At 40.4% G+C, this 50818-nt stretch overlaps 1 protein-coding gene across 2 annotated transcripts; it reads right to left on the bottom strand.

The window, feature by feature from the left end:
- Window positions 1-10788: 10788 nt before the first annotated feature.
- On the bottom strand, window positions 10789-29539 carry EMP2 (epithelial membrane protein 2). Of its 2 annotated transcripts, XM_068147144.1 has the most exons (6): window positions 29313-29539; window positions 22768-22838; window positions 14277-14388; window positions 13211-13304; window positions 11670-11816; window positions 10789-11113 (listed from the first exon to the last, which is right to left on the bottom strand). In XM_068147144.1, exons 3-6 carry the CDS (start codon window positions 14352-14354, stop codon window positions 10929-10931), a joined length of 504 nt encoding a protein of 167 aa, XP_068003245.1. In that variant the 5' UTR covers window positions 14355-14388; window positions 22768-22838; window positions 29313-29539; the 3' UTR covers window positions 10789-10928. The 2 variants fall into 2 exon arrangements, with proteins under 2 accessions (XP_068003245.1, XP_068003244.1); XM_068147143.1 differs by lacking the exon at window positions 22768-22838.
- Window positions 29540-50818: the final 21279 nt, after the last annotated feature.

The raw sequence follows: 50818 nt of genomic DNA, 5'->3' as shown, positions 1-50818 counted from the left end.
CACAAAACAGTCTGAAAATAATGTCTTTTACTACCTAGAGATATCAGCCCACCCCAGATATATCATAGTATCATAGTATCATTCAGGGTTGGAAGGGACCACAAGGATCATCTAGTTCCAACCCCCCTGCCATGGGCAGGGACACCCCACACTAGATCAGGCTGGACAGAGCCTCATCCAGCCTGGTCTTAAACACCTCCAGGGACGGGGCCTCGACCACCTCCCTGGACAACCCATTCCAGGGTTTCACCACTCTCATGGTGAAGAACCTCCTCCTCACATCTAGCCTGAATCTCCCCACCTCCAGCTTCATTCCATTCCCCCTAGTCCTATCACTACCTGAGATCCTGAGAAGTCCTTCCCCAGCCTTCCTGTAGGCCCCCTTCAGATACTGGAAGGCCACATATGTAGCTCTCTAAGCATTTGCTCATCCAGCCTACCAATAGCCTAGTTGCCTAAGGAATTTCTAGATCTCAATGCACATTTTTGTGGTTATTTTTAGGTTTAGTTACTTCTTTTTTCACATGGGAATAGCCAAGCTAAAGTCACATGGGTTTCTCTGTATGTAGGGGTTTTGTTTAATAGCCACTAAGGAAAAATACATGGCATTTTATGCTCTAAATACACTGCCCTGAGAAATTAAAACCACCGTGTATGATTGGAGCCTGAGCAAGGACAGAGCAACTAGAGAAACTGAGAATGTAATAAATTATTTTGACTAATGAAAAATCATGCATATTATAAACTTTTCAGAGAAAAATAGAAATACAGAGGATGCTGGAGTTTATTTACAACTGTGAGTTTTTGACTAGGCCCATCAAGACAAAATAGCAAAATTTAACAAAGGTAATCCATCATTCCTCTGTGCTGCTATTTGTCACCTAAGGCTAAAAAAAATAATAACCCCAAAAAAACTCTGAATGTAAAATATTATATTCTTAAGTGACCAAACAGCCTTTCATCCCAGATGTATTCATCAACACTACTCACAGCAGACTGCATTTGAGTAACTCAAACTCCTTCCAAAAAAACTTCACACACTGCTTGTGAGGTAATAAAACACTATGCAGAGCAGCGAATGGAAGACAACCATGTTCTCAGACTTAATTAGTCTCTAATTAATGAACATTCTAATGTTCATTAATTGCTTTGTGTATATATTTCTATAGCTGTGCATGTATATATATATAATTTATTAAAGTTGCTATTGAAAGTGAATGGTATCATTTCTGAAAACAAAGTAGTCTTAAATGTTAAAACAGCAACAAACTCTTAACTCTTGACAAAGTGCAGCATCAAGTGTCATCATGTTCCTGTGAAACTTAAACCTTGTCCCTCCTACTCCCTGAATAAGAAAAAGCCACAACAGCAAAGCTTGGCCTGTAAGCAAGTTTCTCAAAGACCTTCTCATAGAGCACTAAGGAAAATGAGACAGACCAAACTTGGCTCTCTCAATTCCTCAACAATACCATCCACATAAAAACATTCAAATTAAAAGTGACAATACACTAACACCAAGAGCTTGATGCTAGCAGAAACTCCTCTAAATTTAGTCATGTTTTTCCTTATCTTTGGAACCAGAAAAAATCTGCACTGCTAAACGTTAGCATGATTGGAAAGAAATCTGCTGCCAACCATAAAAATATTAAGTATCAATGAAATTTAAAATGCTGGTGCTCTTATTCTTGTCTATTACTGTGTGGGACTTCTTGTCTTTAAGCAGCATTTTAGAGAGGTTAATACCAGTGCTTTTAACCTACCCTCAGCTCCTCACAGAGTCCTGCTCTGAAGCCTGAACACAGCAAGGGCTCAAATGCAGCTAAAACAATAGTACTCTTCCTTAATGCAGATTTTGAAACATGGCCATCATCCTCTTTTATTGTGAAGAATCAGGCTGCACAGACAGGACCATTTGGAAAATGGCCATATAGATAACAAATGCACTCAAAGCATTCTCATTTCCAAATCAATTATTAGACTAACACATTAGTACATTACAAGCTTTAATGCACTACTACACCATGAAAAAAATATGTCAGAGTTGACAGTCTTAAGAGTACTCTGTTATGCAAGTAACAAATCTACCAAAACAAGGCACCTCAGGAGCCTGTTTTCTTACTGCAGTATCAAATGCTTCAATATAAGCAACAAATCATAGAACATTCTCTAGGTTTAACAGAGCAATACAATTTTTCTAAGAACTAAATAACCTTTAGCTATTAGTCACCACTATTACCCTAATTTATTAAGTTAATTGCCTACTATATTGCAGTGATCAGTGATACAGTAACATTTAACTATCATTTCATGTACTGATAATGCAAAAATCTAACTTTAAGTGTGGAAAAGCTAACATGATTGTTACAGGAAAAAAGTGGCAGAGAATGATATATGATAGTCTAATCAGATTCAAAGCAGGTGAGGCTGAGTACTTTTGGAAAAGAGAACACAAATGAAAGGCTGAAGAAGCAGCCCTTGGTCAAAAATCAAGTATTTGTTGTCCCTGAAATAGGAAAACTGTTCTAAAATTAAACTTAGTTGCAATACAGCAAACAAACTGTTGGCTTTTATATTGTACAAACACGGACTAATAGAGAAAACAGAACAAAACAAAAAACCACCACTTATTTTTGTATTTCTCCAGCGCTGCCCTACCCTATTAGACATCTGCGGGGCGGCACGGGGCTGAGGGAGCAGCTGGGAGCAACTCGGTGTAGCTCGGTGCATCTCAGCGTCTCCTTAGGGGTGGGTGGTCGGTCGGGGCAGCCCGGCCCCAGCGGCTTTCCTTGGGTGGTCAAGGACGCGGGGAGCGGAGGAGAGTGAGCCCATGGTTTACTGTCACATTCTCGGAGGCTGTCTCCGAGGGCTTGCACCTGGATCCGATCACATCCCTTCTCCACCTGCCCCTCCGCCGGGGCTGGGCCGATTCTCCGTCCCCAGCGCCTCCTCTTGTTTCACTCCCGGGCAAAGGGAAAGAGGAGAAGCATCTCCCGGGCTGACCGCCTCTCCTGGCCCAAGAAGCGATGTTGGCAGCAGTGGGGTCCTGCCGAGACGCTGGGGAGGGAAACTCAGGGCAGTGAGAGATAGGGTGCCCAGGCAGGGTTCAGAAAGAAGCATGGCTTGCTGCTCTGTGGTGAGCTGTGACCCATGCTGTCAAAAAAAGATTATGGCATGCAATCTAATTTATGGCAGTAAACTCCTGAGAATACCCAGAAGGTTTGCTGTGACTTGTAACAAACTCCCACAGTGCATGTGGTCACACTGGCATGAGGAGGACACATAGTTATTTCTGTATGGAAGGTGAATAATGTGCTGGTACGTAAATGTAAGCATATAAAATATATAACAATTCATATTGGAATAGCCTCAGGATGTCACCTAGTTCAACATCATACTTACAACCTCACAGCATGGGGAGTATGAGCCTTCTGACATATTGACTCCACCTTGCCTTTTCTGTAAGGCTGTAAGGGGACTCATCTCCAAAAATGCACTGGATGGTATCTAGAAAATAGCTCAAGCAACTTGTGTTTTCAAGTGTAGGTGTGTTCTGGTTCAGAATCTTCTAGCTCTGATACTGAGCGCCAATCCATTTTAGTTGTCTGAGGAGGCTGGGATCTCTACTTTTATATAAATTTCAAAAACAGTGTGGGTATAACATGTGATGGAAAATCTGAACATTGTAGAAGAAATAGAGGAAATTCTTGCAGTTTTTTCAGTGTTGCTAAGATGTTACCTCACACAGTGTATTCACTGCTTTCAAGAGGATGCGCTGCAAGTGGCACACATCCAGAAGACAAAAATGAGAATACTTAGAAGAGTCTGGAAAATATGACCTACAGGAAAATACTGAATATATTGAAAAATGCAAGACTGGATGAAACATTAATCTTCAGTTATGTAATAGGGCTTCTGTGCAGATGGAGGGAATAACTTAGTGGTCCTGGGGGATAGGATGAGCGGTAACAGGCTTAAACTGCCAGTTACTTGTGAGCTGTAAACTTACGAAAACTAAAACATGTTGGGGTGGTTGTGGGATTTCACCTGGTGGAATGCTTGCCAGGGGTAATATAGGTATCATTTATTATACCAAGGACTGGGGAATGAGTAAGTGACCTAGTCAACACCAAGTAGCTCTGAATGCTTGGTCTTCCTAAATTCTCAGTCATTTTGTGTTGAATCATGTGGAAAATAGAATTGAATGTAGCTGCACCCCAGAGAAAGGGGCTTCAGAAGCTGAGAAACCGATGCCTATTTACCTTTGAAAGTGAGTTGACAGATAAAACCTGTAAGGGTTTTAAAAGGGTTTCAAAGCAAAAGAACCAATGCAGATTCTATCAGTTACATCTTTTTACTACGAACAAAGGATTTCCTCCACCCCTGGTGAGTTTTCTGTGATGACCTCAGCATGATCAAGAAGTCTAGAAAAACAGCACTGGGCAGTGTTAGTGTTTGGTTTAGTGTGCTGTGCAGTGTCATTTCCAAATCTAAGGTGGGGATCACTCTTATTCATTAGAGATGACAACCTGGTGATGGTGTTTTCCTGATCTGAAACAAGAAAATATATTTAAATAGGATTTTATAAGCTATCATAATAAATGCTTTATAAAATACTGTGCATTTGGAAAACCATAAAAATATAAAGACTTCAGATAAGAGCCACTTCATGTCCTTGGTTTGATAATCCAGTTCGTTGTGTAGGGCACAAAATATGGAGCTTTTGCATAAAGGTTTCAATAAATTTTCTCTTGGTGGATTGTTTTGTAAAGATAAAAGTCTTAGCATGAAATTAACACCTCTCACAACAGGGAAAACTCAGGTAGAGAAATATCAGTCATATATGAATTAAGGATTTTTTAAAAGCTGGTTTTGACAGGTAGAAATATAATATTTACAGCTTTCATCTTGTTTGCAAATAGAAGAGAAAAGGATCTCATATATTTATCAAACAAACAAAATTCAAAGCCAGTGTTTCTCTATTACGGGTTCCTAAAGCTGAGAGAAGAAATATCAGATGAGGTGCTCTTTCATTCAACTTTTGTACCATACTAATTTTTCAATGGTACATTCACATATTGCAGAATGGTTTAGAGCTCGATGAAAAGCTAAGTCCTCTTCAGATGGCAAAGGACAGTGTGTAAAGCTGGGCTTTGAAGACGTAGATTTCTCTTCCACCACAAGGAGGCTCTATTGAATAATAAAACATTTTTCTATAGAAGCAAGTAAATGATGCCAGGAGATTCCATCGTTAGAAATAAACATACACAAACTCTTAGCCCCAAAACAGACTCCAGTTGTCCTTTCCTCTTTATCTTTTTTTTCCCTTTACTTTGTCTTTTTCCTTCCTTTCTCTCTCTCCCACTCCCAATTTGTCATGCCTACAAATGTGTGAAACACTACTTGCTAACAGGATTTAAAGGTGTTAACCCTATAAGCTTTTAGGTTCCAAAGCAGTTTTAATCCTTCAATACAGATACTTTCAGCATGATTAAGATTTTTCTGATGAAAAATATTTCACTAAAAAGTAAATAAAAATATCTAAAGTGATATAAAATTCCACTCTCAAGAGAATATGGTACTTTTTTTCACTTCTTCCTGATGAATATTAAACAGATGAAGCCTGGGCAGCAGTGCACATGTTACACTCCTACCCTTTCTTTTGTGGCAATGTGTGCGTGTTTGGTTTGAATGGAGTTTTGTGCAATTTAGCATTTATGACAGCAACACAAGTCACTTCTTTTAGAAGTACATTTCCCTTTTTTGCTTTGGTTTGGTTTGAAGAGAAATAGAACATGAGTGTTATTCTCCAAGAAGCAGCAGTAAAGCCAACCAAGCAGTAAAGCAGACCAAAGACCACATGGTATAGTTCAGATATCACCATGATTGTTTCTGTTGAGATTTATGATAGGATCTGAATTTTATGAAGGCACCTGCAATCATACTTATCTGTGCAATGCACATCTGTTTTCAAGCTAAGTAACTAAGCACATGTGGATTTTTGGCTAAATTTATTAAGGGGGAGGAGGAGGAAAGGAGGGGATAGAAAAATAAAACCAAAACAAAACCAAGCACCAGAAAACCACACACACACAAAACCACATACATCTAGAAATTTCAGTTAGTGGATTAATGATCCAAAGTAAATAAATATCACTCTAGATGTAATGACCCCTTCAGCACTCCTTTTGACAGCACAGGAGTTGCTGTTCCAAGTTGTTATCAACTAGAAAAGTCTCACTAGACAGACAGAAACCAAATGTCAACAACATGCTGGATATTAACCCATGAATATCAGGTAATCTGTCACACTTCTGTTAGTTTTGAAACTATACAGACAGTAACAATTCAGAAGTTTATGTATTTACTGAAGCTAAGTTAGCATGAATAAAAAGTAGTGTAACTCACTTATTTGTACTGTTGTTTAAACAACAGCTGATTTTGTCTTGGTGCCTAGACTTCCAAATACTTCCCACATCTTCCTCCACTGCAAAGAATCCCTGTCCAGAGCTTGCTGAAGAATTCAAAGACCCTCCTCAGAATCCTGAAACTAAAAGTGGCTTAGGTGTAAAACCTGAAGCAGACTGCACTGTCACGGACACTTACAGAAACTAATCCAAGGTGTGCTTCCCTGTGTATAATTACCACTTGTATCTGTTCTATGAAAAGCTTAGTAACAATTCTGCATCCCCTTGGGAGAAGCAAACTAAGGGCTTTGCCACTTTCAGTGGCTTACAGTTTATCCCAGGTTGTCATCCCAAAGAAGTGTGACTTTATTACTGAGTGAAAAGATATATGTGGATGTTACAGACCACTTTGTGATACATATCTGTGACTCTAAAAACCTCTTTAGAAGACCCAGACTACTTCAACAGGTGGTGTACCACTATTCCACTATTAAGTACTATATTGTTACTTGCAGCAAGTTCTGAGTCAAAGTATTATATGTACTGCAAATGGTACTAATTTCCTTATGTTTCCTACTTGTTACACTCTTTTATGCACTTTATTCCATTAATTCTGTAAGCTGGTTTCTACTGCCTTGAAAATGATGTCTTGAATTTACTCCCACATCTCTCTTTCATCCTATTACTTATTCCTTCACAAAAGAAACAAAGTTTATACTAAAAATTTCAGCCTGATTATTTTATTTCAGTGTCATTGATGAACCATGAATTTTTTGATGAACCTAGATATTGGAAAGAGATTCATTATAGTGAAGGTGGTGAGACATTGGAGCAGGTTGCCCAGGGAGGTCACGGAGGAAGGTCACACCCCTGAAGGTGTTCGAGGCTAGATTAGATGAGATCACAAGCAACCTGGTCTAGTGAAAGGTGTCCCTTCCCATGGCATGGGGTTTGGGACCAGATGATCTTTAAGGTCCCTTCCAACCTAAATCATTCTACAAATATATGATCTTCAGGATCTCAGCTCTTTCCAGTGTTTGGAGAGGCACTTCTACTTTTAGAAATTATACAAAGGATTCTATTTCATCTGTTTAGCTAAATTGCACAAGGTTCCACAGTCACAAGATAAGGCAACACTGCTGTAACCCCTCCATTATTCTGAAGCTATTAAGAACCATTAAAATGAATTATTGTTGTGTCTGGGGTAATAAAACCATGAATGCCAAGAGCAGCACAGTTCCTGCCACTTACAATGCATTTTTGGTTGGGTTTTTGTTGTTGTTTTGTTGTTGTTGTTGTTGAAAGGTACCTGATAGCAAAGTACTGCAGAATTTGATTTTCTCTTGTCCTGGAAGGAATATATTAAAAACATAAACACCCCACACTGTTGTTGGTGGTGGTTTGTTTGTTTGTTTAAGGAAAAGCAAATTGACATATATGTTCTAGATGTGTTTTCCAAGATTGTTTCCTGTACTTCCTTTCAGATGCTGTCAAGGTAGATTTGCAGCTGCTAGTGAGTATTTCAGTACTTTGGACTTTTCCCTTTTTGTTCACTATGATTCCAAGGCAGAATTTATATGGGGTCTGAGAAATTATTTCTGGGGATTTGGGAGGAGTTTGGATCAATCCTTAAAACACTATTGTGATATTATCTTAGTGCAAACCTGAAGCTTGGATTGGAACTGATATAGAATTTACTCCTCAGTTTCTGGCATTATTTTCTCACATGGTCAAAGCACTCAACATGATCTTCAACGCAGAGATGTTTCTGTGAATGATGGGAAAAGCACCTTAGAAGTAAGCAGCTTATCAGAACATCTGTGAATCTTGGATGGTCCATAGCTATTCTTTTGACACCGTACACTGGAACGTTCAATACACTAATATTTTGTCTGCTTAACCCTGGAAGGTCTTCAACAAAGCACAAAAATAACCAGCTTGTAGTTGAAGTACAGGCAGGAAGAATTTAATTTTACCTGTTCACACAAATGCTCAACTATTTCTCATCCAACATCATGTAAATATATCCCAAACGTAAAGACAAGGTCAGATTGCTAAATGTATTGAGCTTGCTAGAACAGTACAAGAATTTGTTTTAACTTTATTTTCATGTACAGTTTCAGAGTATAGAGAGCATAGAAAATGGTATATTTTAAAGGCATATCATGTAGAAAGACTATCCTAAAATATCTTTGTCCCATCAAAACTCTGGTTCAGACCGGTTTGGCATTTGGTTTTTTTGGTATGCAGAACTTTCCCATCTGATCTGTTTTAAATGGCATCTTGTAAACTGCTGTGTCTACACTGTGGTGTGCACTTTTTTAATTAAAGGGACAGAGCTTTTACTGTGGAATGAAGCTGCGTGTTCATGTATATATACATCTTTAGTTTAAATATTTGCTGTATACATGACTCAAGCACCGTCAGGGCAAGAAACTGAAGAAGCATCTCTGCAAGTCAGTAGCATAACAGCTTAACTTACACTATTAGAAGACTCTCTTCTAGATGAAAGTTTTAATCCATATTTGCATAAGAACTCCCCTCACTATTTCATGTTTGAATAAAACCAGTAAAATGCCTAGCTAATTGTCTGCTTTCAACCTTAAACCTGCGTCTGCTTCTTTAAGACAGATTCCACTTGCTAGCAAAATTCAGGTTTTGAATCTGAAATGTATTCAACAAACTGCAGAAACACTTTTTTAAAAGTAGGGTAATCATTCTTGAAATTTAGAGCATTCCCAGTAAGAAAAAAAAAAAAGGAAAACAAAAAAGAAAGACAAAACACTGGCATCATGCTGGACTGGTGAGAATGCATTTTGCTCAGATAACATTGAGGATTTTACTATTATTATTATTATTACTTTGAAAGTGCTGTCCTGCTTACCTAATTTCTTACCAGTCTTGCTGGGCTTTCTTTGCTCCCAAAATGAAAGTAGTGTGTGCCAAAGCATTTTAGGATGTTTAAAGAATGGAGATGGAACTTCACAACCTATTATTCCTGTTGGAGGCCGTCTTATACAGTTATGCACCTGACCTTCTACTTTGGGAGAAAACAAGGATGAATTACCTGAAGGAATGGGTCAGACCATCAGCTGATGTATAATACATTAAGTGTGGACTTTAGAGCTACAATACTTTGTGATAATGAATTCGTTCTACATTAAGTGTAAGACCTCATTCAGAACCCATTTACTTTTTTATTGCCTGTGCACTGGGCCAGCTGTAGTGTATATACTGAAATAAATAAATGGTTAGTGCTTTTATAGAGTCTACATTTAAGCATCAAAGCTGTGACTAATGAGAAAAAGCCACTTCATTCATTCTCCACTCTGATCTCCCAACTTCAAAATCACCATGAGCCAAAGCCAGTATTACACTGCTGAGCAGTTAAGCCTGGTATTACAGTAGAGATTTATCTTAGACAATTACTGAAAACAAAATTCACCAAGTCATTTTATCTTGAAAAACTATCCTGAAATTCATAAGCGTAGTAATTGCACTCTGATTTATTGAGTATGAGTGTTTAGTTCAAGTGAAATCCACACAGGAATTTAGAACTAATTTTGTAAAGGCCAATTTCCTAATAGGCAGACTCAGGAAATGCTTTTGTAAATGATATATTAGCCATGAAATCACTACGTAAGAACAGCCTGCTGTAATAAACAGCTGAGTTTGGCTCTGAAAACCTGGATGTGGCACTGCTTGATCAATGTTTTACATACAGATTTGTTAAGGTAGGCAAGGTGATGCTTTTTGGGTTTTGGTTTTTTTTTTCCCTTTCATTCCTTCAGAAAGCCTATGAGCAATGAAAGCCTAAAGGGATACAGGACTTCAGTGGAGTGTTTCTTACTGCTCAGACTATTCCAGTCCCAGGTTCTGCAGAGAATTTGCTGCTAAATTTTCCAGCCAAAGGCTCTGTATTCTTAAATTAAATATGAAAGAGAATCAAGAGAATAATTGCTGGAGTACAAAAAGGAGTTGTTTACTTTTCCAAAGCAAGTGGTTTTAATAAAAGCTTGATGACACTTACTGCACATTACAAATTGCAGAACACTAGTCCTCTGCCAGAACACACGCACCAAGTGTAGCTTTTGGGCTTGTATAATTGTTTGCTTTTTCACTATGATCTGGGCCTCCTTTTTTATTCCTCCTGCATTTAACCCGTTCCAAGGGGGCATGTTTGGTCCAGGAATATAGTTAGCATACTGCTTATAAATTAATTTGAATGGGCTTTATTTGTAATCTCCTAGAGGCCAGGAGCAAACTGTTAACGTCTAGTAAAGGGCAAACCATTCATGATGATGAAATATGTAAAAGGCTCTGTCCCACTCAGCCCCCTGACCTGTAGGTGCCAGGCGTTCCATCAAACCTGCCATCTGTTGCCATTTTGTTTCATATCAAGAACACAGTACATTTTTAGAGAAACAATACCTTTACTACAAAACCATGTAAATGATTATATACAAAATGGTTACTGGAATTTGGTTTTGTATTGCAGTGACAGAAATGACTAGCTGCTGACATTTATTTACGCTTCCTTAATACTAGGTACATAACACCACTGATGAGAGTAAAGGCAAATGCAATCCAGGCTAGGACGAAGGAATAGCCATACTGGCCTTCAGAAACCCCAGCCATATATCCACTGCTCTTGTGTAGTTCTTCATGCCTATCTGTATAGATGGAAGCTGCAATCATAACACACAGACCTGGAGGAGGAAGAACATAATACAGTTTAGCATCTTAAAATATTATCAATATGTGTAACAACTTCACTGTCTCTGTTCTGTCAGCTGCTTCCATCAATGTCCTTTTTTCCCCCAGATACTCATTTTCCATCCTCAGACTGAACTGGGAGCGTTTCAGGACACATTTCCAGTGTCTTTGGCATGGTTTAAATCTGAAGTGCTGTTGTATATTTACGTCATTTGTAGAGAACACAAAATTATTCTAAACATCTGGACAGTTTTAAAGACAAAAAATTAAGGAACTACCTCCTTGTAACAATTACAGTTATTTAATTTAAGAAGTTCAGGATCTCAGACTCATTCCCTTCAAAGTTTAAATTACTTTATTCTGAGCAGTGATGTCACCCATGTTTTAACTGCCCAAAAAGTACAGAATCCAGCAGTTCACTGGTTAAACACATATGAAGGATAACCTATGGCCTCACAAGCCCTACAGATTTCTTATGCAGCTCATTTCTTTTTGACACTATTTTCATATAAACATCATTAAAGTCACAGGTGTTGAAAAATCACTCACATGAGAGGAGCTGGATAATAGAGGTTAACACAAATCTTTCTCCTTGCTTCAGACGGAAGAGCTGGAGAATGAAAACCAGAAATCCCACACAACAGAAAATTGTAGATAGGATCATGGCAGCCTGAACAGCCTGAATTGATTGATACTCTGCAAAAACAAAAGCAGCCTTAATTAAAAATACAGTTTCTCTCTTTGCCTGCCCCTGTAAAAGGGTAGAGGGGCAGAGATATGTTCTCTAAGCAGGAAGTCAGCACATACAGCAAAGCAGCTGTGCACGCATTGCCTAGGGTGGTTCTTCTCTGCTTCCTTGGTATTAATATAGCCAGTAGTTTAAGGACTTTTAACAGCTTCTCATAAAACTAAATAAAAATACTAAAGAGAATATTTTCCCCACACCACATCCTTTGCTACCATCAATGTACTGAAAGCACAGTGAGACTGCCAGGTATCCCAAATGGCTTACAAATGCAGATTCATGCCTCCCAAAAAAATGTGGAGACAGCTCTGCCCACTAAGGTGTAACCAGATAGGATATCTACACTCAGCACAAAAGGTCCCTTTGATTCAGTTTCTTCATCCTGTCAATTACTTGCCTATAACTAGGAGCTAAAATAACCAACAAATTTGTGACTATATGTAGCGATTTTGTGTACCTTTGCTGCAATGATACAGACAAGCTAAGCTACATAGTTACCTCCTGTGGCACTTCTCCTCTGGCACAGCTACACTGCTGTTAGGTCTGTGAACAGCAGAGGTACCCAAGCTACTCAGCATCTAACAGTTCAGGTCCCTAATTTCAATGGATGAGTGTACAGCAGATATCAAATGCATGCTGGTACATTAAGTCTTCTTTGTTAAAATGCCAGCTTGTGTTCTGATTTTCTTCCACTTTCCCCCCTGTTCCCATACAATGCCAGTATTTTCCTGTTCTTCTTTGAAAGTTAAATTCTGTGACAAGCTCTATCACTTCAGCCACACTTTCAGATGACTTCACTGTTTCTAAATGATCTAACTTTTTTTTCTATTTAGAACTCTTTAGAATAGAATAGAATAGAATAGAATAGAATAGAATAGAATAGAATAGAATAGAATAGAATAGAATAGAATAGATTGGAAGAGACCTTCGAGATCATGGCGTCCAACCTATCATCCAACCCACCTAACCAACTAAACCATGCAACCAAGCACCCTATCAAGTCTCCTTTGAAACACCTCCAATGATGGTGACTCCACCACCTCCCTGGGCAGCACATTCCAATGGGCAATCACTCTCTCTGTAAGGAATTTCTTCCTAGTACTCATTGTTAGTTGTTTGTGTTTACTCTTGCATTGGGCTTTCAAGTGCACCTAACAGCTCCCTCTAAACTGTTGGAACAGTTTGCTTTTCTAAAATGAAAGAGCAGTATTACATTTTTTAGAAGACCTGAGTAGTTGGAGCATGCAGAACATACCTCACATATTATTGCCTCTGCAAATTTCATAGCCATTTCACCAGATCTCCTGCTAAAGGAACCAAAACACAAGCATGGAGAGACACTCACCTCTGAATTGATCAGTGATAGCCACACAGATGCTAGTGTTTGTGGAACACACTCTCCAGACATCTGTAGAAAAATTCTCTCCTACCCACCAGGCCTGCAAAATAAAGGGTTCTTACAGAAAAACAAATAAAAACCCCAAACCAAACAAAAACCCCACTAACACACCCACACCCCCCCCACCAAACCCAACAAACAAAATCCTTAATTGTCTAAGTGTCTCCTGACCACATATATCAGCTGGAAAAATTTCTGTTCATTTTTGATACTTAACTGTTCAAACTGAATTTGAGTTCTAGTGGCATTTGGGAATAAAGGATATATCATTATTCACATGTCATTTTCATTTTAGACCTGTGTAAAGTAGAAAAGGGACTAGAAGGCAATCCTAAACCCCAAAGCACAAGGGATTTTTCCACCATTTGGGCAGAAATTTCAGATAGTGATTGTTTACTCTTTAAGATACCTAGGCAAGATCTGCTTTGTTCATCCAGCCCCTGTTGAGGATGCCCAATCCTTAAAGGCACAGCATTTTCCAATTTGCAGGAAGCAGCAGGGTTATACATCTATGAAACAGAAGCCCTTTTCTGGTTCCTGACACTGAACTAATCTCAATGTAGCTGTGCTGTCAAAGTGCAAATGCAGTATGTACACTATGGCACCTGCCTGGAAGTGGCTAGCAAGAAATTAAGATTCTCCTGTGATATTTCTATGTTGATGTTTTAACATGTATCACAAAGTGGTACTACGATGACTGAACAAGCACAGGAGTGTTTGTAAATATCCTCCCTGGCCAAGTGTCTCACAGGAAACAATATTAGCTGCATGACATGGGGTTATAAAATGATGCCACATAAATATAAGGCATGTACTTGTCTATTCTTATCCATGTAGACCACCATCAAGTGTATTCAGGGCATTTTTGTTAAAAAAAAGAGATCAGTGTGCCCCTAACAACATTATAGATTTCCAATAAGCAAGTTGAAGACAACTAGAGCAGATTACCTTCATTTTTATGAAGCAAAGAAACACCTGTGTGTTAGATGGGGGGAAAAAAGACAACACTTACATTGTCAATAGTTGAGATGAACAGCAGTGCTGCTGAGGTTATGTGAAACACAATAATGAAAGCCAGAAGAATCAACATCCTTGATCTGTGGAGGCTTTAGTCTGAGAAAAATCTGTTAAAAATAAGAGCATATATGAGCAGTCTTTAAAAGCTGTCAACAGATCAACCTGCCATTACACCTTTTCACTGTGGCTGTGAGTAGTCAAGGTCAGCATCAGTATTTCAGAGTAAGATGGTGTTAGTCAGGAACATCATGTGCAGTTTGAGTCCACAGAATGTGCTCTTTCTCCAGAGATAAAAGATTTCACTTAATCAGATTTAACATCAGCACATCTTTCTGTTTGCTATATGTGACATGCAACTAGCATCATTGGTGTGAAATGAATCAGAACTGGAAATGGTGCCAAGGGCTGCATTTTGTAACCTGCCAGAGGGATGGCTGCAGTGAGTACATACACAGAAAAGTTTCTTTCTGTGTGCTTCTCCAGCAAGGATATAAAACTCCTTCATGTTGCTTTTAGAGAAGTGCTTTTCAAACTACAGCCTCATTTGCCTGTGATGCTATAATTTCCACTGGCTATAGTAAGGCTTGTTTCAACCATGCTTTCAGAGTAGGAAGAAATTTCAAAAGGATACTTGTAAAACAAAATTCAGGCCACCAAGAACTGTCTGCTAGATTTATTAACAGCCATATTGTACCTTAGGGTTATATAGATTGTCCTTTGTTCATATAGTTGCAAGTTTTACTCATTAATGAATGACTTAGGGCTACCATTTTCTTCAATATATTGCTCTGACTAGTAGCGTTGAATAAACCCATTAGTCATGTAATAATCCAGTTAGTAATATTATGTTCAGTCACTTAATACTCTCTGTAGTCTACCCATTAACTTCATACTTTATGCAATCTGTTCATTACCATTTTACATCTCAAATAAAAATAATAATACCAAATCTGATTTACAAAGGAACCACAAACTTTATTTGAACTGGAATTCCCAGGAAACCTCTGAGTACACAAACATGTACAATTTCTTGGTATATCTTTTTCTTCTTGTTGTGTAAAAATGCTTACCATTTAATAGATGCTATATTCTACAAGGAATCTGCAGTCTTGCAGATATTTTCTTTGCATATAATGTGCACCACTCTGCATGCTAACACTCATTGGTACATTGATCCATTTTTCTCCACTTCCTTTACTTTGTGCACATTCTCCTGTGTCAAATGATCCTACACACACAGCAAATATCCAGAAGGAAAAGCTGTTATATATATTTTTAAGACTTTCATAACTTTTTTTCATGTCTAACCTTCTCTCTCCTACTGCCATTGATCATGATTATGAAGACATAAAAAATTTAACCAAAGAAAACAACCCCTTTGATAGTGTTTTAAAAACAGCTCCACTGGCATTCTCATCAGGCCAAAACACAACTCCTGCAAAACCTGTTACAAAACCATGGCAGCATATAAAACCACACCAAATAAAGACTAGAAGTTCCAGACTAAGCCTTTACATCCACCCTGCAGGGCAGTGTTTCACTGCAGTAGACTATTACAAACACAAAGCCAAACAGTATCAAAGTGCCTTTGAGAAAATGAGCATTGACTGGAAAACCTTAAAGCTGGAACTGACTGGAATGACTGTAAGGGAAAGCTAAGTCAAATCCTAAAATAAGGAAAACAGCTACTCTAGTTTTCATTCTTTCCCATTTTCTCACTGTTAAACTTTGCCTTCTCAGCCAGGACAAAACCCAGAAGTGGTAATTTCCTCCGAAGAGCCGATTCTGCCGTATGACTCAAGACCCTCCGAATCTAGTTCTGCTTCTAGAAATGTCATTAACGGCTCTGTATGGAGGCTTTCTTGAATGAGAGGAAGGAAGGAGGAAAAGAAGGCATTTTGTGGTTTTGTATAATGCCACATCAAAATATTTTCATTGTGAAATGTACCAGCCTTCACATACCACTCTCTGGTCTTGTGGTTGGGTTTTTTTCTCTTTCAGTTGTTGTACAGATGGTATCTAAGCAGACAATAATGCAACAATCATCTGCCATAGAAGGAAAGAGAATCAAATTGTGCTCAGTATTCTCAGTATTACTCTAAGAATAACAACAAAATTTCATCTTATTACGTGAAGCTTCATAAAGAAAGCGTCAGGAAAATGTCACCTAATTAAAACCAATCTTGCAAAATCAAGATTTGCCAGCACAGAAAAATCCACTCAGTCTTCAATCGAGTGAATGTTTTAGTTTTAGTGCTTTCAGCCATAAACAGAAGTGTTTTAAACAGGACAGATAAATGTGTATGGGTGATGAGAAGATATTTTATGTTTTACCCAAATAAAGTCAAGACTGAATGAAAGAGGCTTTGTTTTTAATAAAAAACAAACAAAAGACAGTAAGAATAGTTTGATGCTTCTGTTCTGAGAACCTTCATAATGACCATTTCTACATACTTCCTCCTGATTTGCTGGCAAAGGCTCCCATCATAAACTGCCCCAACATCTGTGCACACAGTGCTACAGAAACTATACACAGGTACAGGAGTTAAATATGCTGGGAGAAAGGAAGGAGACAGACTAATTCCAAGTAATTAATACCAAGAAAAGACAAGAAGAACTTGTTACCCAATCTGTCATGCCTGAGCAGGGATCCTGCCTGGGTATCTCTCCTAGCAGCAGGAGCTACTTTCCTCTCTCAATGAGCAAGGGAAGGACACAGTTTTGTTTCCACATGGAGAATTTCTAAGAACACTGTTTGTATTAACATTCAGAATCCTTACTATAATAAATTTATTACTAAACAAACAATTTTATAACATTCTATTCTGTGTGCTAGCTGTAACCCTCTTTGTTTTTTTAGTCACCATCAACTGTTTCTCAAGGGCTCTCTTCAGGTTCACAGTTGACCCCAGTTCTTTTGCAGTAGCTGAAACCCCTGCAGAAGCTTGCTAAACCAACAGCATGCTACCTGTCAGTGGCTTTTGCATCTCTCCTTCAAAATGCAGGCCTCCTGCAAGAAATAAGCTAGCTCTACTATTTAATCTGGGTGAACTAATTCTACTCAACAGAACAACCAGCAATGTTAGATTTAAATCCTACCATCTCTTACATTTAATTTATACAGCAACAAGAAAAGATTGCTTAAAAGAGGTTGTTAATATGAAGAGAAAATACATTTTGAAATGACACAAATTTGGAAATCCAGTACTATTGTACTGAGAAGGAATCTGCAAAGAAGTATATTAAGAAGGTGCATAGGAACAATCAGACTCTCCAAGTAAGACAGCGGTATCAGTGTGTGATGTGATTTGATGGGCCATACTGTAGTGTTTGTTTGCTGATGCTCTACCGCAGCTCCGGAAGCACTCCCTATTATCAGTGCTGATACACACTGCTAGGAAAAGGTTTCTTGGTCTTACAGGAGGAGTCTTCCTCTTTAAGAGAACCACTGCTCAGCTATTGGTTTAGTCTTTTGATTATAGGCAAAACTATTTGTACTGATATAAAAACAAAACCAAAAAACAACAAACCAACCCTTCCTGGGCAGAGTATACTTTTACTTTCCATTATTTGATGTGCACTCAATATGCTCTCAACTAAAAGTGCTTATGATTTTTCAGTACAGATAAAGACTGGGATGATGCAACAGATACTGTTCATCATTCTCCAAAATGGTGTGAATTCTGTTAATATTTTCTACAAACACAGAAGAAAAACTTTTTGGATACACTATAGGTGTCTTTTAATAGGTATGATGGAGCCACTCTTCTCAGAAGTACATGATGAAAAGACTAGAGGCACCAGTGACAAGTTGCAACAAAGAATATTCCAGCTGTGAAAAACGTATTAATTATATTCAATGAGGGTGAATAAGTACTGGAACAGGGCCCAAGAGGTTGCAGGATCTCCATTCTTGGACATCTTTCTAAGCTGACTGAAGCAATGCCCAGAGCATCCTGATCTAACTCCCTCCCTCCAAAGGCCCCTTCCAGCTCTGCTCTCGTGTCAACCAGCAGCTATTTCAGGAACCTCCCTGTACTAATCTGCAGAAAAGCTCTGACTAAAAGGAACATAAAATTTTACTTATCACATATGACATTAAAAACAGATTTGGGGGTTATAGTAAGGATGACATTGAATGTCAACATGAATTCTTCAACTGCAAGCCTCAGCATTTAATATCACTTTACAAGGTTTGTTTTAAGGCAGAAAAGTACAGCTACAGCTGAATTGGAAGTGGATTGTCACCAAATCCAGAAAGAGTAAGTTAAGAGAATCCTACTGAACACATCCAGATTTTCTGTAGTAGTAAATTGTCCCATAAATGCTAAGTTCTAGGGCACTTACACAAAACATTGAAAGCAGCAGGTCAGCTATATTAAAAACAAAGATTTTTTTAATTAGCACAGAACAACTTTTTCCCGTTAATACTCCAGCACAGCCTTATTTACACATGGACAAGAAAAGCAGCAGCCACACTTCCTTTTCATCTTTTCAGTACTGCAGACTATTGGAATCAGTAATTTTCACTTTTGTTATGAGAGCCTGGCACACTTTACAAGAGGTGGCTAAGAAGGGCCTCTGTTACAATCACCAAGACATGCAGAGGCAGGTACATTTTTACAAGGCTAAAGAGTACAACAATTGTAGAAGTGAGCAGTAAAGAAAAAAAACAAACAACTCCATTCTCCAGTCCAGGGTTCCCAACATTTCTGTATTGCAGTAAGCAAATGTGTTACAAAACAGGATTGCCTTCCTATGCCAGGCTCCACCCCTCCACAGGAAGAAAAAAAAAAAGAGAAAAGCCTCAGTTTATCTTTATGATAAAGTTTATCTTTAATGCCCAGCAGTACATAGAAACATGCCTATTTGAATGGTTTTCTGCTGTTTAGTACAGCAAGCAAGCAAAAAGGAAAAATCTGTCTTTGACTGTTCTTAGCAGGTTCACCACTGCTTTCCAGTGCAGATGTCATCTCTGCAACCCATGCTTTCATTTCCTCCCATGCAGTTAAATTCTGCTGCCAAGCTATTTCTCACATTTGTACATACTTGCCTTTGCAAGCAGAGAAATACATACACAGCACAGTAGGTTTATCCTGTGCTCATTTGCATTGAGAAGGCTAAAGCTTATCCTACAACACTGTCTGATGGCCTTGCTTCCTAAGATCAAATTAGGTTTTCTGTATCATCTTCATGTGAGTCCATGTATGAAGAAAACCTCAACACAGACAATTCTTGTCTGTGCTCCTACAAACATGGTGAAAATAGAGCAGAACAGCTCCTGCTCTGTACAGACCAAGGCTGGAGAAATGCAGACTGTTCAGCACCCACACTTAGTGCTGAAAAGACACACCCAAAAGAAGTAGAGGATCCTGCTGAACAAGTTACTATACCTGCAGCTTTCTGCACTGAGGTTTTTCATTGCAACTAGCACAGCAGGTCTTTGGGCCATCAACAGACATTTGCTTTAGCTGAACTTTTTTGAGGTCACTGGTGTAAAACTGAATCAAAGCAAGCCTTCTTAACTATCAATTCTTCTGCCCTTCAGTGCTATAATTAAGTCTGTACATGTGAAGTTTGAAGAAAAAGCTTGTATACTGGTGGCATGAGAAGCCTGTCATCTTGTGATGCATCATAAGATGTTTGGATTGACACAATAATCACTTCATTTTGCTCAACTTTCTTGTGCCACATCTCATGGTGTCTTATGACAGAGAACTCTGGAGCTGGCTCATGTTTTGCCTGTGCCATTGTCTTTAAACTTGCATAAAACACCCTCGTTTATAAGGAGCAGAGTGATACTCTTAATTTATTTCTTTCTTTTACCAAATATGAAGGGTTCTGAGGGGTTTGTGTGACTCTCAGAACTAGAACCAAAAGTTAAGCAAGTTCAGACAACAGAGTGTCTCCCAAACTAGCCAAAGCTTTGAGGATTTCAACAATCCTCTAATGCCTAAATATCAAACACATAAAGGACAAGAAAATCAGGAAATTTAACACCAAGGGAATAATTATACTAGTTTAAACTACTTACTCCAATTTAATTATTTCTTCTGAGTTAATTTGACAGTTTGAAATGCCAGCATTACAAGGCATAACTTACTGAGTGATATTTTTTAAAATGAGGCAGATAATATCCAAACTCTTAACACTTTCCACACTTTGTCCTTTCAGTGTTCTCCAAGCTGACTACTGGTCTGACCCTATTCTTGGTCTGTGGTATCTGTGCGTTAATTCACCATTTGAGTACTTTCCATTGGATCACCTGTCTGTCATTTTTTGTTGCTGCAGGGTTAAGCTGACCACATGTCCAAGCTGCAAGGCTGGCCTGATGCAGGTGCCCAGAGCAGCAGACAATCCTCACTGTCCTCAGTGTTTCTGTGCACCCCTGTGTATTGCTGTGCACATACTTCAGTGTGACACAATGGGATCCTTTTTGTGTCAACTATGGAAAAATCCTCTCATGCAAGAAATCCAGAAAGGATAACCACATCCTTGTACCTTTCTTTCTTATTTTTTCCCAGGTTATCATTGTATATTGGAAAAGAAAATACAACTAAAGCAATATAGTTCTATTTTAGATGATGACTTGGAGCCTTACTTTAAGGAACCAGCTTTTAAACATTTCATAGGACAGGGGTGTTAATCCTGAAGCTAACATTATTTGTAGATATATGAACTGCATGTAAAGGTTTTGCTGCCAGTAATCCCTGAAAAATGTATTGATAGCTCCCTGGTGCATGAACTGAGCTACTACTGTTAGAGCTCACATGTGTACAAACTACACAGAAAACAAGCTCTCACTTTTATAAAGTCTTATTATAATTGTGATTGAGGGAATTACGTATTGTAGAACTGGACCCTTGCCACTCTGTTCTTCATGTGCAAATGTAGATTCAAATTCTGACCTGTTTTCATGTTCACGTGTTACAGAGCTAACAGTCAATATCAGTGGCATGTCTTCTTTCAACCAGTGACCTCTTTAGCCTGCTAGTAAACCTCCAGAAGTGCTGGCTAGCTCTGGCTAGACCTATACAACATTAACTGGGACCCTGAGAGGGAAGTGCAAAGAGTAACAATCCACACAGCAGACAAGTTCCCACCTTTATTTTCTCCCTTCCTGCTATGAAGCTATGCACGAAGAACAATGTACACTCCTTAAGAAATAAAATTTCAGGTCCCTACTTGATGCTGACTGTAGAATCAAGAGGGCTGAGTGTCCTGTCATCTCCTCTATGGCACAGACACCATCAACTCTTTTAGCTTCTGAGCAATTGGTTACTTGAGAATGCACTCAAGCCCACAGCTCTTTGTGCTACCTATGTGGAAGGAAGAGCACTTCTCACTTATACTTCCAGATGCTTTTCAAAGTCCTTCATCACAAAGCAAGGAAATCAGAAGGAAATGAAACAATGTTCTCTGCACACAACCACTGTATGTAGGCCAAAATAAATCAATACAGCAAAAATTGCGTTATGGTATTCTCTAGAGCTCTAATTACAACAATTACACTTTTTAAACTCAATGGCTGAATATGAAAATGAAAATAGGGTCATCCTGCCAGATCTAGATATGTGGGTGCCCTTTTAGCAGGGCCTTGTAGCAAGGCCTTGTAGCCCTTGTGTTAAGACCAGCAACCAGCTTTTATCCAGCTTCTTTCAGCAAATCTTGCCCTGAGACCAAAGCCCTGAGGTCTGATTTTTGTGTGCACTGAGATTAATATAAATGTGCACCTACAGTTTGATATAGCCTTATTATAGCAGATGGCTGTTTGTCCATCCTATTGGTACTGTGTGGGACTGCAATGAACATAGAGTGAATAAGCTCATGCTCTTGTCCTATTTACAGCCTATGTATGAAGGGATACTGAAGAACCCTTTCATCTCTTTCTGAATCAAGTTCATAAACACAAAATCAGCTTCTCCTCAGAAACGCTACCTACTTACCAAAAGTAGAACAGACTGTGCTTATAATTAGGCCTGGCAGATCTTCCCTAAACCTTCTCCATTCCCTCTCACCCCATCATCCTCATTAGATCTATGCTACTAAGCCAGAACTCCAAAGTTGGGGAAATTGTAACTCTGCTATCCTATACATTTCCAAGCAATAACAAAAAATAGTTGCAGTAAAAAATGCAAAGTGCTAGTTTTCAGTAGTGAGACACAAAGCAGCTGATGCTTCTAATTTCTTAGGAATGCTTTTAATAAAATTTTAACCTAGGGATGCCAGTTCTGCTGCCACTTCTGTAACTCTGTCAGCCATTTATTTGCAAACAAGTTTGGACTGGGTTTAGACTCGCCCTGCCACTCCTTTCACTATGGTCCTACTGTGTGCACTGCAGAAGGAAGTCACTGGGCCATGAAGCCTCTGTGGGCAGATTGAACAGAAGAGAACAGGCAGGACCTACTGGAAAACACAAATGCAATGCCCTGTCGCAGGGTAGGGAAATGGCACTTCAAGGGAAAATGAGCCTTGTGACATCTTACCTGAAAATCCTAAAGAACAGCCTCAAGCTTAAAAGATTCAAGACAGATGGATTCAAACACTCCAGCAAAACCTGGAACAGAAACATAACAGCCACTATATGCTACAACAGTTTAGCAGGTACAGAAGCCTGCTACCTACACCAGCAGACTACAGGCATATTTTAGGAAGTCTTTAACCCTTCATCTTTTCAAAACTTTGTGACAATGTTTGTTCTCCTCTAGCAGTGCAAAGCAGCATCTTCCTCAGAAATACTTTTTTTTATATGTTCTTTTTCCCTAAAGCACTTTTTCTTATAAGTGCACTTTTATACTACATAACCATAATCTCAGATTTCATTTGTTATATGTCTGTTTCTAAATCCCAGCACCCCTGTGGGTTATGACAATGGTGTGAGGTTGGCTGCCTCACCACCAAATAACTCCCCAAATGGTTACAATTCATCTCTCAATCCCATCATACTCATTCCCTGTGCCCTCCACAGCCTGCTTGTCTGCCTTCAGTTATGCTGAGAGTCACATGCCTTTGGAAAAATGCTTACAAAAATTGGTCTTTAATGAAAGATACACTATGGAAGCAATCTGCTCAAGACAGCAGTTCTCAAAGGACACATATTGTCTGAAAAAAAAAAAAAGTGATTTGAAAGAAGGAACTGCTTGAAAACTCTAGTTTCTGGTTTCTTACCAGAGATGTATTCCCTCAGCAAAACCTTGTTACAAAATGTTTGCAACTTCTAGTATGTATGGGTAGAGCTTAATTGTACACTTTGAACTTGAAGAAATGGACACATCATTTCAGCCTTTCAATACATTCTTTCTGCTCAGACTGTTTGCCTTAAGTTGGGCACCAGATACTACTTCAGTGTAAATGAAGTTGTGGGGTACATTGAAACATTCTTAACAATCAAGCTGGTCTAAAAGTACTAAAAGCTTGTTTTCCTAAGCTAAACAAGACAAGAGCTTCTTGTTCTGACTTGTTCATTTTCAAAGGTGAAGACAAGCTGGGGGTATACTCCCTTGCAGGTCAAGGCAAACACATAGAAGGAAGAACTGTTTAACGTAAAGATGAAAACAAATGGTTATAAATCAACTGTAAGCACATTTAAGATGGAAATTACAACTCCTAGAGCTGTCAGGTTTGGGCACAATCTCACAAATCACTACAGTACAGGGTAAAAAGACCCATCTCCACAAAAAGAGATTATGTGATCCAGTGATTGTGGTGGAAGGGCAGTAGACCTGGTGACTCCAATTCTGCACTCCTGTGCAGACTATCAAACAGTTTCTTTGAGATCTCCATATATTTTGCAACATGCTTTTGTGTGATACCCATGAACTGGGCACTCCACTGAACTCTTTCCTGGAGCAATGCCAACTGTTCATCTGTACAGTGGAGTAACACAAGTGAATATCATGGGAGTGGCGAAACACAAACAGCTTTAAGGGAGGATTCATTGCTGAGGTGGGCAGTAAAGCTACAAAGAGTGAGCAAGGCCTATCCCCCTTTCCTAAGGGTCATCTAAGGGCCACCATTGCCTCCAAACACTCAAGAGCCACAGAACTCTTTGCAGCCTGTTGGCACAGCCCTGCCTCTGGGTGTCAGACGTTTCATGGAGCTGAGACAATGACATGGGGGTGTACCAATAAGCTATTCAAGCTATGAGAAGCCTCCTGGGAACCTGCTTCTGAAGCAAATAACTGAACTGAGGTGTGTCCTGGCCTCAACCCTGCTCAGTCACTGTGTGGCCACATATTGGAGTCCAGCTTCTTCCCGTTCAATACCTCAGCAGCACAGGGAGGGACAGACCAAGTATAATACCAGATCTTTTCATCAGGTTGACAGATTAAGTGTGTCCTCAGTCTGGTACAACAAAAAGTAAAATGAAGCACAATCTGCAGCCTTAACTCTAGACATTAATATAGTTCTGAGAGCGAATCTCAGACCCTGAGCTCTACTGACTGCAGACTGATGCTGATCCAGAGATTATTCCAGATACAACAGAACAGCTTGAGTGATTTATGTTGTTCCACCTAATTAACCAACAAACAAAGGCAGAAGAGGTCTGTCTTTCCAGATTGAAAGCAATGCATTGAATTCAGTAGAAATGAAAGCTGATATTGTTTTAACTCTGGCAGATGCTCTATGGAAATGGCTAGCAATTAAATGTGTTACATTTGTTGCTGTAAAATTTTCAAACTGCTTGTTTTGATTTGGCTTTGACTAGCTCTGTACTGAGAATCTTTGGGTTTAGTTATTTCAGAGTTTACACATCATCTATCAAGAGTGTGAAAACATATCTCTGTTGACAGTATAACAGTTTGCTATAAAATAGAAAGAGCAAACCCTTCCACAACTACTATTCTATTTCACAGAAATACTCTATCATATCATTGGATTTACTGCTCAGCCTGCCTTCAGATTGTCACTTTTACATTGTAATTTGTAATTGGTGCAATTAAAGGAAAACCTAAAGGCTACCATGTGAACTTTACAGTGCTGCTAGAAGGATTCCTCACACTTGCTCCATTGTACAGCTGAGCACACGTTGTTGCACTGCTCTTCCAACACTGGCTGCTGAATGGAAACAGAGCCCAGTCACCTCCTGCTACTATCTGCATCAGCTTAGCTCTGCCCTGTGGCTCCACCCTGATGAGGGTGGCTGCCTGTGTAGTGCCTGGGTCACTGCAGAGACACATCTTTTCGCGTTAAGTGCCAGGTAAAGTCCCCGTCAAGCATGCCGACAAATGGGCAGGCTCAGCCAGCTCTTTTCAACTCTAAATCAAATTCTTCTTGGAGTCTCTGGACCTTGGTCTGTTTCTGTGCTTGAATGAAGCAGCTGGTTTGATGCTTCCATGGATGGAGAACTGTCAGCCTCAGGGACAAGAGAAGTCTACAAACTGACTGCAGAGACTACCAGCAGCAAATGCATCTCAACACATGGATATTTGGGCACTCTGGAAGATCCCTTCCTATCTGGAAGAAGGCCATAATTTTGATGGCTTTCATGACACTTAACACCTGCATTGAGCACCTGAGGGGTGTTCATACTGCCCATCTTGGCTGTTTGCAACCTGTACCATTCCAGACACAGCACGGTGTTTAAAAATCTGTGAAATAAACCATAAATATATATCCTATAGCCATCTCTAAGGGGTGTTTGAGTCAGTCCACTTTCTGCCCCACCTACAGACTTCTGTGAACGTCTCTACACAGCCAGAGGGTTGTATTTTAAGGTCACACCCAAATTATGAGGCTTCACCTGGCATGCACGTACCATCATTAAACCTGCCTACGAAACTTCATAGGCAAAATAAAAAGGCGTAATTACATTTTCCCCATTCAGTGAAGGAATAATAATTCCTTTGATGGATGAATTCAGGCAATCAGGCTTTCTGTTGAATCCCACCCAGCAAGATCTGTTTTCTAAAAGTTAAGATTGCTATCTTCCTAATTAAGTCATGAGCATAACCTGACATATTGAGATATATTCTACAAAATTATCTCCCCGCTAAAATAATAAAGCTTTCAACAGAAATAGTGAATGCTGAGACCCCACCACACAGATCACTGCTTTGCTTTGAGGATTGCAAAAACAAACAAACCCTAACAAACACTGAACAGCTCCATGAATGGAATTCCTTAGTGCTGCGCTTATATTTCCCCTGCTTTCCCTCTGAGACCAAACTGATTTCAATAAAAGCTGTGCATTCCTTTCTACTTTCGAATTTGGCTGTGTTGAAGTATCTCATGGATTTTGTATAAAGTGTTTGGTACACTTCAGAGCAAATGTGGTCTTTTAGTAGCTCCTGCAAAACACTGCCTCACTCTGCTGGGTCTTCTTCCAACAGGAACATGGCAGTAGGACCTGCAAAGTACATCTTGTGCCAGCTAGCAATATAAAAGACCTTGTCCCCAGAGACCCACTTATCTCTTTAACCAAACACATTCTTGTACTGATTTATGTGGTGGTGTCATGTCTTACATGATGCTCAAGATACAAACACAAGTGCTAAGTAGAAAACCAAAATACACACAAACTACTGAAATGAAAAGGGACAAGTCTCCTTGTGCCACCATCCATCTAAATCTTAAATGAACAGGGAAACAGCATTATGAAAGGAGACAGACAACACCAATACACTTAGCAAAAGTGGAGAAAATTCTTTCTTTTCCAAACAGCCCTATGGAACTCATCAGTATGACATTCTGCTAATCACTGTAGGAATGTTAAACCCAAGATGAAAAACAACCTTGAGACAAACAACAAAAGAAAGCCCATATACGATATATTAGCAAGACATGCTAATAAATCAAGATATGAGGATTGCATTAACTGAAAGCCAGTGTAAGATGAAGGCAGAGATGTTTATTTCTTTTAAGCAATGTTGCCCAGAAACATTAACTACAACATCTAAGAATTGACACAGAGCCTTGTCTAAGAGAAAGATGCTGCAGCAGCTTTCAGTCTTGACCTGTTCAGTCTGTTGGACAACTTCCTTTATTACCAAGGTTTTACATGTATGTAAGCAAATAGAACACACTGGTTTTCTTCACTGCACAGTATAATCAACACTGTTTGGGTATTTATGACAGAAGTCTTTCCAGAGACCACAAATAAAGAACATAACACCAGTAGTGTCTTGTCTAATGACAGTATGTTGGGTTTATTTTAAATGATATTAACGCACTGTTTTCCTTCCCAAATGAGCATAGTAGCAAGAAACTGATCACCTCCTCAGAGTTTTCATAGTATCACTGTATTTCACCTTGAGCTGATTCCCTGGCTGGCCTGACAGCTGACATGGTAACATCCATGTCTGCCATGCAGTTGACATGATAAAATCTGCACACCTCTTTATTCAGCACAGAGGATGAATCTTCCCCCAGGTATCCCAACAGTCTCTTTTCCAGCTTTATTCTACATGTTCACAAAGGGATGCAGAGGACAGCAAGAATTCTTTCTTTCAATGCCTTTGAAGCAATGGTCAAGTCCTTACATCTTACACTGAATACACTCACATCAGCTTCTGGTGAACATGTTTCCTGTAGTAAGTACCCCAGCTACATTCCTTAGCATGGCATTCAATTTGCCACAAACTCTCTTAATAAAAGAGTAGATGGATTTTCCAGTAACCTAAAAGCCATGGTTCTCTCCTCACTGAAACTCATGCCCAGCATTCCTCCATCATTCGTGTGGGTTTCTGCCTATGCATGCTGCAGCCATCTCTCCTGGCAGTCCAGTCTCATAGCTCTTTTCCTGACCTACCCTACATTGCCTGGACACTATGGCCTCCAAAATCAACATCAGAGAGCAAGTATGGATGGAAGTGTCATTACAGAAAAACCACCTGCTCAGGGAGGCAAGAAGACTTACTTTACATCATTAAGATGCCAGCACTGTACATATAGAGACTGAAGTAAGTGCAGAGAAAGTGCTGCTTTTCTTTTTTGATGGAGACTAGCCAACCATAGCTGCTTGTTTCCAAAGTTCCCAAAGAAAACTCTTAACAAAATAAAGTGGGTATTTTACAGCTTTTTGGTGGGTTTCTTCACAGTCCTGTATCAAGTCAGAAGACAACTCTAAGATGCTGAACTGCAATAATTACTGATCATTTCCATACTATTCCCAGGTGTTTGGACAAAAATAAAAACAAACCCCAACCCAGAACCTCCCTGTGCTATGTGAACAAAGTATTTCTGCTAAGAAATTAGGTGAGAGGCAGAACTGCAGGTTTCTTCGTAGCACCATTCTGTGAGCAGGAGCAAGCTCTGGCTACGCCTGCTGAGGAACGGACAGCACTGCACTGCTCCTTTCTAGGGATGTCCAAACAAGGAACTGACCTCTAAAATTCAATACTTGGTTTTACAAGTGGCCCATGTTAGTGAGAGCAGCTTGTCCAGCACCTGGCACGTAACATCCCGCATGTAAGTCGGGCATTACAGACAGACCAAAATCACCAATAAGGTAAGAGATAGACTGGCTTAGTAAAACTGCATCTTGACTCAAGTAGGAAAACGTTTAACGCTGGCAAAACTTCATAAACCGAAATCTGCACCGAATTATATCTAAGTGTGTTTTCCTTCCACTAGAGGGGGGCAGCTGCCAAAATCCAGCGAGCGTTGCTGTGCTGTACCAGCGCTCCACCACCAGCGCTAAAACCCGGGCAGACCCGTCCTGCGGAGACCGTCAGCTTGCTGCTGCCCTGGCCCAGCCTTCACCTCTCTCGCCATGGGCCGTTTGCCTGCCCTGCCTCGCTGTCGAGCGGCGAGAAGCGGGGCTGGGGCAGACCTCCCCGGCCGGCGTTCGGGAGAGCTCGCCAGCCCCCGAGCCGGCTCGGCACCGCGGCCGCCGACGTGCCGAAAGAAAGTTTGGTTTGTAGTAAACAAAACCCTTGAGTTTTTTGTTTGGGGGTGTTTTCCCACCCTCCTTATTTTTTTTTCTTCCCGCGGTGTCCTCCTCCCCTCGCTGGCAGAAGCCACCCTTGGACCCCCGTGGCTCCCCGGCCCCGCTCAGCCCCGTGCCCCCCACCCGGCCGCGGCTACTCACAGGCGCGGGGCAGGCGCAGGGCGGGCGCGGCGCGGGGCCGGCGGGCAGCACTCCGCGGGCTGCGACCGTCTGGCGGCGGCTGCCTCCCGCCCGCCCTCCTGCAGAAATGATGTCAGAAGCCAACTGGGTGTGGAAAGAAAATAATGTTCGAAAGTGCCCCTCGCCCGCCTGTGAAGGCAGAGAGGTGTGTGAGAGTGTGTGCGCAGGGAGGGAGGGAGGGACGGGCCGAGCGCGGCAAGAACTTTTCCCCGCCTGTTTCCATCCGCGGAAGGCGGGCGGGCGTCCAGGCGCTCCACCGCCCGGCCCTCCCCGGGGGCGCTCGGCCCGCCGGCCCCCGCGGCCGGGGCTGGTCCCGCGAGCGCTGCCACCGACGGCGCCCTCGGATCGCGGCGCCTGGGCGGGCTGGTAGCCGGCCGCGCGAGATGCTACGGGCGGGTGGTTGTCCCGCTTCCCCGAGGGATCTCCGCCTTTCGTCTCGGCGGCGTGGGCTGAGACAGGAGCGGACCGGGAGCTGGCCAGACAGAGGGGTGACCGCTCCATACCCGGCAGCGGTGTGTGTGAGGGGGCGAGGGGCTCGTCCCTGCTCCGCACAGGACTGCTGTGTCCCTCCAGCCGCTTGTCACGAAGAAGAAGGGAAGGGGCTGGAGGGACGGTGTCTGTTCGGCGGAGGGAGGCACAGGGCGGAACCCCCACAGGAGCAGTCCGTGGGGAACGGTTCCCAACGCGGCAGATGATGCCCTTCCCGGCCGAACCCATCAGGGACCCTGTCCATAAACAGTATGCCCGGGTAGGACGGCGGAGCGCTGTGCCGGGTGGGTCGGGGGCAGCGGAGAGGAGGCGCCATTTCGGGCCGGCAGTGCTGTCCCGCTGCGCTCCCATCGCTGGCCTCGTCAGGTCATTGCGCAACGTGGCCCGCCGCGAGAGGCAATGAGCCCCTGGAGCCGCCTCTCAGCGACGGGGGCCTGCGCGGGAGACGCACTTCGCTTCGTGGTCGGTGGGGCGCTGTGAGCGGAGCCCGGGGCCGCCTGTAGCGGCAGCTAGTGCCCTGTCCAGGCAGAGACTCCTTGGGGTGGAGCACGGCGCCGCCGAGGCTCGGCTGGCGGGAAGGTTTTTCGTCAAGGAGAAAACCTTGTGTGCAGAGCTGAGGAAATCCGTGTTTATAAAACCATCTCCGGGCAGCGCAGGTGAGCCCCCCGGGGTAGCTGCTCGCACCTCACGAATCTCCTCTGCCCTGAAGAGCTTTGCAAGCCACCATCGCCACTAGCACGCATCAGTAATAAGCTGTGTTCGTTTTCACTTAGTTTTCACAAAATACATAACAAAGTAGATAAAACAGCGACCATCGCCAACTGGATGATGCTGTTTACTCCTACTCACAAGGAGAATGAAGACACTAATTCAGCTTTTTGGCTGCCTTGCAGTGTTTTCTGTTGGTACAGCTCCTGTGCTTGCTCCGACGGCCAGAAGGTCTCGCCTGCTGCCCTGGATTAGCTCTTTCAAGTGCGTAAAGTTGTCGAGATCACTCTGTTACGGCGTGACTATCAAGCTGTCTGCTTTAAGTTTATTACTTTGTTTCACCTCCTCTTTAACAGTTCTGCACAAACCACTGTTAACATTTCGTTAACATTTATTTTGAATGCTACCCGAAAATCTACTAGACCATGACTCTTGTGATTCACAGGGTGCATCCCCGTCTCGAAGGTTACCCGTTCTGTAAGAATCGGAATGAATTCCAGAAACACCTTTCATCTTCCCAAAGGCTTCACACAAATAGCAACTATTATTCTGAGCAAAACACTGAGTTGGGTCCTACTCAAAAACTACTAGCGTGACTTACTTAATTGCACCTCGCCCCTTTTGCACGCACAGCTGTTAGGAATCTCATGTGTTACTAAAAAGCAAAATCATAAACAGTAGAAGAGTTTGTTTGGCAGTCTAAGTGCCATCAATTCCAATTCCACCAAACGCTACGAGCAATTCAGACGGAGTAAAGGGCATTTGATGGCACAGTTGATACCTCTTACAGTGTCATTTCACTCTGTTTGCTATTAGTACTAGCTCTGTTACAACTACCAAATGTCCAAAAAATCTTGTATTCATAAGTCACTTAGAAATCATATACAAGAAAACCCAGTACCATAAACAGTCCTCTCTGTTCACTAAAAGTTTAGGTTTCTCTGTGCTCATATATTCCAAGTTCCTGGCTAGAAGGGACTGGCATGGACCTCTAGTGGCTACTTCCTTTGTACGTCACCTACTTTCTGGTAATTACCTTGTGGTTAGTCCGGAATATGAATTCAAAGTGGTTCTCAGAGATGCTCATGGCTTTGAGGCTGAAGGAGCAGAAGGGAGAAGCTTGGGAGTATCGGTGGAGGAGGCAGCCCTGTTTGTTGATTCCCAGGGATTTCAGGAAAGAAATTGGTACCTCGGGCTGAGGCAACCACTACAGGCATAAGCAGTCTGGCTTCCACTGGGCTGAAGCATTAGAGCTGGAGTTACATAAAACATTCCTCTTGCACAGAGCTAAGATTGCCTGTGAAATAGTGGTATGAAACAAAACACTAGATTTTTTTAAACAAAGGATGTTGTTGCTTACAACTTAAGTGACCAGAAAGAGGGAAAGTGACTGTTCTACTTCATCATGTGCTGTATTAAAGACACTGCTTGCTAATAAGTGTATAGTACTGTTACTGTAAGAAAACACTTACTGGTAAAATTAGTCTTGTTCTCCCTCAATTTCTATACCTGTATTTTTAATTGTTGTGTAGCTATCCTTCATATTTTGTCTTAGCTAAAGCTAAGAATAAATATTTTTTAAGCAATGTCAATACACTGCCAGATTACTTCAGGCTTTTCCTAAAAAACAAAAAAACCCAAATAATTATGCAGGTTCTGCTTTTAAGACTTGTGTTGAGCTGGTGCACTTTGACTTTTTAATACCAAGTAACTGAAAGTGGTGTTGACCCTTATCCTGCCTTCATCTTCCCTCATTTACATGAAGAATGATGGCGTGAAGAAAAAGGTAGCGTGTGCAAGTATCCCTTCTACCTTGGTAATCTTATCTTGAGATAGGATACTTAAAAGCAAAGTTACTGACAATGGAATTCATAGTGGGCAAGCTCAGGGCAACTGTTCCATGCCAGTTCTTCCTGATTGTCTTTCTGTATTCTAACTGTATCTTTGAACCCCGAAGAATTCATGATTGAAAAGATGTCTCTCTCTACCACCTGTTATACAGTGGACACAATTTGCCTGTGTGAGACAAGCCATTTTTCCAGTAGTTATAATTCCCTTTCAGAAGCTTTCAGAGCAAGGTCTGGAAGTACAGGCTGAGTAACCATCCTGACCAGGAGAGACTGTATAATGAAAATTCAGGCTCAAATGTTGGTCTTACTGGCATACATGTGCACATTGAATGTTGAAACTTCAATGTGAAACAGCTTACAGACAATTTGCAGAGATGTAAAATGGGAACAGTGGTATAAATATTGGTCTCATTAACTTTAATATAAGGAGTGTAATAATAAGATTTGTTTTGTTTTGTTTTGAATATGTTTAGTGATCATATTGGTACAGTTTATACCATATCATGTATCTGTCAAAATCAGCAAACAAGTTCAGTATTTACATAGCTAGAAGGGATCAGAGTGTGCTTTCTACTGTGTAATAAGAGTCTGTAAGTGAAAACACAGGCTAATGAGGTATTTGTATTTGTCTGAACAGAAATAGGAGGGAACATGTGAGAAAGGACCCTCATGGTTGCCAGTAGTTCCAAGAGAAAACTTCAGAGCAAGGGTGTTGCTGATCAGTAAGGTAATTAAGTAATTACTTGTCCACATCTTATATGGTTTCTGTTTAAAAGATATCTGCCTAGACAGGCTGCAATCTGACCTCTCTCAAAGCAGAAATACCATGCCAAAACTCCTAATAAGAGCCAGAAAAAGCAAGCTCCTTTACAGGCATCCTTGTAATACCAATCTCTTAGTTTGTTGCAACAAAAACCCAATGTATCAATGAATGATTTTAGTACAATTATAAAACTGACACCGTTTTTTCTTCAAAAAGCTGTGTTAAAATCCTTCAGGTTATTGATTCACGCTATACAACATTACCAGACTCTTTTCATGCCTACTTTTCAAGAAGAAGTTACATTTACTGACAATATTGAGCCATGTAGACGTGTAATACCTGTGTGCTAGTGCTGAATGGTAAGAGCTTTCATCAATGAGACTGAGTTCAAATGTTGGCTTGTGTGGCCCTGCTGCCATTTTTGTTATTGAATAAAATGTTCTGAATCTGCTAGGAAGAGAAATTGGAACGTCTGTATGCATTCTAGAAGCAAGGCTGAAATTTGGAGCTTTGATTTTGCTCATTGACACTCATCAGCAAATGAGGCTTGCAATACCATTAATACATATTATGTCTTTCATAAGCAAAATCGCACTCAGATAATGCTCAAAATCCAGATGAATATGATCTCTTTCCCCCTGTGGACCTTAGGAAGTATACAGTAGAAAGATTCCACCATTGGACAGCTCTGTTAGGGAAGGTGTGGAGGGAACTATGACAAAGTGGGGAGTGAAATGGCCTTTTCTTTTTTAGTGTTTGAAAGTCTGTACAAAGGGAGTTGCCATGCCCAATGTAGAATATCATTTCATTAGTCACGTTGAAATCCACTGAGGCACATCAAGGTTTTCACAGCTTTATTTCACTTCTTCCCTTCAGCAGATGTCAGAGGGTTCTTTGCTTTCATCCCTCAGAGTCCTGGTATACTCATAAAGTGTCTTGGGTCTTTAGGACTCTTAGTGTATCCTTGGTAAACAAACTTACATACCCCTTCCCACTCCAGCCTCAGGAACATTGCTTCCTCCCCCTCAAAGGAACATGATGAGACTAAGTAAGAACAGCAGCTTCCCAACAATCCTTAATTCCTTGTGAACTGAAGTCCTTGTTTAGGCTTGCTGAGCCTAGAACACAGAGGCTGGAAAGAGTTCTGACAAACTTACGACATCCTGAGGGATCTGAAGATACTTCCTTTTTCTCACTCCCCACTCCTGCCTCAGTTAGTGTTCTTCCACAGTCTTGTACCCTGTCGTTCTCCAAACCAAAAATATTCCTGACAGTGAATGCCTGTAGTTAGTTGAAGTAAGGCTTTGCTGAAACAAGTGAAAGACTTTGGCATAAACAGTACATGTCAGGGACCTATGCTCCATGGTTTATATCGCAAGCTATAGGATTTTGTTTACCATGCTGATATGCAGGACCTGTAAATCTGTGGGGATGACATTAAATGAAAAGCAAGAGCTTACCCTTCCTTTGGCCTCTGCTTGTATATTCCTCACTCTGGAAAATGTTGTTGTTGTTGTTGTTGTTGTTGTTGTTGTTGTTGTTATGTCATTACTTTAAGAAAACAAATAAAAATCTCTGGCAAAAAAACAGCCAAGACAAACTGTAGTGCTCTCCGTGGAAATATTGTTACTGGATCAGACAAAGCTGTTTGGCCATACAGTGACTCATTAGCAGAACTTCTTTAAAGCAGTATTTCAGAAAGTGGTTATGAATGATGGTAGCAAAAGTACTGAGTCCAGAGGCCTTCAAGTCAGGGTGATATTTTGATCCTGTCGGCTGGTGGGTCACATCTCTTTAGCCTGTTTTCAGGGGGGTTGTATTTAGTCAAAAGCTGTACAAACAATGGCAAATTAAAAATTTGCTCTGTGACTGCTTGTAGCTATTAAAATTCTTTAACATTAGGATCTTAAAACCCTAGCTTTGTTTGGAAGAGGAAAGAAAACAAATTGGCGAGGACTAAAGGCAAGCTGCAACCAAAAATAAATTATGGAGCCTGTGAAACCCAGTACAGTATGTCAAGGACAAATAAACCTGTATGTTACTTACTGTCCTGCCAAAACAATTGCAACAGCAACCCAACCCTCTAAACATATAGCTTTACAAATCAGATACATAAGAACGTTTCTAACCAAGCACTATGCTAGAGACATGAATATAAGAGACTTAATCTTGTTATTAGAGAGGGGTAATAAGGACTTGGCCACAGAACACTTTGCAGTGTTTGAAATCTGTGGTTAAAATGTCAGGACTAGGATTTCATTGTACAAAATCCAGAACAAGGTCAAAGTGCCCTGCAAGAAAATGCTATTTTGAAAACTAGCCACTTGTACTTCTTCGAGGAAGAATATGTTTTGTCACTTTGGTTACTGACCTCGACATCCAAAAGAGTACAAATCTGTAATCATTCACAAATCATTAAGAGTTAATTGCAAAATATGCCTGTTTGCTCCTCCAAGAACTGCTTACTCTCAGCACTTTCCCAATAACATCAAATCTGTAGAATGTGAGGAATGAATAAATCACATTCTCATCTGATCTGTAAAACATTTTTATTTCTTATTAGTGTCCAAATACACTTACCCATTTGCAGCAAAGTGAGTGATGAGCAGCTCCACCAGCAGCTCGCTATCTTTCAATATGAATCTGTTCTGCAAAACACACAGGTAAATAAACAGCTCTAGACTCTCACCCCTCTATAACATGACTCTGCTGCCCACTCCGTGGAGCAAACCACAGCTTTCCCAGAGCTTCCTTGCTTAAACAGCAACCCTGCTGTGCAGTTACCCTTCTCTCCATACAAGTTTGTGCACATGTACACATATGTCCAAATATGTACACATAAAAATTCGACTCCAGGAGCTGGTCATCAGAAAAGAATTTTTGGATTAGCATATTTTCTGAGGACTTGCACACACTACAAAGACTCTTATTCTGTACACCATTTAGAAATCCATTACCTTTGTCTATTATTATTGTGTATCTCTGTGCATGTAAGTGTAGCTCCTTCTACAGCTAATAAAAGAACGCAATATTGTTATTCCTGCTGAATTCTTAAGTATTTTAATGATTGCTTAACTAAATCTCACAGGAAAAGCATTACAGAAAAGGGAGAAAATTCAGCCTCTACAGATTGTAACACTTGCTGAGGTCAGCATAGTATGAATCTGACTGTTCATGGTAGTACTGGGGTGCTGCATGAGATACAGACATGGCAACAAAGCAGATCCTGCCTGCAGACATGCATTTTTTAATCTCATTGACTTAAGTGGATGTTGCCACAGGCAGAATTTGGACCTGTGCTCTCTTAAAGTGGAAACTGGTTTCATAGTGACTGCAAATATTACTACCCAATGGGCACAATATGGGCCCTGTCATTAATATGAGCTAAGTTTTTAGTGAATTGCAGACAGTTTTAGTAAAAACATCTATTGGAAGTATTCATGGTTCTGAAAAATTTTACCTTTTAACTTCTACTTCCTGAAGTGTACATAAGGGTATCAGGAAACAGCAGTGTGTTGTAACCCTTGCAACATTATTAGGAGTCTCAAGGCATTTAAGTCACAGGAGTATTAGGAAGCCTTTTACCCTCATATTAAAAAAAAAAAAAGGGAAAAAATTAAAAGGGAAGAAACTGTATTTATCATCTAAAGGAAGCCCAAAGTTCATTTTTTGAAACCTGTCCTTTTTAAAGCAATCATAAAATGTTTTGTGACCTCACTCATGTCTTTTTAATGTAGGTACATTAACATGTTATCATACAGGTCTTCCAAATGTAAAAATAAAAATAAATTAATAATTACACAAAGCAGGTTAAGCTGTATTGGAATACCTGCGACCTGTATATGTATTCTGATTATAAGTAAACTTAGAGAAGGAACTAAATGTTACAGCAATGCAGCAGACTGTAAAAATCAAGTTGATATAAAGGGACTTTACAAGAGGTACTGACTAGTTTAAACAAAAAAGATGAATAGAATAGAATAAACCAGGTTGGAAGAGACCTTCAACATCATCACGTCCAACCCATCAATTAATCCAACCCACCTAATCAACTATACCATGCAACTAAGCAGCCCATCAAGTCTCCTCCTGAACACCTCCAATGATGGCGACTCCACCACCTCCCCAGGCAGCCCATTCCAATGGGCAATCACTCTCTCTGTGTAGAACTTCTTCCTAACATACAGCCTAAACCTCCCCTGGTGCAGCCTGGGACTGTGTCCTCTTGTTCTGGTGCTGGTTGCCTAGAACTGGAAGATGGTTGAGGCTGAGAAGTACTAAATGAGTTAGGTCTGTCTGTACTGGGCTTACAGACCTGGGTGTGTACAGCCCTTTTCCCTTTTCCCTCTGACCCACTCCCTGTTTCCACAGGAAGGGAATACATACATGTAAGGCAAACGGAAATTCAAGTGTGCTCCAGCAAGCTGGCCAGTTTTGCAGAACCGACAGCTGCCCTCTGTGTAGATAATGACTTAGCTGGGCAATTTGAACAACAGCATTGGAAGTAAACTGGATAGTGGTAAGATTTAGATCAAGGAGCAGGACTTTGTTGAAGGCAGGAGCAGCATTATAAATTGTAAGCAGAAATTATCAAAGCTGTTTTGGTTTTTTAATTTATAAGGGTTTTCAGGAAGTTAAATGAGGCAGAGTATGGGATCTGTACAAGTAACTGAAGGGCTTCAGGTTCATGCATACAAAAGATGGGGTTAGCAACAGTTAGGAGCATAATCTCATGTTTTGAGTAGAAGCAGGAAGATTAGAATGAGATCAGTTTGCTTGGCTTGTGCAGTAGCTATGTCTGGAACCTGGCTTTTCAACCAGATCTGCACATAACTTGGGTTAAGAAGAAGGAGATGTATTTGTCTAACAAAAAGGAGAGCAAACTTCATTAAGCTGAATTTCCTCACTGATGAGAGGTGAATTCACCTCTGGAACCAAGGGCACCCTGAGCAAACTGTTTCTTTCTCCTTGTTCCAGGACTTGAACACTTGTAACTGTTCCCTTACTAGGCAAATGTCATCCACCACATAGTTGAAGCCACTTCTTTGCTTCTTGCATTTTTCCTGCAATCAGTCTAGACTTGTCTAGCATTGCTTTGCATTCCTGGCAGTTTTAAGGAAACATATGTCCTGCTGGCTGCATGTGAGCTGCTCAGATTGAATGAGCTGTGGCTGGAGTGTCCAGGCTGGCCTGTTCTGGGAAAATCACAGCAACTTCATCTCTCTTCCTTTTAAGAATTCAATCTAACCTTTCTTGTGTTCTTTTCTCCATGATTAAAACATCATGTTTTAACAGGGACAATGCTTACAATCTTACTTGAAGAGAAGAATATCCAATATGCAATCTATCAGCCAGTACATATGATAATTTACAGTATAACCTATAGTTTATCTCAGGAAGAAATTATGGCACTCAATAGCACAAGAGCAACAAGATTATCTTGCTCCTGGTTATGTATAAATTCAGTATATAAAGCTCTGTGTTTCTTTATGTATGTAATAGCTTGCATTCAGAAATTGTTCCCTGTGGCAAAGGGCCCCATATTAGCATGAACACACTAGAAGAAAGGTTTTTTTAATCTGAAGCTATCACTGCATCAGGGACAGAGAATATTTCAGATTTAGTAAAGTTTACAGGTTTTAGTTGCTCTTATTTTGTCCCTGTGCCAGTGTGGTTCAGTAAATTAAATTATCTAATCTTACCTAAACTAAGAGGGTTTTGAGCAATCTGATTCATTAAACACATCAAAAAACAAGGGGGAGATCAGAATATAGATGAGCTAGTATGCTGGAATTGATCTGTTGCCAAGGGGTCTAGAAGTAATATAAAATAGTATATATTGTGTTCTAATATAAACTGAACTAAAATAAACTGCATGCTATTTTTCCAGTATGTTCTAGTGAAGTTCCAGTATGTTCTCTTGTAAAGAGAAATCTTTTCCTCTGTGTTCTAATAAACTTTAATTTAACAAAAGCACAGTTCTAAACAGTCATTGTTTTGCTTCCTATACCTCTATAATTTTTTACTTTGAACTATCCATCTGCCACTTTGTTTAAAGAGCAGAGGAGCAGTCTACAATGTACTATGCATTTAGTTTAAAGAAAAAGTGTTGAAACCCATTAAGGTCTCTCATGTTTAACCTTTCATTGATAACAATAATCCTAGATCTACTGCTTAACAAACACATGTAAGTACACTGATTATCTACGGAGTATGAAGTGACTAACTGCATAGACCAATCTCAGGCCACTCACAGTAGGACTTCTAAGAACTGGACTTTTAGTATAAAAGCAAGTATGCCTGTTGTAAAGAAATTTGCAAATCCATGTTCAGATTTTAATTGCTTCAGGCAAATTTCCACAGTAAGTAACCTTTGTTTAGCTAAAGGTTTGTTCAAAAAGCTCTTTTTTTGTGCATCTAACATATTCATACATCTTTTTTTTCCTCTTCATGCTGGAAGGGTGCAAGGAAAGATCAGAAAGAGCAGAATTTCTCTCTACACAGCAAGACTGTGTGATGCCTAGTTTGCTGTTGTATCTGCCAGCTGCTGTCAGACAGACTGCATTGTTGAGCAGAAGATGGAACAGATTAGACAGTGCAGGCAATAAATAATAAAGTGGGGCATGGAATGGTTTGGGGTTTGTTTTTTTTTGGTTGGTTGGGGTTTGTTGTTATTGTTTTTTGTTGTTGGTTTGTTTTTTTCCCATTAATTTCCACTTTCTGCCTTTGTACTAGAGAACTAAACATAAAGGATGTTTTAGACATCTCACATTTTCCATCTCCTCCTTTATTCCACTCAAGGAGATAAGGCTGGCCAGCATACACAGTCTGAAAGGAAAGCATATAGCTGGAAAATCAGGCTGTATTGGCATTCAGTATGGTCATTAACTTTGCAAAAAAACCTGTAAAATTTAAATGTTAAAATATTTATATATCATATGGCACAATGACTGTTTGTAGCAATGCTTTTAATGTACTACCAATTACACTACAGCTACTGCTACAACAGTTCACTCAACCTTCAAAATGCTGAAGTTCTTCTCATTCCGAAGCTCTAGAGGTTATATCACTTTCAAAGCTCTATTTTGTAATACTTATTTTAGAGCTGTGGATATTGCTATTAATAGAATCATCTCACCTGTTTCTGCATTCAGTGAAACCATAAACATGGGTGATGTTTTGTGACAGTGAGTCAGCCACACACTGCTGAAAGATGTTACTTTTTCCACCACTAAATTTGTCACCTCTTCTGACATGTTTCTGAAGTACATGAACTGTCATTCCCTAGTTTATTTACTCTTACTCTGAGCTGTCTTATTCATCTTTTGATGAGCTAAAGAGATTCATTCTAAAGCAGCATCCTCATTCAAGGTGTGTCCTGTGCTTTGGGGTTTGTTACCTATCTTCACATTTAATTTTTTTACAAGAGCTTTTACTAGGTTACACAATCTGGAGTCAAATAATTATGTTGAGTCTTTCAGTTTCAAAATAAATAACCATAGAAAGATTTGAGCTGGGTTTTTCTCTCTCTCATGAACTAGCAGCAGATTTTCATGTAGGTGAATGTATATTTGATTTAGAGACAGGCACTTCATTCAAATGGGGCTTCTCTTCCTGGTTTAAAAGCCTAATTTTCAGTAGTATTGATGTACAAAATATGGGTAAATGTAACCTGAAATTCACACATTTGCCAGTCTCCACTGGCTATTCAGGAGTATCATAATGGATTTCCCTTTATTTGTGAATTTAAATTTAATCTTATCATCAAGGTCTGGATAAGCCTGTTTTTATCATCTCCTTGGAAATGAGTGAAGGCTTTTGAAGTGGTGTTCTCTGAAAGAGCTGTAAGTGTTAATTGTAGCAGTTTCAAAAGATTGGGATTGTGACACCTTTGTCCAATCTAGAGTACTAGTTGGCTAGTTCAGGGGTTTTGGAATACTAGTTTTATGGGGCTGGTGCCTGGCCAACAGTGTGCCCAGGTGGCCAGGAGGGCCAATGGCATCCTGGCCTGCATTAGGAATAGTGTGGCCAGCAGGAGCAGGGAGGTCATAGTGCCCCTGTACTCTGCTTTGGTTAGGCCGCACCTTGAGTACTGTGTCCAGTTCTGGGCCCCTCAGTTTAAAAAAGACATTGAAACACTTGAGCGTGTCCAGAGAAGGGCAACAAGGCTGGTGAGAGGCCTTGAACACAAACCCTATGAGGAGAGGCTGAGGGAGCTGGGATTGTTTAGCCTGGAGAAGAGGAGGCTCAGGGGTGACCTCATTGCCCTCTACAACTACCTGAAGGGTGGTTGTAGCCAGGAAGGGGTTGGCCTCTTCTCCCAGGCAACCAGCACCAGAACAAGGGGACACAGTCTCAAGCTGCACCAGGGGAGGTTTAGACTCGAGGTGAGGAGGAAGTTCATCACCGAGCGAGTCATTCGTCATTGGAACGGGTTGCCCAGGGAGGTGGTTGAGTCACCATCCCTGCAGGCGTTCAAGGGGAGATTGGACGTGGCACTTGGTGCCATGGTCTAGTCATGGGGTCTGTGTTGATAGGTTGGACTCGATGATCCTCGAGGTCCTTTCCAACCTAAGCAATACTGTGATACTGTGATACTGTAATGTACCTGGGGAAAGTTCCCTTTAAAATAGGAGAACTGAACATTTCCTCTCTATCTGTAACTTCTGTAAGGCTGTGGCCCCTCAATTTCTACATTTTCTACAGTCATAGGTTGATTCTCCAGATGAAAGAACATCCTTCACTTTCTATTCCTATTTAGTTGAGATGTAGAAGCCCATTCTGTACTTTTCTCAATCCTTGTGCTTTTTACCCTCCTTACAATTAGGAAAAACTAGTCTTGTGTCCTTATTCTCTCTCAGCCTTATTAAGAGAACTTCAGTCTCACTGCAGTATTGTTTTGCAGAAGGTGTTGGAAGGTAAAGGTCTTGTCCTTAGTAGCCTTGTATGTCTGCAGAAGCTGTTGTAGTTAGCAGTTCAAAACACACAAGTTATTGTGAAAATATGGACATAACAACGCTTTGTAGGTGCAAATGGTTGTGGGTTTGGTGGGATGTAGCAACATACTGTCATCAGCATTGAAACTGCTTGAGTTCAAAAGCTATATGGGATTCCTGATTTGTTCCTGAAAGAATATGTAAAGTCTGTTGGGATGAGTCATCCAGTGTGTTCTCATTTGAGTTTCCCCATTAGCCTCATCCATTGATGTTGTTTGTCTTGTTTTTTTTTTCAATTCAGGAAGCTCTTGCGGAGCTTTTCACCACATCTTAAGATGTTGCATTGTCTCTCAGTTTGAAAACTTTTCTAGGTGCATTTCTATTCTCTTATAGCAAGCATTGTCTGGTTTGAAAACGGTATAAATTGCACCAGAGACTAGATTTTTTGTATGTCAGTTCCTCCCAGTGGGACCCTGGTCAGATATGCTTACATCTGTTTTGGGTATATGTGTCCAGTGCTGCAGTACCTGTTCTGTGTGAGAGGCTGCTGTCGTAGGGAATTACCTCCAACCATCATCCCGAAGGGGATCAATTCCTCTTCACCCATGTGTCCTGTTTTCATAGTACATGGACCAACTCCTATTCAAGCTCTGTTGATGTGATCTCTGAAGAAGTTAATGCTGCCCATTCAAAAAAAGAAGCTCTGCTGTTTGTTTTTGCATTTTTAAAATGATCCATTCTGCTTTTGTTACAAACAGGTTTGACTCAACCCATTGAAAGCAGCTTTCTATTTAGTCTCCAGAAGGACACAAATACAGAAGGTCTTAGAGCAGCATTATGTTTCTTCTTTGTGTATTCTCTTTCCTTACATGTTCTAGCTCTCTTTTGAGCAGAATTTGTCCTAGACAATGTGTTAGGAAGATAGTACTGAAGTTCAAAAAGACCTGGATTCTTCTGAATGCACCATATCAAGCAGTTTATTCCCCTTTTCACTGGGAGCCTATTTAATAGTCCATTATTTTTAAAATGTTTCTGAATATTTTCTCTTTATTCCTTTATTAATTATGCACAAACTTGCTTCCACCATAGTGACTTCTCACCCAAATTTATCAATACATTCCCAATAGTCATATACAACCATCCTCATTTAATTGCAAGAATATACTCAGCTCCTCTTATGTTTAACCAGGAGAATTTGTCTAACTCCCCTTCCTCTCAAGTTTGCATACATTAGTAGCTGACTGCTTGTCTCACCAGTTACAGCCCAGGAGCAAAGCCAGCAGCTGAGAAAGCCCCAAGGAATGGCTCTGTGGACAGCACAAGCATCTCTCTGCCTGGCTTGCTCAACCAGGTGCTGAGTTGGCCCTGGCCACAATTTGAGGATAAACAAGGGGTGAGAAGGAACCTGCAGCCCTGAGGTAGTTATGAAAGGAGTCAGTGAGTCCACTGAGGTGTGCAACACTTCTCATTTTCTCTGGTGAGGCTTTACTATAAACAAGGAGCTTCTACTTGCTAGAACTGCTCTTAAAAATCAGCTTCATCTTTGGAGGTAGCTGCATGTAATGCTTGCTTCAGGCACAGCTTCAATCAAAACATGCACAGCAAGAGCTCTTATCTCTTTTTTTGCAAACCACAAGGTTTCATACAGCTGAACTACTCCAGCCCAAAGCACACTGCAGTATGTTAGCAAGGTGCATACACCTGAGAACAAAAACTACTTCAGTTACCTCAGTAAGGCAAAATGCTTGAATAAAAACAAATTTTCCCCATAAATAAGTATCCAGCTACGAATGAGAGCTATTGTGACATTCTGAATCCAGATTCATGTGCATTTTAAATGCTATAAACCGCTCATCACATTCTGTATGAGATGATTCACTTTTTCCAACCACTTCAGTGTCGCACATATGGAATCTTTGTATATTGTCAGGCACAACTGCACTGTTTCATCCCCTTCTGTATATAAACCACACTGAGGCTTTCAGCCCTTCTTCTGCAGTGTTCCTTTTAGGAGAGAGAAGGTTATAGTGTCTGAGGCTTCTTGATACTGTATTTTGTAATCCCAATATGGGACTTCATGATATACTAAACTTTATTGTAATAGCTACCTCAAGGGCACAGATCACTTGATGCTGTGTTAGCTTGGACAGTTTGACTTCAGAGTGCTTAGCTTATGATCCTAAAATGGTGTTTGCTTTTGAGATTGTAGGCTCTGGGGTGGTTTTTTTTTAGTCATAACAAGATTATATTTGAGCTTTTTAATCCCCTGCAAGTTTTGACAGTCACATTTGCAGAAGATAAAAGCTTCTTCCTGTGCTGTAAGTTCTTCTCATCTGCCTTAACCTTTCAGTGTCTGGCAAATGGGATTAAAGCTTTTACTTGCATCAAAACAAAAGTTTAAAGTAATCAACTGTCAATAAACCTGTTGGCAGTTGTTCAAAAATATTCACAATAGTTTATAGATTGCTACAGCAGATTGGCAGTACTTGCTGAATTCCTCAAGAGGGTGGAATTGGAAGCAGACCTAGTGGGTGTGTTGTGAGGAACAAGGGGGCCCTGTGGGTGTGCATCTTGTTTCTCCTGACATCTAACCCGGAACTACAGCAACCTTTCTTTTTCTTTCTCTTTTTCTTCTTTTTCTTTTTTTGTTTTTTTTCCCTTTCATTCAGACCTTTGGATATTACAGTTTTTAGGCTTGGTTTCCTGAGGTCAGCATCAGCCTTCAGATTAAGTCTGCTTTTCAAATTTTCTGGGTGACTAGCTGTTCCAGTCTCCCTCCTTTGTCTTACGTTTGTAACAAATTAAGCACTCCAAACTACTAGCTTTCCCCCAAAAGAAAATTCACTGATATAGACCATAAATTAAGGCACAGGATAATGAAACATTTCTCAAAGGGTTGAATTGCTTGTATTGAAAGCACTGGCAACTGATTGAACCTGCGGAAGAGCCAGGGCTGGAGAGTCATTCCCTCGCCTTCCTCCTTCACATGCACCTAAAACTAGCCTGACAGGTGAGCAACTGGCTTTCTGGTGTGGTTTTTTTTTTGCCTGCTTTGATAGTACCTGCAGCTCTGCCAGCTGCAAGGTGTGGCTGCATGGGAGCTGACCTGCCTTCTGCTGAGTTATTTATCTTTGCTGGGAAACCTGCATTTACCAGCGTGTGGTAGGAAACTTTGAGATTAGACATTGTCCTCAAAGACACCTGTGGTGAAAGCAGCCCCATCCACGGCAGCAGAGGTGTATCAGTTACTAATGTGTAATTAAATAAATCATTTAAAAAAATATAAGAATTTGTCCTTTTGGAATATAACTTTTTTGTTGTTGTTTTCTTCTAATACCTAAGTGTAATGATTATAGGCTCTGTTAGAATCTGAGGCAACAGGACTCTCCGCCCTTCCAAAAGCAGAACTGTTACTTGGTGAACTTGCTATATTCTCACTGTTTCCTGCATATTCAGAATAAGTAGTGATGTGTCATTGTTTGATACTTTTAAAACATAGAAATCCCACTGTGCCAATCTGCCATGAAGGCCTCATTTTACAGCCCCATCCCAAGCAGTCCAACCAGCTGAAAAGCAATTCCACTGCTTTAAACCCTGTACTAAAGTACTGCAGTATCTTTCCTGTTGTATGGGATACGTGCCTCTGTCAGTAGGTATTGGAATGCAAACTACACATAAAAATTCAGGTTTTATATAAACAGGTCTCCTTTTTTATTGTTTTAACAAGCTTGAGGACAGAAACAGTTTGATTTGTTTTTTCCTTTTTGCCACCTCTGAGTTATAATAATAATGATAATGATAATAATAATAAAAAACAACAAACAGGTTGGAAGAGACCTTCAAGATCATCGTTTATTTAAAATAAACCATTTATTTAGAATAGAATAAACCAAACCAGGTTGGAAGAGACCTTCAAGATCATTGCATCCAACCCATCAACCAATCCAACCCACCTAAACAACTAACCCATGGCACCAAGCACCCCATCAAGTCTCCTCCTGAACACTTCCAATGACGGCAACTCCACCACCTCCCCAGGCAGCCCATTCCACTGGGCAATCACTCTTTCTGTGTAGAACTTCTTCCTAACATCCAACCTAAACCTCCCCTGGTACAGCCTGAGACTGTGTCCTCTTGTTCTGGTACTGGGTGCCTGGGAGAAGAGACCATGTCCAACCCATCTCTGTCATGTCTCCCCACACAGAACCAATGTTTCCTTTTTTCTCACGGAAAGATAGGATTATATGAGAATTAAAATTTTCATTTAAGAAATGGGAATGAAAGGCATTCTTGCCTGACTTCTCAGAAACGTAAGGAAAACAGCCTTGTAGGTTCATCCAGACATACAAAACACTTCATAAATTACTTTTTTTTGTGGAGAGCTGCAGGAACCTGTTTCGTTTGAAATCTTGCAGAATGCAGTATTGCCTTTCAGATTTTCAACTTACTGCAAAATGCTAATAGGAGCCCTTCTGGGGGATTTTCCTCATGGCTTTACCTAAAATGACTGTTTTACATAAAATACATAAGGGAAAATACTGAGTTGTAAAAATTCAAATAATTTTGTGGGAACAAATAATTTTCTGGGTGTTTTTGACAGAGAAGGCTTCCTTTCAGTTGGATAGAGATCTTCCACTGAGCGTCCCCCCCTCCTTTGAATTTTGTTGTTCTTAAGTCTCTGCTTGTAGTTGTGCTGGTAGCCTCGCCCCATAATTGTATAGGGCTTTTATTCTCTCCTACATTTCTTATCTGTGTTGAACATCCTTCAGGACAGAACTGAGACTGAACATATGTAGACTGGTTAGGCAGCTCCTCTGGTTCAAATTCCTGTGCTGCTGTTCCTGCCATGTGCCAGGTATATGCCCTGGGAAGTGTTTGCCAGTCATCACACAGTTGAACAGAGACATGCTGCAGATAAGGCTCCTGTTCTGAACTGATCAATACAATTGATGTTTTAGCCTTACCTCTGAGCAGCCTGTCTCTAAGGCTGTTTACCCTTCTAGTCTGCATCAGCATAGACATGTTTGTTTTCTGTCCTGCCCTCCTTTTTAAAAAGTAAAGCAGCTTAGTGACACCTGTTTAATCTACATAGAGAACAGGTTACTCAAATCATGTGGCACTTTTGCATCATGGCATGTAAAACTGTTTCCCTCTGTGAAATGAGCATGATTCTCACCACCACCCTAGTCTTACAGAATTCAGTAAGATGCTTTCAGAGTTTGATTCCATGCTTTTGGACTCCACGAGAGGATCAGAGCCCAAAATATGCCAACTTTTTCTTACAGTACTAGTTTTGAAGTGCTTAAAGGTAATAGATGGCACTGATTCTCTCTGAAAGTCATATGGTAGAATACATTCAATAATTTATGGCTGCCTGATATTTTCTGACCTTCCAAGAAAACTGCAATTTGTTGGATTAGTTTGTCTTCCTGTCAGGACAACCTGCCAATGAGCTGCTTTCTACATTTCCACATTTCCATTTTGCAGTTTTCCATAAGACTGATTATTTTTTTCTTTTTAATCTCTCCCTTTCTTGAATAAATCTAAGTCACATATTTGAAATTAAACCAAAGGTAAAGACTCTTCCATCCTTCTGATTTTTAGAGAACAAAAGGCAGCTGGAATTCCTGTTAGGGAACTTCTTAGGATATCAGGTAGTGATAGGACTAGGGGGAATGGAATGAAGCTGGAGGTGGGGAGATTCAGGCTGGGCGTGAGGAAGAAATTCTTCACCGTGAGAGTGGTAAAGCCCTGGAATGGGTTGTCCATGGAGGTGGTCCCATCCATGGAGGTGTTTTAAGACCAGGCTGGGTGAGGCTCTGGCCAGCCTGATCTAGTGTGGGGTGTCCCTGCCCATGGCAGGGGGGTTGGAACTAGATGATCCTTGTCCCTTCCAACCCTGACTGATTTGATGATTCTATGATTCTATTTAACTACTGTAAAGAAGAAAAGTTAAGGCTTAGTTGATTCAGTTCAATGGTTGGTCCACTTGTCATGTGTCCTTAACCCACTCCTGGGGTTACAATGCTAGAGGCTTTCAGTTGATTTTAACTGCTACTATGAAGGAATTAGATTCAGAAGACAAGTGAAGTTACACACTTATGTGTAAGTATCCTGCTGTGCAATGATCAGTGCCAAGAGTCAATATGTGCAACACTTGGAGGCTTGCGATTGTCCATTTTACTGCCTGTTTTGTCCTGTTTGCTGGTAACTATTAAGTGTCCTGTTAAGTGGTAACAGGAAACAAAATGATAATGCATGTCTCAATAAAAACTGTAGAGCACTGTTAGTGCAGCAATAACCTTTTGCATAATACATTTAAATCAAGTAATTATTTACAAAGTATCATATAAGGGCAACTTCCTCTGTCTGTTTAACCCAGATGGCTTCTAAGGTGCCACCATCCTTCTGCCATTTGTAGTCTTTGGTAATGTTGAGGTCAAGTTATTCATCTTGCCAGCCAGGGACTGGGCTCCTGTCTCTGTTTCAAAAGCAATGTTTGGATTTGTTTGTGTGTGTGACTGTTTAAGAACTGGCTTAAACAGCAGGTATGCAATTCCTGAAGGAGGGAACAGCATTACCATCAAGACACCTACTGGCTGGTTTCTAGATAATAACATCATAGCAAAAACTGCCTGTAATTACAGGAGAGCAAAGAGAGCTCCTTACTGCTTGCCAAGGCTCCCTCAAAATGCTTCCCTCAAACTTAGTACAGATATTTGTTTAAAAAAATAATAAAAATTAAGCTTAATTTGAACCCACAGTAAAGAAACTTAAGCCATGTGTAGCAGTGCCACCTAGTGTAGTCTGTCAGTCCCTGGTTTTCAGGGTTAACAGAGTTTTTCTCCTGTACCTTGAGTTTGGGAGAACAAATATTATCTCTTTGTTCTTAAAAGTGTTTTAAAAGGTGATTCTCTTGAAATATGAGATAATCAAATCTCCTTACATGAAACAAGCTTTTACCTGATGGCTTGTTTAGTTATTCTTTGCACAATTAATGACAAAATTATTCATGGACAAAAGTAACATTTATTATAAACAAAATTGGTACAGTTTTTGCCTGCCAATCTATGTAAAACTTGATTTGGGAAGTGGAGGAGTAGAAGGATTAGGTTACAGACTTCAAACAGTAAATGGTTTGTTCTGTGTGAGAATTCTGTAAAGAAATGGGTTTAAACTTGCTGTGGCTCTTAACAAATTGTTGTAATTTAATTTGTAACTCTTAGCCCAACAGCTGTTATTGCTGTTAAGTTTTGGCTCCTAACTAATGAAGTCTGAACCTTGTTGTTATGACAAATAAACAAAGCCATGGAGTGAATTTTTATTTTCACTAGTACCTAGTAGATTAATGAAATCTAGATAGATTTATCCAGATTTTCACCAGTTCTAAGGAACCAGATTTAGCTCTGGGTAGCTCTAACCAAGAGGAACTTTATCACTGCAGCTGGAGCTGCTGGGATTTGTATGTTTTTCTCTAGATTCCCAAAGGAAACACTATCAGCCAAAGTTAGAAATAGCAGAAGGACAGAAAGCAAGAAGGCACAACTGGATTTATGCTTACATAGGATTTGTGCTGCTTTGTCTTCTGACTTAGCCGCTAAAACTCTTTTCCATTTAAGAATTGTTTATTAGTGCTGTCTAGCTCAATATAGAGACACTTCTGAGGACACCTGTGAAACATGGAAAGTCCTGTCTTGAGTTTACATTCATAGATATACCCTCTTTGTCTTGTGATTCCAAACAAGAGAAGGGGAGATCTCTGCCAATGTGATCTTTGAAGGAAAGATTTATATGAAAGGATACCACTGAGTGGAGAGCTTAAAGCATATTCATCCTCAAATCTTGGGATGTTGTTCTGTACAAACTGCTCAAAGGTACCTCCAGAAAATACTGCATTTGAGTGCTTTCTCTGAAGAGAAAATGAGATTGTGACTGCTCCAATGCCAAGGCCCAACACCACTGATACAGACATGGTAAAAAATAAGTGAGCAGATATAACCAATGCTGTCTTGCACACTGAGATCTCGCATCTTTCTCAAGAAAACCAACCTGTGGAATTGAACATTTACACCCCATCTAGAACTCGAGAACTGCTTTTATTCATAATAAATTATGAGATAAATATGTTCACAATACTTCTCTATCCTCAAGAGTTTTCCAGCATTATGAACAAAACAAAACAAACAAACAAGAACCCAAAGAAAAAGAAATTAAGTAAATTTGAAATTGAGTCATCTCATAGACAACCTAGTATTTCTCTTACATGTTCTGATGAAGGACAGATTTTGCTGAATCCAGTCCCTTACAACTGAGGTGCAATGAATTCACCATCAACAAAGCAGAGCAGTACATATTGCTCTTTGCTTCACACAAGGGCCACCTAAAGGGAATTCAGCAGTTGCTTCAGCTGAGATTACTCAAAGCAGGTATTACTACCTGAGCATGCTACCTCAGCCACTGCTGGGACTATTTCACTGCTGAGACTGTTATGTGTTGGATGCTGCAGAACCACCTGCCTGAGAACCATCTTGAAATGTTGCCTCAGGAATGCACAAGGCTGCACTTTGTCCTTTTTTGTCTGTTTTGTTTTTTTTTTTTTTCCCACTGGAAGGTTCCTGAAATATTTTCATGCCATTTCACATTCCTTAAATACTGTAGCCACTGAGCATTGCAGTGTGTACTAAATGCTGCTTACATAAAGCACATTTCAATAGGGCTCCC

The sequence above is a fragment of the Melanerpes formicivorus genome, unplaced genomic scaffold, assembly GCF_026170545.1.
Source record: "Melanerpes formicivorus ecotype bairdi unplaced genomic scaffold, bMelFor1.0.p_v2 SCAF_14, whole genome shotgun sequence".
NCBI classification, from domain to species: Eukaryota; Metazoa; Chordata; class Aves; order Piciformes; family Picidae; genus Melanerpes; species Melanerpes formicivorus.
The sequence above is the reverse complement of the archived record's forward strand: the minus strand, read 5'-3'. Positions and strand labels throughout refer to the sequence as shown.

Excerpts from the sequence above, each read along its gene's own strand:
- EMP2 (XM_068147144.1), bottom strand. The coding sequence starts at position 14,354 with ATGTTGATTCTTCTGGCTTTCATTATTGTGTTTCACATAACCTCAGCA. Across the intron at positions 13,305-14,276 it reads TCATCTCAACTATTGACAAT|GCCTGGTGGGTAGGAGAGAA; the intron begins GTAAGTGTTGTC and ends TTTATTTTGCAG. Across the intron at positions 11,114-11,669 it reads TATTATCCAGCTCCTCTCAT|GTCTGTGTGTTATGATTGCA; the intron begins GTGAGTGATTTT and ends TTCCTCCTCCAG.